This window comes from Rana temporaria, chromosome 2 (genome assembly GCF_905171775.1).
Source record: "Rana temporaria chromosome 2, aRanTem1.1, whole genome shotgun sequence".
Taxonomy (NCBI): Eukaryota; Metazoa; Chordata; class Amphibia; order Anura; family Ranidae; genus Rana; species Rana temporaria.
The window spans coordinates 213,051,755-213,123,843 of record NC_053490.1 but is presented as its reverse complement, the minus strand read 5'-3'; the positions used below and the strand labels follow the sequence as shown (position 1 = coordinate 213,123,843).

Below are 72,089 nucleotides of genomic sequence, written 5' to 3'. Positions count from 1 at the left end.
ACAATATCGTACGATTTTCATTTAGTCAGTACAGTTGTCGTCCGAAAATACAACACAAATTAATGACATCACTTCCGGGTTTTTTTTTCTGTCGTACGAGAATTTTCGTGACTTTAGTAGCCTATTCAATTTCTACTTGCAACTAGTAAACAAAAAAAGTCGGACGATCTGTTGTCCGATTTTTGGATCGTGTGTACGTGGCATTATTCTACAAACAATAGCCTCCACTCCTTTCTAGCTTATTGCTACAGCAATAATAATAACAAACACCTAAGCTAAATGCTTCAAATCTGTGGTCACATGATGTGATGTGCTTGTCCCAGATTCTTCTCTCCTCATTGCTGAGTGAGCAGGACCTTTTTTTTCCAGTTGTCCATGTCACTGCTACCATGCACCCAAACTCGAGGCGGCACATTGACAGTATGTCAACAAAACTAGTAGCGGATGGACCTGGACTGCAGTGCTGGATCACCGCTTTCTACTGTGGGTATAGAATTGGGTATATGGGATTGTATGATAATATATATATATACACACATATATATTATTATTTTTTTATGGTTGAACTGGATGGACTTGTGTCTTTTTTTCAACCTGACTAACTATGTAACTACTAGAAGAGGTGCAGGCAATAGAGGAGCACACAATGAAGGAGTCATGTATTAAAAATGAGCTATGTATGGCCTTTCTAGTTAACCACTTCAATACAACACACCGTCATATGACGTCCACAAAGGGGATCTCTTATCCTGGGTAGACGTCATATGACGTCCTGGACTTTGTGCGGTGATATCTGAATGATGCCTGCAGCTATAGGCATCATCATTCAGATATCATTGTTTTTCGGCGGCGATCCTGCGCACCATAAGAATGATCAAAGCGGCAGTTCCGCCACTTGATCGTTCTTATAGGCGGCGGGAGGGGACAACTCCCCCCTCCCGCCGCCATCCGGTGCTTCTCTGGGCTCTCCCGTGCCATCGGGGGCCCAGAGAAAGGATCTCCCTGCTCCCTGCGCCAAGAAGCCTAGAGATGACTGGTGACCAGATGGTCACCAGTCATCTCTATGACCATCGGAGGCCGAGGCGTGATGTGATGACGTCACGCCCGGGTACCCGTAAGTAAACAGAGCCACAATTGCAGCTAGTAAGCATTAGATCTGTGAATTTTTTTTCACGATCTAATGCTTTCCAGCCTGGAGGAGAGATGTGGGGTCTTATTACATAGTTAGTCAGGTTGAAAAAAGACACAAGTCCATCCAGTTCAACCACAAAAAATAAACAAACAAAATAAAAAACACAGTACAATCCCATACACCCAACTCCATACCCACAGTTGATCCAGAGGAAGGCAAAAAACCCCAGCAGCGCATGATCCAATTTGCTACAGCAGGGGAAAAAATTCCTTCCTGATCCCCCGAGAGGCAATCGGATTTACCCCGGATCAACTTTACCTACAAAACTTATTAACCCCGCATTTCTCCTTAAAGAGGACCTGTCACACACTATTCCTATTACAAGGGATGTTTACATTCCTTGTAATAGGTATAAAAGCGATAAAAAAAAAAAAAGTGTCAAAAAATAAATAAATAAGTAAAATAAAAAATAAATAAATAAAAATTAAAACGACCCTGTCCCCGGTAGCTCGCGCTCAGAAGCGAACGCACACGTAAGTCCCGTCCACGTATGTAAATGTCGTTCAAACCACACGTAAGGTATCGCCGCGTGCGTTAGAGCGTGTGCAACAATTCTAGCACGAGACCTCCTCTGTAACTCTAAACTGGTAACCTGTGTCGCCTATGGAGATTTTTAAGTAACGAAGTTTGGCACTTTTCAATGAGTGTGCACAATTTTAAAGCATGACATGTTAGGTATTTATTTACTCGGCGTAACATCATCTTTCATATTTTACAAAAAAATTGGCTAACTTTACTGTTTTGTTATTTTTTAAATCATGAAACCATTTTTTTCCAAAAAAAAGGCGTTTGAAAAATGATTGCGCAAATACCGTGCAAGATCAAAAATTGCAATGACCGCCATTTTATTCCCTAGGGTGTCTGCTAAAAAAACATATATAATGTTTGGGGGTTCTGAGTAATTTTCTAGCAAAAGAATGATGATTTGTACATTTAGGAGAGAAGTGCCAGAATAGACCCGGTATGGAGGTGGGTATAAAAGCCATGTATTGAAGTGGTTAAAGAAAAATTGTAAATGGGTGGGGGGACTTGGTCAGAGATGTCAATAATAAAAAAATATATATGTTTTAAAGTTTTTCGGGATAATAGGAATATAATTACTTGTAAATCAGGGGTGTCTTGGGCCACACATAAAATACACTAACAATAAAGCTGATGATCTGAATATTGGCATGTTAAGCAGGAACTGGTCACCATTCTGTGTACAGTTGCCTGTCTAACAGAGGCTGGTCTCACAGCCAGCTTCTGTCAAATGGGAATGCTGGAAATCCAGCATTTAATTAGTGCTGCCAGCCAATGCTGATCAGTGTACTCTGGTAGGAGGAAGTCTAGAGTCCCCCTGTAAGAACACAATAGCTCCCAGGGGGAGATCACCGCACTAACATCTCTTGTGTTAGTACAAAAATCTGTCCATTTTTTTCTGTCAGGCCTTTAGGGTTGAACAAGTGTTTATACCCAGCTTTAGGATAGCAGATGAGCAGAAAAAGTTGAGCAGATCACAAGTTAATGATCACGTTTTAACTACAGTATACCACAAAAGTGAGTACAACCCTCACATTTTTGTAAATATTTTATTATATCCGTTCATGTGACAACACTGAAGAAATTACACTTTGCTACAATGTAAAGTAGTGAGTGTACAGCTAGTATAACAGTGCAAATTTGCTGTCCCCTCAAAATAACTCAACACACATCCATTAATGTCCAAACCGCTGGATACAAAAGTGAGCACACCTCTAAGTGAAAATGTCCAAATTGTGCTCAATTAGCCATTTTCCCTCCCTGGCGTCATGTGACTCGTCAGTGTTACAAGGTCTCAGGTGTGAATGGGGAGCAGGTGTGTTAAATTTGGTGTTATCACTCCTACACTCTCATACTGGTCACTGGAAGTTTAACATGGAACCTCATGGCAAAGAACTCTCTGAAGATCTGAAAAAAAGAATTGTTGCTCTACATAAAGATGTCCTAGGCTATAAGAAGATTGCCAAGACCTTGAAACGGAGCTGCAGCAAGGTGGCCAAGATCATACAGAGGTTTAACAGGACAGGTTCCACTCAGAACAGGCCTTGTCATGGTCAAAGTTGAGTGCACATGCTCAGCATCATATCTAGAATTTGTCTTTGGGAAATAGACGTATGAGTGCTGCCAGCATTGCTGCAGAGGTTGAAGGGGTGGGGGGTCAGCCTGTCAGTGCTCACACTATACGCCGCACACTGCATCAAATTGGTCTGCATATCTGTCTATGCAGTAGGAAGACTCTTCTAAAGATCATGCACAAGAAAGCTGAAGTTTGCTGAAGACAAGCAGACTAAGGACATGGATTACTGGAACTGTCCTGTGGTCTGATAAGACCAAGATAAGCGTATTTGGTTCAGACAGTGTCAAGCGTGTGTGGCGGCAACCAGGTGAGGAGTACACGGACAAGTGTGTCTTGCCTACAGTCAAGCATGGTGGTGAAAGTGTCATGGTCTGGGGCTGCATGAGTGCTGCCGGCACTGGGGAGCTACAGTTCATTAAGGGAACCATGAATGCCAATATGTACTGTGACATGCTGAAGCAGAGCATGACCCCCCCCCCCCCTTTGGAGACTGGCAGCAAGGCAGTATACCAACATGATAATGACCCCAAACACACCTCCAAGACAACCATTGCCTTGCTAAAGAAGCTGAGGGTAAAGGTGATGGACTGGCCAAGCATGTCTCCAGACCTAAACCCTATTGAGCATCTGTGGGGCATCCTCAAATGGAAGGTGGAGGAGCGCAACGTCTCTAATGCCGCGTACACGCGGTCGGATTTTTCGATGATAAAAGTCCGATGGGAGCTTTTCATTGGATATTACAACCGTGTGTATGCCACATCGGACTTTTTCGTCGGAAATTAGAGAACATGTTCTCTATTTTTCTGATAGAAAAAAATTTGTATCGGAAAATCCACTCGTCTGTATGGAATTCCGACGCACTAAAAACCATGCATGCTCGGAATCAAGTCAACGCATGCTCGGAAGCATTTAACTTCATTTTTCTCGGCTCGTCATAGTGTTGTCCGTCACCGCATTCTTGACGGTTGGAATTTGGTGTGAACGTGTGTATGCAAGACAGCTTGAGCGGAATTCCGATGGAAAAACCGGTCGTGTGTACAGGGCATTACAGCCACCAGCTCTGTGATGTTGTCATGGAGGAGTAAAAGAGGACTCCAGTAGCAACCTGTGAAGCTCTGGTGTGGGTTGGATACCCCTGTTAGTACTGCTCTTGGAATTCATTAAGGGATGCACGATGAGAGGTATATTTGGACAAGAAAATTTTAGTTATCTAGTTATAACCCCCTCTTGTCTTGCAGGGGATGTAGTAGAAGTGATCATAAGAGGGGTGTCTCCTAATGAATTCTATGAAAAGGATATTACAGCAAGTCAAAAATTCTATGTTCTCCAATTGTTCATTAAGGTATACAGGATCAGAGGTTTTCTGAGACGTATGACACATCCAAAAGCTGTCCAACATGGCAACATAATGACATCAAGGGTAAAAATAGGTGCTATGTCTGAAGGACAGTATTTTAGAAGCTTACATGAGCTGAGACCTGAACATCCACCTGGTAAAACTTAGAGAAAATGTGAAGAGAAGACCAGATGGCAGCCATGCATCTGGGAAACAGATGCCCGATACACAAAAGCCCAAGAGGTGCTCACTGGTCTAGTGGAGTGTGCCATTATAGGAAGAGGTGAAACCATGTGCTATAGCTGATAGACATAAATAATGAGCTGCCTAAGCCACCTAAAAATAAATCATGTGATTTAAAAGGCACATAGTCCCCTACAGGGACCCTCAAAAAGTTCTTAAAAAGTCAGTCAGTCTAAAAGAAGCTGTAGCTAAGTAATAAACTAAAAAAGGCTCAACCCTTCTTTCTTCCACAGACACTTCTTCTGTTTCTGACTGGACAAACTAAATAGCTCAGCCGTGGGCTTGCGATGTTTTCCCCCCGATGTTCTGCATTGTTACACATAAATTTGAATGTCTATACCTAGTTTGATTAGTGAGGGTGGGGGGGTAAGAGTTGCCATGCTATGTACATTAAGATGACCAGATTTTTATGAAATCCGGGGACATATTTTTTTTTTCACTAGTAGTGGCGGCAATCAGCGACTCTCTGCCCGTCGCCCGCCTCAGAGCCTGTCAAGTCTTACTCTCCAGGCCCTGGCTACTACTGGGTGGGGAGCGGAGGAAGATCACTTCACCAGGGAAGGTAAGGAGATAAGCAGGCAAGCGGCTGGCTGGGACTTGAGCCAAGGCAGAAGAACATGCGAGCGGAGCTGAATGGGTATGCACCTGAAACTGAAGAAATATTCCCTCTGTCCGACCAGCACATGATCATCAGAAAGGGGCACAGATAATGAAAAAATACACACCCCTAAGCTAGTAGGAGCGGCAGAGCAGGGTTTTTTTTCTTTAATTCTGCACTGACTGTCTTTGAAATTGCCCCAGCCCCTGTTCAAATCCAATCCGGGGACAGATAGTGTCCTCAATCCGGGGGCAAAACCAGGGACAGACTTGGGCCTGGGATGTCTGGTCACCCCAATGTACATCCTAGAAGAAAAATAAGACATCCCAAATGGAGGGAAATCTCCTTGGGATTTTCCTGGAAAAAAAAAAAGGCAGGGATGTAAGTATTATGTATTGGTTAAGGTGAAATTAAGAAAACACCTTAGATACCACATCCTTCTTAGGCCAGTTCAGTGTAATCATTATCACTGGAATGCCCTCCATCTTTATCCTCAATCTGGAAGCCAGGAGGTCCATGCCTAGTGTTCCCCACCTGCTAAAGAGATCTTGAAACTCTTTTATTCTCCTGAGCCCAGAGGTTGTCAACTGATGAACTCCATCTGCCAATACTCAATGTGCCTGGAATGTGCACAGCAGACATGGCCGGGACTAGCAATTCCATCCAAGCCAGAGTCTGGTTGACGTTTTATTGAGCTGCAAGCACTTTGGCTCCTCCCACAGCTGTAACATCATCTGAATGAATCCGGTTTGGATGATTGCAGTCAAGAAGTCCAGCATTGAAGGGATAATCAAATTACTTGTTACTCCAGTATATTGATCAGGAGACAAGTCCCCTGCATGGAAAGTGTGTCCAGGACACCTCTCCATTTTATCCGACAGGGGCATCCATAATAAAAATCTTACAGACTGATGCAAAGAAGTATTTCCCTGACTCTAGGGCTGGGTCGATGTGCCACTACGTACATCATAGACAACTTGGTCTGGGGTGCTAGGCAAATCAAGAGATTCTACATTGTTCCATGTAGCCAGGTGGTTGAGTTGAAATGGTCTGGGGTGGAATTGGGCATACAGAACTGCCATGAAGGCAGCTACCATCAATTCCAGAACCCACATGCTAAGGAGCTGGACTGTAGATTTTGAACATGGGAGTGGAGAGTCAGGATTTTGTTTAGTGGAAGGCTCAGGATCCAAAGAAACATCTGTAGAATCTGAAAACTATGGGTATGTCCTGTGATTGTAGCAAGGCTAGCACTGAGATTAGAGCCTTGGTGAATATGCGGGTACAGAGAACAGACTAAAGGGAAGGGCAACAAATGTAGCATGTGCTCAAAGTAAAACGCCGGTAGCGTTGATGCGTTGAAAAAACGGGGTCTTGTAAGTATAGTTGGAGTCCACAGTGGTCAGGAAGTTGACATTGAAAGCTTGTAGATCCAGAATAGGGCAAAGGCCCCAATGGGAACTGATAACAGTATAAATAAAACGACTGCTTGGAAAAGATGTATATATAAATAGTGCTAAAAAAGAAGATATAACACCGGATTTAAAATTTAATACGATTTAAAAAGATCTGTACACATGGCATACTGGAAATAAATGTATACATGTCAAATGGTTCTTGTACACTGCTGTGTTTTATAAAGGAATATAAATAGTAACCATAATTCAATTTCTACTTCAACAGCACCACCTATTGGTCAAAAAATAGTTGACAGCAACCAACCCTTAAAGTGTTTTTTTTTTTACCTTAAAGTGATTGTAAGGCTTCATGTTTTATTTTTTTAAAATAACAAACATATCATACTAAGGCTCCATTCACACCTAGGCGTTTTAACGCCTGAAGCGCGACGCTACAATACGCCGGAGGGTCGAAATTACATTAGTCTCTATGGAGACTGTTCACATCTCAACGCCGAATGCTGAAACGACGATCGCCTGAAGCTCAAACAAGTCCCGGACCCTTTTTTGTCGCGCGTATCGGGCGTATTTGAGCGTTTCCATTTCCCATAGAAAGTAATGGAAACGCTCGATTCAAGCGACTTGCACGACAACGGGCGTTTGCTACGGGCGTTTCGTCGCTTTAATCAATAGAACTTGTCGCCCATGCAGAAGATTAAAAAAATCTACCAACATAGCAACAAGTGATGAAAAGATGATAATTTTTCCTATTGGCTAAAATAAAAAACGTCGAAATAAAAAACGTCGGACAACGCTGTATGCAAACGCGCAAATAAGCATGAATACGCGCGACAAAACGCCGGAAAAAAACGAATGCAGCCTTACCTCCACTGTGCAGTTCGTTTTACACAGAGTGGCCCAGAACATCCTCTTCTGGGGTCCTCTTCTCTGGGGCTGGTAACTGCCAGAAGATTTTTCACCTTATTGCATAGGATGCATTAAAGTGAAAAAACACGATGGTTTACAACCTCTTTAAGGCTGGATTCACACTAGTCAGGTGCGAATTGCAGCTTCAGTTTCCCTGCAAAGATAAAAAGGATTCATTCAGTGTTTCCTCTCCATTGTAGCTGCGAATCAGCTGACCCGGAAGAGGGGGGAGGGGGAGAGAATTTCTGTTCACTGTGCAGTTCGTTTTACACAGAGTGGCCCAGAACATCCTCTTCTGGGGTCCTCTTCTCTGGGTCTGGTAACTGCCAGAAGATTTTTCACCTTATTGCATAGGATGCATTAAAGTGAAAAAACACGATGGTTTACAACCTCTTTAAGGCTGGATTCACACTAGTCAGGTGCGAATTGCAGCTTCAGTTTCCCTGCAAAGATAAAAAGGATTCATTCAGTAGTTCCTCTCCATTGTAGCTGCGAATCAGCTGACCCGGAAGAGGGGGGAGGGGGAGAGAATTTCTGTTCACGTTCCCATTGAAGACTATGCACCTGCAATTCGCACCGCGCTGCCTAGAAAATGCACAATTTTTTGTGCAATGCGGAGTGCAGATGCAACGCACATATATGAACCAGACAAATTAAAAAGAATATATTTTCAAATGTTCTGCACATTGGATATATGTGTGAACCCAGCCTCATGCTTTCTCTGCATTAACGTGTATTAAAAAAGCACCCACCTAAATACTTACTGGAGCCTGATCTCAAGCCATAGTTGTGCACGCCTGCAGCAGCTCTGCTCCTCTCCCAGATCACAGGCTTGTCTGAGAGCAACTAAATCCCAGTTACCATATATCTAGGCTAAAGTCCCAGAATTAATTCTGCCACTGGACTTCGCTAAAGTTCCTTTACGGTACTTGCTGACGGAACAAAGGGCACCTGCCCTGCATCTACTGGATCCCAGTTGCAGCGATCTCTCACTCTATTATTGTGACAGGCAGTCAGCAGGGAGAGGCGCCAACTACCTGTCATAATAATTTACTTACTACTACAGGTACTTATATTGTGCAGATAATTTACGGAATGCCTTAAATACATTTTGTACATTCACATCAGTCCCTACCCTCAAGAAGCAGGTTAGGATGAAGGAAAAAAGCTGGGACAGCCGCACTCCAAAAAAACTCCTCCTTTAATTAAAAATCACAAAATACATGCCACAGCAAAAAACAGCACAACAAAAGAAAAGCTGACGTTTCGCACTATGCCTTAGTGCTTCTTCATAGCTAGTGTGTAAACAGTAAAATGAGTGAATATATGTACCTTACAACCCAATGAGTGGGAGGGGGCTCTGGAAACAATTAAGTTAAACAGGGTCCCCTGTGAAGTTTGGGTGTGTCTCGTTTAACTTAATTGTTTCCAGAGCCCCCTCCCACTCATTGGGTTGTAAGGTATATATTCACTCATTTTACTGTTTACACACTAGCTATGAAGAAGCACTAAGGCATAGTGCGAAACGTCAGCTTTTCTTTTGTTGTGCTGTTTTTTGCTGTGGCATGTATTTTGTGATTTTTAATTAAAGGAGGAGTTTTTTTGGAGTGCGGCTGTCCCAGCTTTTTTCCTTCATCCTAACCTGCATTTTGATTGCACTGCCTGCACCCTTGGCTCGGACCACAGGAATCAGATTACCTGGTTCTCTTTGAGCGGTTACCCACTCTCTTCTACCCTCAAGAAGCTTACATTCGAAGGTCCCCAACTCACAGTCATACATACACATACTAGGGCCAATTTAGACAGGAGCCAATTAACCTACCAGCATGTCTTTTTAGTGGGGGGTCCACATAGGACCAGTGAGAACAAGCAAACTCCAGGTAGGTGGTGTTGTGTTTTGGATTCTGGCCGACAATTCCTTGCCGTTTGTATACAATACAAGTTCACGGCCACCACCCTGTGGACAAAAGTCCTATGCTTTGTTCACGGAAAATCCGATCATCTGTATGAGGCTTAATACTGCCATACGGAAGTGCTAACCACTGTGCTGCCTCAAAATAATACACCTCAGAGCCAAGGGACCTTCCCATAGGGTTCTCCTACGCAGGGTGGCTCAGGATGTGAAAGTCAGAAAGGTTCTCTTTAATAACAGCAGCTTCCACAGCACTCTCAAAACATACCTGGAACTTAGTTGTACATTTCTTATAATGATACAAGGGAAAAAGAAGGGAGGTTCCATTTATGGCAGAATTATATTCCAGAAATGTATATTTCAAATTGTATTTTATATTATAAAAACTGCTATAATGAGGTTGCACATATGTAACTTTGATCCTCCCTAGACAGTATTTAATACAGGGACCTGCTATACATCCAGCTCAGAGCTTAGTGAACCTCCAAGAATGTATTATATGTCTTGAATACAGTTCAGCTTTCAGCACTTATGCTTTATAGAGTGGAAAGAAAAGGTCTAAATATGCCAGGTTTCTGAGATGTAAAAAAAAAAACAGGACAAGATAAATCATTTCAAAATGTTTTCCACCTTTACAATGTCCTGAATGGATTAAAAAAAACAAAAAACATTGCAATGCATCGAAAACGCATATGTAGAAATGCATCAGACAAACACAGAAAATATATTCTCTGCAAATCAATTAAAACCAAAATGAAATTGTTTATTGGTGAAAAAATAATAATGTAGTTGCATAGGTATACCCCCCTCTTATATTTAGGGATGTGACTTGTGTGCAAATTCCGCACCAGATTCAACTCGCATGGGAACCGCTGCAGTTGTGATTTGCAAAATTGGATTGCATGGGTGTCCAAAAAAAATAAAAGGTCCTGCAGGATTTTGGTGCGATTTCAAAATCGCATGTGGTTCCTGCACCACATAGTGTGTACGGTAGTTAAGCCTCGTACACAGTTTTTTTCGTTCAACCCAGCATGCTTTCAGGAGGAGATTCTGTACTAACCATTCGATGTTAGTGCAGAAAACTCCACTGCTGCGCTATTGTGATCTGACAAGGGGACAGCCCCCCCACTCCCCAAACACACTGGTCAGCAGATCTTTTTTAGTCTTGCCCCCTTGACAGATGTACGGCCGGCTGCCGTACACAGGGGCTGAATGTTGGATGGTTTCTACTGACCCAACCGACTTTGGCTGATATTTGGCCTGTGTGTATGGCCCTTTACCCAGTTGCCTTACAGCAACAGCCAATGACTGAAAAAAGAAAAAAAACCTTCCAAAACATCAAGGGGATTTCATTGTTGGAAGGCATCAGTCAGAAGGTAAAAAGAAATTCAAGGCATGAGCTTCATCGTGGAACACATTGGGGGAGATTTACTAAAACTGGTGCACTCAGGATCTGGGACAGCTATGTATAGTAACCAATCGGCTTTTAACCACTTAAGCCCCGGACCAATATGCTGCTAAATACCCAGAGGCGTTTTTACAATACGGCACTGCGTCGCTTTAACAGACAATTGCGCGGTCGTGCGACGTGGCTCCCAAACAAAATTTGCGCCCTTTTCTTCCCACAAATAGAGCTTTCTTTTGATGGTATTTGATTGCCTTTGCGATTTTAATTTTTTGTGCTATAAACAAAAATAGAGCGACATTTTTGAAAAAAAAACAATATTTTTTACTTTTTGTTATAAGAAAAATTGAATAAACTAAATTTTAGTCAAACATTTAGGCCAAAATTTATTCAGCCACATGTCTTTAGTAAAAAAAAAAAAAAAAAAAAAAAATCGCAATAAAAAAAAATTAGCTTCCTAGCGGCAACAGTGACACTAATACAGCGATCAGAAAAATGATCGCTTAGTGACACTGGCAATAGGGAGTGAAAGGGTTAACTAGGGCGGTGATCAAGGGGTTAAAACTTTATTAGGGGGGGGGGTACGGGGCTACCCTGGACCTAACACTAACTGGCTGTCACACTAACACTAAATGCAGTGATCAGTACATATATGATCACTGCATTCAGTGACAGTGTGAGAGGGGGGTGGGGGGGTGATCGGAAGGGGTTAAATGTGCCTATGTGTACTGGTGTCAGTGTAGTGTTAGGTGCGACTTACTGTGACTCTTCTCTCATCTCGGCGGTTTGAAAATACCGCCGAGATGAGAGCTGCATTACTTCCTCTGCCTATGTTTACATTTTACAGGCAGACACGGCGGCGGCTCACAGGATTGGCTGGAAGCGATCACGAGGGGGCGGACAGAAACGAACAGCTTTCCCCTCGAGTCGGATCGCTTCCGAAGGTAAGCCGCCCGCAGCGGAGGGGGTCCCGATCGGACCTCCGACCCGCTAGAAGGCAGGGACGTATATATACGCCCATCTGCCTGTACGTGCCATTCTGTGGACGTAAATAGTCGTGCGGCGGGCGTTAAGTGGTTAAACTTCAGATTTTTCAGCTAAGCTCTGGCAAAAAAAAACAGAAAGCTAAATTGGTTTCTATGCAGAGTTGCACTCTCCAGGTTCACATATCCGCGATTTGTACGTGCCGCGTTTGCCTGCATTTTTCCCCCCAAAAAAGTGCATGCACCTTTTCAAAAACATGGCTCGCATGCTCTTTTTGAGCTTGTGATTTCCCTGCGGTACCCGCACAGTGATTTTACATGCATATGGGGTGCCATTTAAGAATGATTTCCACACTCGCAGGCATGTGAATGTAGTGTAAATACCACTGCGGATGGTCAACAAGTGGGAGAGAAAACAAGCATAAGTGTCGGGTCACACTACAATGACTTGGGATCCGACTTTTCAGACCTTAAGTTGCCCCAAGTCGCTGGACATAAGAAATTCCATTGAAGTGAATGAGAGCTGTCTTAATGTACACTACTGAAGTTGCTCCGACTTCAGAAAAGGTTCCTGTACTACTTCAAGGCAACTTCTAGGCAACCTGTACCCATTGATTTCAATGGAAGTTGCCTCCAAGTCGGATCTCCATCTTAACTGAAGCAACTTTACAGGAAAAGAAAATAGTTTACCCAGGCAAACCCCTTTCTCCCACAAAGCTGATTATTCTGTGATTGGCCACAGCCAAAGTCGCCTGTAAGTTGCTCATGAAGTCGCGTTGAAGTTTCCTTGCAAAGTCACGCTGTAAGTCGGGTTTTCCCTGTGTGAACCGGCACTAACAGTGATATTGCCATGAAACGGACATTCCTCCAAAAATATTTAAAGAAAAAAAAATAGAAGAAAATTGGTCCAGGAAGCTGCCAAGAGGTCTACAGCAACATTAAAGTAGGTGCAGGAATTCCTGGCAAGTACTGGTTGTGTCCTACATGTGACAACAATCTTCTATATGTCTAGGTTGTGAGGTAAAGTGGTAAGACAGAAGCCTTTCCTTACTAAGAAAGACATCCAAGCCCAGTACATTTAGCAAAAACCTACTTCAAGTCTGCTAAAAGCATGTAGTGTGTTATGGCCTGATAAGAACATGATGGAAATTTTCTGCAATAAATCCAAAAGAGTATTTTTAGCATAAAAAATAAATATATATATACACACACACACAGTTAAGCATGGTGATGGGAGCATTATGCTTAGGGCTTTTTTTTATCACTTATGAATAGTCCCAGTCAATTTTGGGCCAAAACCTTCAGGCCTCCGCTAAAGGTGAATTCCACCTTACAGCATGACAACAACCCAAAGCACACCTCCAAATCAACAAAAGAATGGCTTTAGCTGAAGTTCAAAGTTTAGGAATTGTCCAGCCAGACCCGAGACATAAATATTTAGTTTCTTCTTGCAGCACATCTTTTGTTTAGACTTCCCGTTTAGTGACAGGGTCACTTTAACAATCACCCATCATTTCAAGTTTTTGCTAATGCATCCATTGCAAAACAAATGCAGTCTTATTTCACATTGCTTCTTCCTTAAAAGGGTTGTAAAGGTAAAAAACATGTTTCCCTAAATAGCTTCCTTTACCTTAGTGCAGTCCTCCTTCACTTACCTCATCCTTCCATTTTGTTTTACATGTCCTTATTTCTTCTGAGAAATCATCACTTCCTGTTCTTCTGTCTGTAACTCCACACAGTAATGCAAGGCTTTCTCCCTGGTGTGGAGAAAGCCTCTTGAGGGGGGAGGGGACGAGCAGGAGTGTCAGGACGCTCTCTACTTTGCAGATAGAGAAAGGAGATGTGTGTTAGTGGGCGTCCTGACATTTCAAGCAGCTCACAAGTAGGGATGAGCTTTGTGTTCGATTCGAACGTATGTTCGACTCGAACATTGTCTGTTTGTAGTTTCGACGAATTTCGAACAAAACGGGTCGTTCGCGCCAAATTCGAGTGACGAGCAACGGCCCATAATTCACTGCGGCGTTGCGCGCTGATGATTGGTCAAGCATGCACCATGACCCTGCATGCTTGGCCAATCACAGCGCGCAAAAAACAAAGAACCATAATTGGCCAAAGCCAGGGTGGCTTTGGCCAATTATGGCTCAGGGGGGTTTAGTACACGCCCCACACTATATAAGGCCGCCTGCAAGGCGGCCACGTGTAGTGTGTTGCGGCCTTGTTAAAGAGAAGCCAGTCAGTCAGTTAGAGAGAGAGAGAGAGAGAGAGATAGAGAGAGACAGTGTCTTTTCTACCAGATAGAGCAGGCAGGCTAGTCAGTTTAGTTAAATTTACAGTGTGTAGAGGATATATATACATCCTAGGCGTTGCACATATATTTATACACTGTATAGCTTAGCTAGATCAGCTATTCCTATTTGTTAGGCAGTAGATTGTGCTAGCTGCTAACTCAGTGTTAGTGCACGTGTGCTATTTAATTGCACATAAACGCAGTTGCTGTTAGTGCACGTGTGCTATTTAATTGCACATACACGCAGTCGCTCTTACTGCACGTGTGCTGTTTTTTTGCCCATAAACGCATGTTGTGCAGGGACATTTCTAAACACGTGCCACTACTATAGACACCAAGCAGGTACGATATTTAAAGGAATTTTTTTTTCACTTTAAGCATCATTAAAATTGCTGCTCCAGAAAAAACTACAGTTTCTAAAAAAAAAATTCCCATTGATACATGTTCCCTGGGACAAGACCCGGGTTCTCAAAGACGTTTTCCAACAATAACTTGAATATTGGGCTTTAAAATGAGCACTTTTGAATTTGAACGTTCGAGTCCCATAGACTTCAATGGGGTTCTAAATGTTTGTGCGAACGATCGTTCCGTTCGAAAGTTCTGGTGCGAACCGAACGCGGGTATGTTCAGCTCATCCCTACTCACAAGCCACCGGAACACTTCCCGAAGCAGGAGGGGCTGTCACCCCCTCCCGCCACCATTTGAGGCTTACCACTTTGCTGGTTCGGCTGGTTGCTCTCATAGGTTGATCAAAGAGTAGAAAATCTTTAAATCACCTCTATGGCCTGCGAGTTTGCAACAGGATTGAAGTGGTTTACCGGCTATTCTGACATCAACTGTTGTAATAGTGACTTATCCCTTACCGAGACTTATGCCTGGCCTGTATAAGCAGATGTAATCACCGCGGACAGTCTTTATAAGACACTGTTTCTTCCATCAGTGTGGGTTTTATTGCAAACAGGAGATTTTAGCAGACACAAAAATGTATCAGATGAATGAAAGTTGGAAACTGCAGTTCAAAACACAGGAATGTGTTCCCAGATGCAAGCAGATTGCATGCTTCCTATAGAAAAGTGGCCATCTCTTTCCTCACAAGACAGTGAAGCAGAAACAGGAAGTACATCACAATGAAGTTGGAGGGGACACAGATAAACAGAAAAGGATGGTTCTATAACCAAAATAACCACAAGATGGCAGTATAATAGCCAATTATACAGATGTCAAATAAACAATAGTCTAGGACAGTGTTTCTCAACCTTTTTCCAGTCGGGGCGCCCTTGAAAAATATTTTCAGTCTTGAGGCACCCCTGTCCAAGACTTGGTTCACGTCGCTGTGTGTTGCGGAACACGCACAAAATCACGCTCGTTTTTGACACACAGACAAATGCTCTGCTCTTTAGGGGTGCCATTAATTCTTAATGGTGCCCCATCCATTGGCAAACATGGGTTGCTTTTGTTGTGGCACAATTAAAAAAAAAAGGGTCGGGGACTTCTTTCCCTGCATTAGTGCGGGTAGGGAAATGAATGGGCTGCCCTACACGCAGCACCAATCCACACAGAACCAAGAGCTTGTTCACATGTCAGGCTGGAGGGGCAGTAAAACCACATAGTTGAGCTGGCATATTTAAATTGTTTGTATTATTAGCTTAATTGAGGCAATACTCTCCCTTTTTTGACCACATAGTTGAGCTGTTTTTACCACCCCCAACTTTTGCCCCTTTAGCTGCAGAGGCAACAGCTGGGGGTGTAAACATGCTGTGGCTGCAGCTGGAGGTATACCCAGGGTGATTGGGGCTGCAGTGCAACTACCCCACAACTGTGTGCATTGCATTTACGGGCTTAAAACAGGTGGTGAGGAGGCAAGATATGCCTCTTTACTGGCTGACAAATTCCCCTGAAAAGCGATATGAACACAAATTGCTTTTCAGAGGAGCAGCAGTCCTTGCTGCTATCTTGAACAAGCCCTACAAAAGTAGTTCTGATGGTACCATCAGAACTACTTTTGTCACACACACACTAACAGACATGTGTACACATGCACACATACACTGAACGAAGAACTGTCAGAGCTGCACAACAACCAATCAGATCCAGAGTGCTGTAGCCATAAATGGAGGATGTGGGGTGTCAGTGACTGTGACGGCTGGTTATTCATAGCAGAGCCCCTCCTCACCACCTTACCCTTGGCCTCGCAGTCAGCGCAGTACTTGTTGTCCTCTTCCCTCAGCATACGAGACAGGATGGCCTGGTGCTGCTCATTCAGCTTCAGGGCCTTCTCCCTCTCTGAGCGGGTGGCCATGTCTGCGGGCAGGGAAGCAGTGTCGGTCACGGTGGCTCTACTCTTTCTTCTTCCCCCTCAGGGAAAAGCGCGCCAGGCAGAGTTCAGGCCCTCATGTCACAGAAGCAGTGCGTGCATCCGACCCTCCCATAGCAACCGATGACTTATTCGGTTGGCAAGACGCGGTCGGGAGGCCCACACAGCCAGCACAGCTTCCCGAGTGCCGGGAAGTGAGTTTTACACAGCGGACCGGCACCGCTGTAAAGACAAATGCCCAGCAGTAATGTTACAATATTTGGGGTCATTTTGCCGCGGCACACCTGGGGACTCTTCACGGCACACCAGTGTGCCGCGGCACACTGGTTGAGAAACGTTGGTCTAGGAAATGAACTACATGAGTAACAGCACACTGGGATTATGGCTGAATATATCAGCCATAATGCAGTATAGTTTTTTACAGCTGGCTTTCTCATAAAAGTATTACTAGCGGCTCATGATCCACTGCATCAAAGAGTAGATACTCTTCAAGGACCAGAGCAATGTCACTTCCAGTCCAGGCTAGAAGAAAATAATTTTTTACTGGAGATTTTAGTTGACTAAAACAATTCAGATGACTAAAACTATCAAAATGACACTTTGATCAAACGACTGACTAAAACTAAATCGAAATTTGACATCATAATTAACACTGCACGGACGGGGAGATCCCAATGTTATTTGTACGCTTCAGCGAATCAAGAGGAAGCGTTGTATTTATTCATAGGATACAAAGCTTCCCTTAATTGGCTGAGCAGGGTTCAGTCCAACTATTTGGTTTCAGGAGTGGGATTCAAAGTCCCCATCTCACTGCCGGAACACAGTGCTGTATACATGTAGCTACAGGGCAGGGAATACCCTGGCTGCAGTTGATACGGCAAGAGTAAGGCCGCGTACACACGATCGGTTCAAACCAATGAAAATGGACAGAAGTTCAGTTTCATCGGTCCAAACCGTTCGTGTGTACACCCCATCGGTCTGTTGTCCTTCGGACAAAAGTTAGAGAACTTGCTTTAAAATCGAACCGATGGACCGCTGACCGATAGGTCCAAACCGATGGTTAGTACACAAAAGCATCGGTTCAAAACCCGCGCATGCTCAGAATCAAGTCGAAGCATTGAACTTCGTTTTTTTCAGCACGTCGTGTTTTACGTCACCACGTTCTGACCCGATCGGATTTTAAACTGATGGTGTGTACGCACATCAGACCGCTTCAGCGGTGAACTGATAAAAAAGGTCCGTCGGACCATTCTCATCGGATGGACCGGTCGTGTGTAAGAGTTTCCAGAGTGTGGCCTCATTGGGATAGGGAATACACTCATCATCTTGTGAATTGTTTTGTAACCTGTGTATGAGAATTTTCCAGAACTCACACCTATTCTTATTTTTTTTTGCAGAAAGATTATGCAATGAAATTTTGTGAATATTGATTGCACAAAATATGATGAAAAAAGTCTGGATAGACGAAACACATTAGGATGAAGGCTGGTTATATCATATGGAAATTCCCAAACAAAAGCTGCAGCATACTGTTTCAGGAAAAAGTAACCAGGAGACCAGCAGAGAAAACACTGGTGGACAAATTTTGTTCGGGTGTAACGACTGCGCGCGCAATTGTCAGTTTAAGCGACGCTGTGCCGAATCGCAAAAAGTGCTCTGGTCAGGAAGGGGGTAAATTCTTCCAGTGCTGAAGTGGTTAAAGGGACAGGAGCATGTTTTTTTTTTTTAAGTTACAACCACTTTATATATAATCACTATAACAGTAATATCGGTCTTTTTTTTTTCTTAAACTTCTATTTGGACTTGAATATCAGTGTGGAACTTCAATTCTAGATTTGATCATCACTATCACAAGCCCATGTGATCATATAAATCCTTTGCTGTGTACAAGCTCCAAGCCCAATATTGAGACACTTTATACTTGCAAAGCCTCCAAACTATTGGAAGATAAGGTTATAAAAGTAATTAAAGGGGAAAACCATCAGGGTTCCAGCGCCATCAATCCTCTTTTCCAAGCACCTTGTTGAATGTGAAAGACAGGTAGGTTCACTGATGATGGCAGTCATTTTCTCTACTAGTTCCTCAGGGACTAGATAGAAGATAGAGAAATGCTTTGAAGTGGAGAAGGCTCTGTCAGGTTGTCATCACTCTCTACCAAGTAGGCCATCTATTTACTAATTAGTGAGTCCAGCACCCCTAAGCTGATTTTATACATCCTCCTCATTTGATTGAGCCCTCTTGATAGGCATGAATAAATAAAAGCAGGCAGTGGTACTGTAGTAACAAACCCTTGTTAAGTTACACATTCCTCAATGCTTTTATTGTAATCGCATAGCAATAACAATATTCTTGGCCCTTGCTTTCATCTAATGCAATGACGTTGCCTGCCTGAAAGATATACAACTGTTAGGAATCAATGATCCCATTACATTACCTGCTTTGCTGTCATTCTTACAGTGAATCTGGAAAGTATTCACAGCACTTCACTTTCTCCACATCTTGTTGTTACTCCCTTTTTCCAAAATGGAATAAATTCATTATTTTCCTCACAATTCCACAAACAATACCCCATGAAAGAAGTTTGATTGAAATCTTTGCAAATTTATAAAAAAATAAAATCACATGTACATAAGTATTCACAGCTTTTGTCATGACACTCAAAATTGAGCTCAGGTGAATCCTGTTTCAATTGATCATCTTTGAGATGTTTCTACAACTTGATTGGAGTCCACCTGTGGTACATTCAGTCGATTGGACACGATTTGGAAAGGCACATACCTGTCTATATAAAAGGTCCCGCAGTTAACAGTGCATGTCAGAATACAAACCAAGCCATGAAGTCCAAGGAATTGTCTGTAGACCTCTGAGACAGTATTGTGTCAAAAGGGTATAGAAACATTTATGCACCATTGAAGGTCTCAATGAGCACAGTGGTCTCCACCATCCCTAAATGAAAGAAGTTTGGAACCACCAGGACTCTTCCTAGAGTGATCAGGGGAGAAAGGCCTTGTAAGGGAGGTGACCAAGAACCTGGCGGTTACTCTTACAAAGCTCCAGCTTTTCTCTGTGAAGAAAGATTAACAACCATCTCAGCAGCACTCGACCAATCAGGCCTGTATGGTGGAATGGCCAGACGAAAGCCACTGCTCAGTAAAAAAGGCACAGGACAGCCTGCCTGGAGTTTGCCAAAAGGCACCTGAAGGACTTTATGACCACGAGAGACAAAATTCTCTGGTCTGATAAAACAAAGATTGCATGGTGGTGGCAACATTATGCTGTGGGGATGTTTTTCAGCGGCAGGAACTGGAAGATTAGTCAGGATCGAGGGAAAGATGAATGCAGCAATGCAGACTGGGGCGGGAGCCGCGGTGGCGGTATAACGCCGCTAAAAATAGCGGCTATATACCGCCGGGATTCAGCCGCTAGCGGCCGATAAAGGGTTAATACCGCCTGCAATGCGCCTCTATAGAGGCGCATTGCGGGCGGTTTTGCAGCGGTTTCCCATTGTTTTCAATGGGAAGGAGCGGTATACATGCCGCTCCTCTTACCGCTCCAAAGATGCCGCTGACAGGAGATGTTTTTATCTCCCACCAGCGCATTGCCTCAGTGTGAAAGCCCTCTGGCTTTCACATTGAGTCTGCAGTGAAGGAGTTTTTCAGGCGGGATAGCGGCGCTATTTTTAGCGCTGTACCGCCTGAAAAAACCCTCAATGTGAAAGGGGCCTTAATCTTCTAACAGAACAAATACTCTAAGTGCACAGCCAAGATAACAGGAGTAGCTAAAGGACAACTCTGTGAAGGTCTGAGTGGCCCAGCCAGAGCACAGACTTGAACCTGATTGAACATCTCTGGAGAGATATGAAAATGGCTGTGCACCGACACTCCCCATCCAACCTCATAGAGCTTGAGAGGTCATGCAAAGAAGAATAGGAGAAGAGAAGGGATCACCGCTCCAGGTGGGTCACTATGTAGAGATGGACTGACTCAGGATACCGTGGGTGCTGGCGATGCACTGACCATGCATAAGATACGAAGAAAGAGGATGGGTAGCCGCACTCCAATGACCAAACTCAGTGCGAAACGCGTCGGCTATCTACCTGTTCCTTTGTTGCACCTTGTGAAGTGATGTACTTGCTGTGTTTTTTTGAATAAAAGACAACCGTTTGGTCATTGGAGTGCGGCTATCCATCCTCTTTCTTCGTATCTTAAGAATAGGAGAAACTTCCCAAAAATAGGTGTGCAAAGCTTGTAGCATCATACTCAAAAAGACTTGAGGCTGTTAAATGGTGACAAAGGCGCTTCAACAAAATATTGAGCAACGGTTGTGAATACTTGTAATTTTTTCGCTTTTAATTTTAAATAAATTTGCAAAGATTTCAAATAAACTTCTTTTACGTTGTCATTATGGGGTATTGTTTGTAGATATTTGAGAAAAATAATAAAAATGTAATCTATTATGGAATAAAGCTGTAACATAACAAAATGTGGAAAAAGTGAAGCGATGTGAATACTTTCCAGATGCACTGTATATGAGCAACTTTATACATACAATTAGGGATGTGAAACCACTGTAATTATATTTTGCCAACCCTGACCATTGAGTTTGAGTGACACTGCTGAAAAGGAGAAAAAGGACGAGGGTTTGTTGTGGGTCCAATATTTTTTATATAAAAATAAATTTTTCTACTACAAAAAAACAAGACACTACACTGGATTAAAGAAAGGGAAAACGTTTGCAGTATGCTGGTATCTTCAAAAGATAGGTGCTCTGCCGCATGGTTCTCTGCAGCAATGACCTTTTCAGCCTTGGGAGTCGAAGGCTTTGTTCACATATAGGCGATTGGGAATCATGGGCATTCATCCCGGACGGCACTACAAACATTTTTGCAATTTTCATGCGAGAAATTGTAAAAGGGTATACGTTATGTATAGAGTGCAGGGATAAGGAGTGGGTAACACACAGGTTCCAGGGTTCATGAATATGTAATGCACATAATACAGCCTGCTGAGTGGCTGCTAAGGGTTACAGCATTACCATTTGCATTGCCATACTAAAAAAGGCCAATCAGAATTAAAGCGGTGTTCCACCCAAAAAAAAGAAATAATTAAATGCCAGCAGCTACACATACTGCAGCTGCTGACTTTTAATAAGACACTTATCTGTCCTGGAGTTCAGCAATGTCGGCACCCGCAGCTGATGTTTTTCATCAGCTGTCGGTTGCTGTCGCCGCCATTGCTGGTAGAACATCTGCTGAAAAACATCTATAGTATATTTAACTGAAAAAAAAAAACAAAAAAAAAAAACCACACAGTCCTGTAGAGTAAAGCAAATACTGTATTTAAGGAAACCGCTACTATGAGATATATGGAAACTGATAATCACTGACCTGAAATACACTTTGGAGTCACTTACCTAAAAAAAAGGATCTAGCAATTGATGTCAGAACCCTCTATTTGCATACTTGATCTGGATCAGTTTAAAAGGGAGTTGTAAACCCTCAGGGTTATTCACCTTAATGCAAGGTAAAAAAAAAAAAAAAAAACTTTCGTAATGCAGCCCCCCCCCTTTATTTCCTGAGCCGATTGTTCCAGCGGCGGGGATGAGCACAGAAGCTCCAGCCGCTGTCTCAGGTCCTCATTGGATAGATTTATAGCAGCTGTCAATCAAATCCAGTGACACGGGAGTCGTGGGCAGGGCCGAGTCCTGCTGCAACAGGACTCAGGAGCGTGTCCCCACATAAGTGCCCCCTTAAAAAAGCTGCTCTCCGTGGGGCCACTCGAGAAGAGGAGGAGCCAGGAGAGCCACAGGGAACCCCAGAAAAGGAGGATCAGGTCGCTCTGTGCAAAACCCTTGCACAGGAGTTAAAAATACGAACTTTTACAATCACTTTAAATGTAGAATTTAAGAAGTAAAGCCCAACACAAATGACTACATTAAATAAACAACTTTAAGATATTGTCACAATCACAGTTCTTAAACAATATCACAAACAGCAGTACATAAGGTAGTTATTTTTCCAAAAACACATTAGTACTGTGGAGAAACAAAACAATGCACACACAGTAACAGAATACACTATTTACACAACTACTTTGAGTTAATGATATTCACAAAATGCTTAAAATTGTTACCACCAACACAAAGATAGAAGCAGTTTTATTTTCAGTAGCGCTTTAACCAGCTGGGTCAATAGCACTGAAAAAAAATGACAAACTAAAACACTTTTCTTAGCATGAGATCACTGCCATTTTAAAATTTTCTGAAAAACAATTAACCTACAATTCACTATATCACTCTCCAGGGATCTATAGTTTCTAGTGTAGAATAGATAAATTGTGGTTAAGCAAAATATCTATGTAGTGTCCAAACTCGGCCTGTGCTGCTCCCTGCCAATATTGTCACTAGAAGTAAGACTATTTAGGTTACATTTTGGACCTCAAAATTAGCATGCAGCCTAGGAGTTATAAAATGGCAGCTTCCATTTGAACTCTCACACAGTTCTTTTTTTATATATCAAAAGAGTCCTGTTATAGTTTACAGTCAATCTTCCTCATTGTCATCCTCGAGAATGTCATTGAAATCCAGTGGTTTAATGGCATCAACCAGTGCAATGGTGTCAATTGGTTTAATGTCGTCAATCGGTTTGTCGTCAACCGATTTAATATCGTCAACCGGTTCATTGTCAACCGGTTTATTGTCATCAACCGATTTATTGTCATCAACCGATTTATTGTCATCAACCGGTTTATTGTCATCAACCGGTTTATTGTCATCAACCGGTTTAATGGCCTCTTCTTTGTGGCGATTGTCACAGTGTGTTTGATGTTTTTTGAAACCCCTTGGATGGTCAGTCTGAAAATTACATCTGTGACATTTATACAAGCCTTTAGTGTGAGATGTAAGATGGTTCTTCAAGTGCGTCTCCATCACAAATGTTTTCCCACAGGTTTTGCATACAAATGGACTTGGCATATTATGTCTGGTGATCAGATGGTGTAGAATGGGCCCCCTTTTCAAAGGCCGGCAATCACATAACAAGCAATGAAACCTGCCCTTTACACGTTTAACATGTTTCAATATTTCTTCATCTTTACCAAAACCATCTTTATCATCTGATGCATCAATGGTTTCATGAACAGTTAGAGAAATGTCTGTGGTGTTTATAGTTTCAAGTTTGTCCTTAGACCACGGTGTAGCTTTGTACTCAGAAAAATGCAAAACTCCAGGCAAGCGTGCGGGAACATTTATATTTGTAGAGGTACCTGCAACGTCCTTCTGCTCACTAGGTGTGCCCTCATCAGGAATTGCATCATCTTCTGAAAATGGGGAGGAACCTTTCAATACTGAAGTAGGAGCATCATCTGTACACTCAGAGTCTTTCAACTGAGTGGGAGTTGTATTGCCCTCCAAATATTTAGGCATATCTTTAGAAGGAGAATAAGCTTCCTCCTCATCAGAAAACTCCATTATACCCTTTGAAATTGCTGGGGTGTCATCATCTTCTGAAAACTCCATAATGTCTTTTGACAAACCTGATGTTCCTTCTTCAGAAAATTCCATTGCATGTTTTGATACATTTGTGGTTTCCTCCCCTTCTGAAAAGTCCATGATATTTTTTGCTGCATTTGCAGTTTCTTCTTCATCTGAGAAGTCCATGGCATTCTTAGGTATAATAGTGGACTCTTCCTCCTCCTCCTCTTCTAAGAAATCCATTAATTCTTTTGATGGAGCTGGAGCATCTTCCTCATCCTCAGAAAAGTCCATTTCTTTTCCTGTGGCAGATGCATTTTCTTCTTCAGAAGAATTTTGGAGATCCTTTAATGGAGCAGGAGCAGCTTCATCTTCAGACATGTTATCTGTAGGCTTTTCTTCAGGTGGCATCTCATCCTCAGAAATGTCCTCAATCCCTCTTGAATGGTCAGGTATAGGGTCATCTTCTGAAGAGGACTCAGCCTCCTTTTCCTGAGGTGCAGTTTCCTCATCTTCTGAAAAATGTGGTATGCCACCTGGTAAAGCAGGTTCATCGTCATCATCATCTGAAAATTCTGGTATGTCCTTTGATAGAGAAGATGCTGCATCATCCGAAAATTCAGTGCCAACTTTAGCCCTCACAGAACTTGTTTTTTTCAGACTACTGCTAGTATTGCTGGATTCAGACTCTGGTAAATCAGGCTCACTAAATGACTCCTTATCTTTAGTCTCTGCAGACATCTCACTAACTTTCTCTATGCTGCTGCTTTTAAAATCACTATCTGAGTTATCTGGGTAATCGTGAGTTGGTGCTTTCTCTGGCCAAGAGGTAAGTGTATCATTCTCTTCACTCTTTACAGCTTCATTGGTCTTGATTTGATCTTGCTCATCCACATACTTGTCATCTTCACTTTCCAAACTTTCTGAATCATTCTTCTCAGAGTCTACTTCTGAAGCTGGTTCTGACTTGGGCTCAACAATAGGCTTGGTTTCTTTGCGCCATTTGTCTGGCACTGCATGCTGACCTAATATATGATAATACACATTGGCAAACAACTTGCTTGTGAAAAAGCATCGATGGCAATGGAACAATCGTGCACTTTTCTGGTAAAAAACTAGTTTTCCTAAGCCACCAGTATCAATTTCCTCACAGAATTCTGGGTGAATGGTTCCCATGTGAATTTGTGTACTCTTGAAGTCACTTCCATGAAAACTGCAGCGAGTACAGTCCAGCTGATTTTCTATGATCTCCATTATTTCTTGTCACCAGCAATATCAAGTCTTGTAAAAATCTGTTAGCATCTAAAGAAAAATAAAGAAATGTAAAACATTTGGTGCAAACTTAAATTTAGAAGTTACATGCATGCATTTATAGTATCACTGAAAGGCCAAATATACTTTGATGGCACCCTCTATTCCCCCCTTTCCTGTCGTCCTCAATACATTTTCCAATGAAAGTACAGACCACAGATCTACAGGTCCGTGGCCTGGACAGCATATGTCCTGTTTGATGTTTGGCATCCTGAAAACCAGTTGCCATGTGTTGGGTTTGGCTATAGAGAATAACCCCCATTTCTGCAGCTAGATCGGTACACTTATCTGAAACAACCATTATTACAGCCTGCTTACTACTAACTGCAAGTTTGTTTTGAAAGTGAATGGCACAAAACATGTGCAGGTCATTGATAAATGGCTCCATGACCTGCAAGGCTGCCAGACATTGTTTTAATAGGACACACTGTACCTATTCATAACATTCTGAATAAGCGGTTCCTCAAAGATTTGTGGAGTGTCTTTACTACATAGTGTGGCCATCCACTTGTCTTATTGTATTTCTCTTGGTTGTGAGATGGGCAAGCAACTTGATGCAAGGACTTTTGGAATGGGTATTATGTGGATTGACCTGGAGCGGTGCTTTACTTTTGTTGCCAGACACTACTGCTCACAAAAGCAACAACTACTGCTGCTGACAATAGCCTCCCCCTTTTAGCAGAAAGACTAGTTTTAAATTTTCAAGCATTTCGAGAACAGTTCATTAGGGTTTCCATTTTATTTCCTAATTTTTATAGTAGAGAATATAGAAGATGAAAGCAACCCACTGCAGATCTCATTGCCATAACAAAAGAAAAAAAAAAACACATGTATCCATCACAATACCCCTAAAATTTAAACTTGCAGATTGTTAGGAAGGATTTAAAGTGGTTCTAAAGCCAAAATTTTGGATTCATGTTACATGTTCCACCTGACTTTAGGGTGGAACATGTAACATGTTCCTAGTGCTGCAGCTCTCTACCCACTAGGGCTGTTGAATATAATCGTAGCATCAAGACTCGACCGCCGGCGATTTTGCATCGATGCTACGTCTTGCAATAATCAATTTGAGATGACGTCACCTGTGCGCCGCTATTTCCCCTGCCAAAGAAGTGAAAACAGCCGAAGGCACCTTTTTTCCCCACCCCCGATAAACTCAAAGCAGCCAAGTGTCTTTGGCGGTAGCCGCGCCTCTTTTCCCGCCCCTCGACGAACTGGAAGGAGCCGTAGGCATCCCGCCCCCCCTCGCTGACAGCATCCCCAGCCGCGTCAACATGGGAGACACGTGGAGTGAGTGTCTGTGTATCCCCAACGATCGCTCCCGAGTGAACTCCCCAGAGCCTTCCTCCTTGGCTCACCTCACGCTGTGTGCAGTGTGCACACACAGGCTGCCTCAGCTGCTGCGGAAGACCCGAGATGCCAGACAGCGCGGTTGTCCTCTGTCCTCCAGTTCCACTGACAGGCTGCTCGAGAGTCATCATCATCAGGTACATTGCACACTGGCAGAATTTAATGGGGCACAGTAGTGGCAATAGATGGGCACACTGGCAGCAATAAATGGGCACACTGGGAGCAGAAAAAGGGCACACTGGGAGCAGAAAAGGGGCACACTGGGAGCAGAAAAAGGGCACACTGGGAGCAGAAAAAGGGCAAGAAAATGGGCACACTGGGAGAAGAAAATGGGCACAGTAGTGGCAGCAATAAATGGGCACAGTAGTGGCAGCAATAAATGGGCACAGTAGTGGCAGCAATAAATGGGCACAGTGGCTGCGTTTGGCACAGTGGTGGCATTTGATGGGCACAGTGGTGGCATTTGATGGGCACAGTGGCTGCAATTGATGGGCACAGTAGCTGCGTTTGATGGGCCCAGCGGTGGCGTTTGATGTTTTTTTTTTGTTTGCGCCCCCCCTCAACATTGAGCACCAGCCTCCACTGACTACTAGTGATAATATAACATATTATATATCATTGATGCACCATTATGTGAACTGAAAATTTGCCATATTATGAAAACATTAAAGTGACCAATGAGCATGACAATGCCATTTCAACATTAATTATGGTTTATGTATGCCTTATTGTCTTGGTGATTGATTATCATCACAACTTCATTGATTTGAAATTGATCCCCTTTTTTGTACAATTTTTTGATTTTGCACTGCATGTGTGGGGCAGTAATGAGCAAAACCAGGAATCATAAAACAGAAAAAAAAAGGGATCAATGAAGTTGTGATGTGAATCAAATCACTAAGACAATTAGACATACATAAACCATAATTTATGGAATGGCATACATAGTCGTTTGGGGGGACGTTATGGGGACATTGTCTGCAGTCCATCTCTTGTATCATGTCTGCAGTCTCGGACCCTCTCTTGTAGTATTTTGGGGTCAGTCTGGAGCTCTTCTTTAAGTTGTCTGTGTTTCCACTTTGCTACATGCAGAGTTTTTTTTAAGACCAGATAATTAAAAAAAATTCTGACTGCTTGATTTTTTTGGATGAAAACACGTGGAGTAATCTTGATGCCCTACTACCCACCCTTCCTGTGACAGCAGTATGGCAGAAGGGCCTAAGTCTGTTTTTCCAACTTATTTTACCAGGCCAAGTTGTCCAGACAAAGTAGCAGAGTTGAGACAAACCATTTGACACTGGGAGGAGTGCTTACAATGGTCAGCTTTTATTAATTTATGTAAAACCTTTAACCCTAAAAAGGAAAAGGCACCCTGCCTTTGCGATCTACTGCAGGTGCCAATACATTAACGCCACCCCAAACACAGACTGCAAACATAGTGCATTTGCAAGCACCAGATCACATGGTACCACAGTACCACACAATTTGGTGCAGTGCGTTTGTCAAAAGTAGTGCATGCACTAATTTCTGTGCGTTCTAGTGCAATTTGCAGCCCATTAATTAAGGTGTCCAATTTACTACTTCATCCAGAATGTAGACACCCTAGGAAAGGAAGTATGCTAATGGCTGGACCACCACATCTATGGACTGATAAGCTGTAATATATATTGCGCTTACTACCTATTTCAGGATGGGTACATATTGCTGTAAAATCAAAAATACTTTACTGACTACCAATATAAATGACTCTAGGTCAATCTCACAAATTGTTTAACCACTTACGTCGTTATACAGCGCTACTTTGAAGAGGAATACAGTTGTAATGGTAGAAGCTAGCTACCATAACTCTGGTTTCCTCTTCAAGAGCAGGCAGTCTGCTTTCAGGTAAAAGTGGCCTCTGTGGCAGATTTGCCGCAAGATCACTTTTATCGGCGGCGGGAGAGGGCTCCCCCCTCCTGCCGCTCTCCGGTGCCCTTCGCCGCTTCCTGGAGCCATCAGCAGCGGCGAAGGCAATCAGGTCCTGTCCCTGGGCTGACACGGAGACGAGTGAAGGGAAGATGGCCCCCACCCGTCTCCATATCATTGCAGGATGGAAGCGACGCCAAAACGTCACTATAAATATGTATGGATTACTGTATAAATGTCACTGGTAGGGAGGGGTCAACACTAGGGGGCGATTAGGGGTTAAATATGTGTGGGAATAGGACTGACTAGGGGAGGAGACATATCGTTGTTCCTACTTAGTAGGAATAAATAACATGTCAACTCGCAACTGACAGAACAGGGATTTGTGTGTTTACATCGAGGGCCCCCGCTGTGCAGCGGGCGCTTCCAGCGGCTCTTAAAGGGAACCCCGTACACGTATGGAGTTTCGGGCAGCGGTGCCATTGTGCCGCAGTATATGTGTGTGAGCCGGTCGCTAACTGGTAAAAAAAATATTTAATTTAGGAAATTCTGTATCATTTCTTATTACTTAACCGTAAGATTTTATGAGATGAAGGAAAAAAAATTAAAAAATAAAAAAAAATTTGGCATCATATATCAGCCGCTGCGATTTCGAAATATTGGCATAGACTAGAGAAAAACCAATATCGGTCAACCTCTACCCGCAACCACAGCCCAGGGTTGTGGGGAGTAGGCCTTTGTCCCCATCATCATGGGGAGACAAGGTGCTTAGGGGTGGTGGCAGAGCCCCACACCTCCTCATGTTGAGGGCACGTGGCCCGATATGGTTTAAGAAGCGGTGTTGAGCTGCTCGCTTATCCCCTCCCTTTCCTGACCTGCCAGGCTGTATGCTCAGAGGGCCTGTGGGGGGACACTGTGCCTTTATTTTATTTGATCATGGCGTTCCCCTTTAAAGCCATACCAGACCTGAAGGACCTGGCATGCAGGGGGGCGGGGGTGACCCAACGTTGTTTTTTCATAATTTTTATTTGCCAGCATGTTTTCTTTACATTCAGCTGAAAACCCGCCAACAGGTGAGTCAGCCAGCTTCCTAGCTACTACTTAGCAACCAGCTATTGGGGGGACAACCCAACACTGTTTCTGACAAATAGTGCATGCAGCAAAACCCTGGTGCTAAATATTGCATGTTTTTTTACTCTCTGCTCCATTTGTGAATTGGAGTTAAGAGCTTACCGCATGGTATTTTGGCGATATTTACCGGCACATTTTTCATTTCACAATCGTATTTTTTTTTTTTGTGTGTGAATTGACTTTTTTTTTACTGCATGTGATTAATTTATGCAGATGAGTCTCGTGACTGTGTTATGCCATGCGGGTAAAGATTAGTGAATTGACCCCAAAGTGTTTAACATTTTTTGCACCAGCAGTAGGGTAATTTAAAAGTTTTATACAAGTCAGCTTAAAAACATTGCCTCTCCCTTCCCCATACCTATGCTGCAGACAGTTTGTAAAAGTTTAGCATTGCATTACTTTTTTTTTCAGCTTCAGTGTGATCACTGAACACAATGCAAATTTGCAACATTTCTGAAACACATGGCAAAGCATGCATTTGAAAACACATACGAGAATGGAGCCTCATTGTTCTTGTGTAATCGCACCAATTTCACTTACAGGCACCATTTACACCTAGAGTAGTAGAAGCACATGTTTTTCCAGTGACACACATAAGGCAGCCAATTAAATTTAATGGGCTGTGCTACACCTGGCAAGGTAGCTCATGGAACATTTTTGGAAGTTTTTTTTACTGCATTTGTCCCCGTTTTTAACTTGTGACAAAATGTGTGTTTGCTTCTGTGTTTGGTGTACCAGCAACAACACTCAAAGCCTAACTAGGTAATTATAGGCATATAAACGTGGCCAAGCACTATACAAACTCAGGTAGGCTCTTGCACTACATCAGGGTTGGGTCCCGTGGACTGCATGCAGCCTAAGCCCATCTGAAGATACCATGGGGAAGCCAGGTAAATGCATGCATGGAGAAATGCCGGGGATGTTGTGAAAACGTAGTTGATGGGTGAAGGGTGTGTGCTAATGAGGTCAGCTGGTAAACTCCTTCCTGTGTCTTATTGGCTAGTCTGTACACCAGGGAGTTTCTGAAGAGTTCTGCAAAATATAGCCATGGATGAGGTAGACTTGGTTTTCAAACCAAAGCACATTAATGGTATATTGATACATAGGGGAGCTAGATTTTAGGGAAAACAAGTGAACTCGGCCTTTATTAAAGCTTGGCAAATGCCATGTGTGTGTTACATTTTCTATTTGTTTTAACCACTTCCCGCCCGCATATGACGTCCCTGACTTTGAGTGGGTATATCTGAATGATGGGTGCAGCTACAGGCATCATTCTGATATTGTCTTTTTCAGATGGCGATTCCCTACACCAGATGTTCTTACGGGTTTCTCCCCCTGCTGCTGCTTCTACCGACTCACCGCTGCGAATGGTGAGTCAGAGTCAGGAACAGCTAGCCCAGGATGTTTACCAAAGAGATTTTTGGTGGACCAGATGGTCGCCGGAGTCTCTATGATTGTCGGAGGCTGATCAAAAATTATGATTTTTACATATAGGAGAGAAATTTCAGAAATGGCCTGGGTGGCAAGTGGTTAAAAAACCCAGTAGATCCCCGGCCCAGCCTACAGATACCCTTGTCCAGCAGATCCCCCAGCCTACAGGTACCCGAGTCCAGCAGATCCCCCAGCCTACAGGTACCCGAGTCCAGCAGATCCCCCAGCCTACAGATACACCTTGTCCAGCAGATCCCCCAGCCTACAGATACACCTTGTCCAGCAGATCCCCCAGCCAACAGGTACCAAAGTCCAGCAGATCCCCCAGCCTACAGATACACCTTGTCCATCAGATCCCCCAGCCTACAGGTACCAAAGTCCAGCAGATCCCCCAGCCTACAGGTACCAAAGTCCAGCAGATCCCCCAGCCTACAGGTACCAAAGTCCAGCAGATCCCCCAGCCTACAGGTATCAAAGTCCAGCAGATCCCCCAGCCTACAGGTACCCAAGTCCAGCAGATCCCCCAGCCTACAGGTACCCAAGTCCAGCAGATCCCCCAGCCTACAGGTACCCGAGTCAAGCAGATCCCCCAGCCTACAGGTACACCTTGTCCAGCAGATCCCCCAGCCTACAGGTACACCTTGTCCAGCAGATCCCCCAGCCTACAGGTACACCTTGTCCAGCAGATCCCCCAGCCTACAGGTACACCTTGTCCAGCAGATCCCCCAGCCTACAGGTACCCAAGTCCAGCAGATCCCCCAGCCTACAGGTACCCAAGTCCAGCAGATCCCCCAGCCTACAGGTACCCAAGTCCAGCAGATCCCCCAGCCTACAGGTACCCAAGTCCAGCAGATCCCCCAGCCTACAGGTACCCAAGTCCAGCAGATCCCCCAGCCTACAGGTACCCAAGTCCAGCAGATCCCCCAGCCTACAGGTACCCAAGTCCAGCAGTTCCCCCAACCATGTTAATCCCCTGCTCAATAGAAACCCCTAGCTCCGATTGACAGATGGCAAGGACACACCTCCTCACTAATCCAATTTTTACCGACAAATGTGCATCGCACGTTATTGGGGGTGCTGGCATCACTTTACAGGTCGTGTTTGGTTGGCGATGACGTTGGGAAATTTTTGCCGCAGACACGAGACAACATCGCCCCTGCAGCATGGAAACACCCCCACCTTAAAGTGGTTGTAAACCCGTACACACACTTTCCCTACAGGTAAGCTTACCTGTAGGTACTGGAAATATCTTACCATATATACACTTGCACCGACGTCATCGGTGCATGAGCACTGAAGAAAGGGCCATATCTATAGGGCTTGTGCCGTGACCAGCGGCTCCCGCATGCATGCGCGGGAGTAAGTCACCTGACTCCGGCCAGTCACGGCCCCGGAAAGAAGAGGCGTGAAGATAGATGCAACCATCAGCAGGGACATAGTTTACAGATAAGTGCAACATAATGGGCTAGTATGCGATGCACACTAGCCCATTATGCTGTGGAAAAAAAGAGGAAGTAAAATCCATCAGGGTTTAAATGCTCTTTAAGAGGGGAAGCAGTAAAAACGCAGTTCTACCTTGCATTTTTATGGCCCCCCAAACATAATGCGTGCACACATCTCTCAGGAGCACAGAGAAGCTCTACCCCCAGTAGTAGTGTGGAATAACTCAGACTATACTAGTACGGAGCTGGCCGAGTCCCTACACCTCACACTCATCACGTCCAGAGCGCCAACTGGAATCAGACCACGCCCACCAAAGCCCGCGGCGCTGTGTACTTTGGTTGCGCTTTCTGCTATAAACCATACACCTCTATCCCCTCCGTACTACCCACGTGGGTCCACTTCTCCACTTACAATGTGAGCTTGACGCAAACCCCAGCACATTATTCAGTAGCTAGTGGCCGCTCGGGAAAACCACATGTCGCACACCCGTCAGTACTGCCCCCGACCGCACACTACACATGACCAGCCCGCTACACTGCACCCACGTGACCCACTGCGCACACTGATTTTGCACCCCGCAATCTTATATACACACACTCCCAGCAAGCATCACCCACAACACTGCCCTGCGAGACATCTTACCGCGCTCACCAGCACGATTCGCCAAGCTCCGCCTCCACCTTACGTCACTTCGCAGGCGACAAGCCGCGGGACAAATCAAAAGCAACCATGGTACGTCATCACGTTGGTCCAGACTTTTGTCATGTGACTAAATGTCACATGACACATTTTTGTATGTTGTTCTCAGTCACAGTATAGGAGCGTTCCATTCACTTTTTATTTACAACGTTGGAAAGCAAGTTTATGGTAAAATATATTTTTGTATTTTTTGTTTAACCTTTTTTGCACATTATACCAACATTATGGTTATGTAGTAATGGTTTAATCAACATGGCTAGTGAGCATTCATGTAGAATAATTATTTAACTCCTTTAGCTCCAGGCCAATTCTGACACTTCTCATGTAAAAATAGACATCTTTTTCTAAGAATAAAATAGGACCCCACACATTATATATATATATATATATATATATATATATATATATATATATATATATATATATATATATATATATATATATATATATATAATTAGCTGAGGACCTAGAGAATAGGATGCTGGATGTTGTCATTTCTATGTATAAACCCGTGTGCTTGGCGGATAAAACATATAGATATTTACAGCTGCAACCTATAGCGTAGCTCACAACTGTCTCTGAATACGAGGGACTGTCCCTGATTTGGAACAAAGTCCCTCTGTCCCCCTCATGTGTACCTTATTTTGGTCTGATATTCTTGTATATAAAATACACTTTTATCTTTTAAAAAGGTGCTTCCCAGCGCTAAACCTTTCATCCAATTTCTAAATTGCTGCATTTGTAAATGTCAAAAGCCAATATAAAGAAATAGAAGTGCTAAAAAAAAAAAACACTAAGGCGATGTCCTGCAGGACATTAAAAAAAAACTCCTGCAAGCAGCATCTTTGGAGCAGTGAGGCAGTGGTGTGTACACCGCTCCTCCACTGCTCCTGAAATGAATGGGCAGCGTGGCCAAACCGCCGGCAAAGTGTCGCTGCAGCGTGGCCAAACCGCCAGCAAAGTGCCACTGCAGCGGCACTTTGCAGGTGGTTTTAACCCTTTTTCAGCCACTAGCAGGAGTTGAAAGTGCCCGCTAGCGGCTAAATACCTTTGCAAAAACTACGGTAAAGCGCCGCTAAAAATAGCGGTGCTTTACCGCTGACGCTGCCTGCGCCCCAGTGTGAAAACAGCCTTAAAACAGAACTTTACCCATAACAACTTGTTAAAAAATATTGTTCTTTAGCAAAGAGTATTCATTCTACGTTGATAATTACAGTGCCTTGAAAAAAAAAATTCATACCCCTTGAAATTTTTCGCATTTTGTCATGTTAAAAACAAAAACGTAAGGATTTTATGTGATAGACCAACACAAAGTGGCACATAATTGTGAAGTGGAAGAAAAATGATAAATGGTTTTCAAAAATGTGAAAAGTGTGGTGTGCATTTTTATTCAGCGCCCTTTACTCTGATACCCCGTTTGCAGCTTGTGAGAAGCCATGCGGGGGACACAGAAAACATGTGGAAAAAGGTGCTCCGGTCAGATAAGACCAAAATCGTACTTTTTTGCCTAAAAGCAAAACGCTATGCGTGGCGGAAAACTAACACTGCCCATCACCCTGAACACCCAATCTCCTCATGGTGGTGGCAGTATCATGCTGTAAGTTCCGGCAGCCAATAATAACCTGTTTAATGTTAGGTCAGATATTGTGCCAAATCCACCTCGAATTGTTTCTGTTGAAACTTGAAAGGCTCTGTAAATTTGCTGTGTCTTTGAAGGCTTATTTGCCTTGTGGTTGTGTGAAATAATCCCTTTCACTACATGGGTTCCTTTACCCTTCACACATGTGTTCCTTCTGCTTTTGTTCACTTATTCATTGGTACTTGTATTGTAATTAAGTGGCAAAATAAAAATTTAAGTAGATTTCAGTGTGCACAAGCCTCCTGGTATCCCCCCTTTGCCGATCCTACAAATGATTTGAGGCTGTCAGTTGCAGCTTCAGAGCAGCACTGGAGATGCTGGCATGACTATTACACACCTCACAACTTGTAAAATGGAAATTTTAACGATCCTGCTGTGCCACAGCGGAATGTGGGTGTGTGGCCAGGGGACATGGGCGTAGTCATATGAGTGTGGTTTAAAGATTCATTGGCAAACCTAAAAGCTCTTGAAGAGAGTGAAAAACAACTCTTTACAAACACATTTGGCATAAAATATATAAAACATAATTTGACACTGACCTTTTTGATAAGTACTGCAACAAGAACAACCAAAAATTCTAGTACAACTCCCCAAACCCATATCCCAAAACAGATCTCCCCAACAGCCCCAATTTACACCCAGTTTAGATTCTACCCACAGCCCTAAACCCCACTCAGTACAGACTCTCCTGTGCAGACCCTCCTCCCAGTCCCACCCTCAATACAGGCCCCCATCTCATTCAGACCCACCATCCGGCCCACCCCCTCAGTAGAGACCCCCTCTTCCATACAGACCCCCCCAGTCCATACCCTCAGTAGAGACCCACTCTCCTGTACAGACCCCCCCCCCCCAGTCCTCCCCTCCAGTACAGACCGCCAGTACAGACCACCCCATATTACAGCCCACCCCACATTACAGCCCCTTCCTCCGTTAAATGCACTCACTAGTTGCTGAAGAGCTTACATACAGCAGCAGAAGGAAGTCTTCTCCTCTTGTGGTTGTAACGGGAGCTGAGGAGTAGCCTCCCTCGGCTTTGCACATGAATGTGCTAGAGGAGAGATTTGCATTTGAATGAACCACTATAACTCATTCATATGCAAACCCTGCCATCAGATCATTTATATGCAAATTACACCAAAACATATTCATATGCAAATCATGTGATTTGCATATGCATGCACTTTGTGCATAATGTACAGGGGCAGTGCATTTGTGAGGCTCCGCTCCTGTACACGGCAGAGTGGGACTTAGCTTGTGGGGCAAGTGATAGTGTGATGGGGTGGTTGTCACGTCCTCCATGTTTCTCTCCTTGTTGGGCACCAAGCAAAGGTCACACGAGAAGCCTACCCCAGGTGGTTCCTTCTGGTATATGCTAGATAGCTACATAATTCCTGGTTTGTACAAAGTTTGCATGACAAATATATTTATATTCTCTGCACATTTTTCGGACTACTCGAGGGCACAGGGATACCCCGTGTGATAGAGAGCTGCGCCTTATACCTGGAGATTATACTTGACTATACCCTTCCATGAGCCTAGTGCTCCACAAACAGTTATTTTATGAAACTACTGTCAGTATTGGAAGCTTCCTGCAAACAATCGACTTTACGCACTCATGGCTTATACACCACTTCTGTATCTGTGGTCTCCTCTTCATTGTTCACTCATTGAACACTCACCCAACATACTCTCCTTATTAATGTTATATTCTAATTCTGTGTATATGCTCTTCTCCCCCTTTGTTGTCATCCTGTGTCCTCTCTGGATTTCACAGAAAGTAATGGCTATGGGTCATTCCCACTGACAGCACACAGCAAATAGAGTAAATACAGACTACATGCAAGCACGCAGCACACAGATAGATTACATACTTACTTACAGCACAAAGGCATACCAGGCACACATTCAAAGAACAATTAGTAACAACACAAAGACACTCAATCAAATACAAACAGAGTTTGTGCTTAATTGCAGCACGTAATCAGACAGCACCTGTTCACAACACTTTTGAACGTGCACTTCCATTTTCTCAGACAGGTACGGATGCAGATAAGGGAATTCTTGTCCCCAAAATGTATCTGATGGACACTACGAAAGTCTAGTCTGATTTCTCCTATCCTGTTCTGCCACAATCATTTTGATGTCTTACACGCCTTGTCTGTCTGACTGTCTAGTCAATATTCCAATCGCACATGTTCCTGGTAAAATGGCTCCTAAAGAAAGGATGGGTACTGAAACCATCACCAGCTGGGCACTGGAACCATCAAACAAACGAACATATTCGCTATCACACCGTGGATTATATGATTACGTCCAAAAATTTATTGCAAAACAAACATCACAATAGTGCAACGTTTCGAGGTCACGCAGGACCCCTTCGTCAGGCAAGTAATAAAGTGAACCAGATGCACTGGTTCACTTTATCACTCGTCTGACGTAAGGGTGCTGTGTGACCTCGAAACGTTGCACTATTGTGATGTTTGTTTTGCATTACATTTTTGGATGTAATCGGACAATCCACAGTGTGTGCTGGTGAATATGTTAGTTTGTCTGTCTGACTGTCCCCTCATAGCCTCTGCACTTCTCATCTACACTCACCATTGGTGTGCACCCCAGAGAACAAACACACATGCGTGTATATCAGCAGAGAAGTGGACGGTGTCAGTAGAGCAAAGATTGGCGTCAGTAGGGTAGTGGACGGTGTCAGTAGAGCAAAGATTGGCGTCAGTAGGGTAGTGGACGGTGTCAGTAGAGCAAAGATTGGCGTCAGTAGGGTAGTGGACGGTGTCAGTAGAGCAAAGATTGGCGTCAGTAGGGTAGTGGACGGTGTCAGTAGTTTTTTATTTTTATTTTATTTTTTACAATACATTTTTTTTACAATATTTTTATTATGATTTTTTTGACCATTTTTTTTAGGAGCCCCATTATGGGGCTTTGGTGAAATATCAAGGGTCTCTCACTTTTGATACAGAAAAAGAAACTGAGGACAGAGACTCACTGTGTTCATTCAGAAAAGAAAGAGGTTGGTAAATTAAATATTTACCAGCCCCTTCCTCGCTCCTGAGAGGAGAGAAGCTGGCAGCACTGCAGGGGGAGAGATGGGAATAGGCACTGCATGGAGTGATTAGGGTGTGCCCAGGCACACCCAGTGCGCACGCCTATGACACTCACTACCTGTTCTGATAACTACCATACTCTTCTCTTGTATTTATTCCCCCTGCGTAATGTCTGCAATTCTTTCCTACCCATTCTGCACACCATCATACTTTCCACACTCCTCTGCTGCTTGAACTGTCTGTGAAGGCACTTACAGTACTTGGCGCTGTGTGTTATAAACCATAATCCTGTTCATTTTGGAATGGGCACACTTTTGTTTGTATACAGTATATAAGTAAAGACAAATACATGAAAATTCCACCTGCTTCAAAATAAAAAGTTAATGATGTTTTGCAGAGTACAGTACTGTGTATTATGGTTATCATGTAATATAGTCCACAAAGAACACAATAGCATACTGTATTTGGAAAAAAATATTTTAAAGTGATCCTGTACTTTGTCCTTTCAGAGCTAAATTAAGTACTGTGACAGTGCGGGTATGCAAGGGAGAGGCCAGAGGGCTGAATGGTTCAGTCTGTGGTAAAAAAGATGGCCCAAGCCTGTGGGCTGGAGCAGCAGGGAAGCTGTGAGGAAAAGAGTGCTAACTGAGGTACAGTGTTTGCATGTACATACAGAGAACCTGTTACAAGGTCAGGAAGTCTGAGGCGTAAAACTTGAGCGGCGGAGCTGCTAAAAGACAGCCAGGAGACTGAACATTATTTTGTGTTAATGGTGGAAACCCCCTGCATGGGAAACCTAGATCGTATGGACTTTTTTCTTTCTCTTTAATAAAAGTGGGCCAACAAGCCCTCAAACTACAGAATTGGCATTGTCTCCATTCACAGGTGAACTGTACACTTAAACTAAATGACACCCAAACATTACAATACTTTGAACTTCCATGTATTTGGGAGCATACTACCCTCCTGCCTTTCAACCATGATGCAGCACTGGGGGCCTGAGTAGTGAGTAAATGTTATGGCTAGGAAGAAAATAGGAGGTAAGTATAAGCAAGGAGGTAAATGCTTTATGGAAAAACAATTACAGACAAACCTTTTTTTGAGGGTTTTTTGTTTATTTAACCACTTAAGGACCGGACCAATATGCTGCTAAATGACCCAAGGGGTTTTTACAATTCGGCACTGCGTCGCTTTAACAGACAATTGCGCGGTCGTGCGACGTGGCTCCCAAACAAAATTGGCGTCCTTTTTTCCCCACAAATAGAGCTTTCTTTTGGTGGTATTTGATCACCTCTGCGGTTTTTATTTTTTGCGCTATAAACAAAAATAGAGCGACAATTTTGAAAAAAATGCAATATTTTTTCATTTTTGCTATAATAAATATCCCCCAAAAACCTATATATCCCCCAAAAACATATATATTCTTCTACCTATTTTTGGTAAAAAAAAAAATCGCAATAATCGTTTATCGGTTGGTTTGCGCAAAATTTATAGCATTTACAAAATAGGGGATAGTTTTATTGCATTTTTATTATTATTTTTTTTTACTACTAATGGCGGCAATCAGCGTTTTTTTTCGTGACTGCGACATTATGGCAGACACTTCGGACAATTTTGACACATTTTTGGGACAATTGTCATTTTCACAGCAAAAAATGCATTTAAATTGCATTGTTTATTGTGAAAATGACAGTTGCAGTTTGGGAGTTGAGTTAACCACAGGTGGCGCTGTAGGAGTTAGGGTTCACCTAGTGTGTGTTTACAACTGTAGGGGGGTGTGGCTGTAGGACTGACGTCATCGATCGAGTCTCCCTATAAAAGGGATGACTCGATCGATACGCCGCCACAGTGAAGCACGGGGAAGCCGTGTTTACATACGGCTCTCCCCGTTCTTCAGCTCCGGATAGCGTTCGCGACGGAGCGGCTATAAACGAATAGCCGCGCCGTCGTCCCGGATCGCTCCCCGAGGGAATCCGACCGCCGCATGTAGCGGGGGGGTCCCGATCGGACCCCCGACCCGCGGAAAGGCAGGGACGTACAGGTACGCCAATGTGCCTGTACGTGCCATTCTGCCGACGTAAATGTACATGCGGCGGTCGGGAAGCGGTTAAAGAAGGGTATTATGCCTGTCAAGTTTATGTTGTTGGAAAAAAAGGGTGTAATACTGCGCTGTCTAATTAAATGTTCCTGTGAAATGAACAATAGGTGTACTGAAAAAATGCTGCAACTTAAAATGTGAGACACACACAAAAAGAAACATATAAAAAATAACAAGCTGCGCAATGTATGTGATTGTATCCAAACGAGCCAATACAATCATCGAAGCACAAAGGCGTGACAAAATATATCAATGATAATTCATCAGCATTAGCCACGTCGGAGGGAGGAGGAGCAACAACATGGCGCCAAAACGCAGCGTGTTGCTCCGAGCTCCATGATTACCTCCAGTTGAACCGCTAGGAGAGATGTTCCTCCGTATATCCAGCCCTGAAGCAACCCGGCCTAGTCTGTATTAATGTTACCTTCCGGAGAGCTAACAGAACATATTGAGTGACTTTCCCCGTTGGGTCTATCGGATCGGTCGGTCGTGGGCGGCTGATGCAGAGGTGCCCTGACTGTTGCTGACGTCACCACTCTGTGCAACGAAAGTCCCGGAAGGAACAGGCTGTGTTACCCGGCCGGCTATTTAATTTCATACGCAAATTTTATCTTCACACTGCAAGTGCATTTTAACCCTTATCTTTTATTAAAACGTCTATACTGGATTACGCTATGTTGGCTTTTTCTTTCCTCATTTGGCTATGATCATTTGTCACTGTTTGTGAGTGGCTGAGGACTGAGACTTTGCTGGAGAGGAGGATATCCTGTCATATAGACACCCAGGCTGGGTTATAGGCCATACACCAACAGAAGATCTCTAGTTGGGATCTTTACCTTTGGTAAGAGGCAGTTATTTTGAAGGTGGAGGATCCCTTTCCTATCACGTCACTGTTCTTGGGTTTGCCTTGGTTTGACGTCACCAATATACCTTAAGGAGGACGGTTCATCTTCAATTTACTGGCTATAAACATTTGATGTAATTTTCTGGGATTATTGGATCACCCCAATTTGATCATTCTTTGGAATTCATAGGACTAAGGGCCAGATCCTCAAAAGAGATACGCAGGCGGATCTGCTGTTCCGCCTGCGTATCCCTGTTTCTATCTTTGGAACTGATCCACAGAATCAGTTTCCAAGAGATAGACAGAAGATCCGGCAGGTGTAATAGTTTTACACTGCCGGATCTTAAGATGCAGTACCGCAACCGCCGCTGGGGGCATTCATCGTCGAAATTACGCGTCAGGTATGCTAATGAGGAGTTACGTCGATCCTCAAAGCTTTTTCGTGTTCGCTACGTCGCCGCTACGTTAGTTTCCCGTCGCTTAGTTACACTTTTGTAAAGCAGCCCTACTTTTACACAGCAGGCATACTGCTGTGTAAAGTATGGCCGTCCTTCCCGCGTCAAATTTTTAAATTTTACGTCGATTGCGTAAGCCGTAGGGGAATACGGAAATACGATACACGCCACGCCGATCAAAAAATGACGTCACGTCGTGCAAAGCACGTCGGGAAATTTGCGTCACAAGCATGCGCAGTACGTCCGGCGCGGGAGCGTGCCTAATTTAAATGGGACTCGCCCCATTAGATTAGGAACGCCTTGCGCCGGACGGATTTGAGTAACACCGCCGCAAATTTCCAGGTAAGTGTGTTGTGGATCGATACCTAACTTAGGAAATTTGCGGCAGTATAACTTAAATCTGTTAAGTTACGTTGCGCTGCGGGGCTGTGGATCTGGCCCTAAATGTTTAGTTAGGACATCTTTTCACCTATCAGAGATGTGTCACTTGAATTATCATTGATATATTTTGTCACGCCTTTGTGCTTCGATGATTGTATTAGCTCATTTGGATACACTCACATACATTGCGCAGCTTGTTATTTTTTATAAGTTTATGTTGTTGTATGTGTCCCCATTGTAGCGCCTTACCCTCCACTATCTTTGTGGCCACCAGGACAGAAAGTGAGCAGTATCTCTCCAGTGGGGCAAAGACTGCATTTTTTCATTTGTAAGGAAGGGCTAGATATTAGATTTTTATTACTGTCCATGTCTTCATTCGGGAGGTTTCACTTTTCTGCTTTGTTGTGAAAAAAAATAGGGATCTAACCTTTTTATACTCTTTCCAAAACTAAAGGAAGAGTGTTGGTATGAATACCAGTTTAAAGGATAGTCCCATAAATCGTACAACAATTTATAAATTCACATAACTTCACACAATTTAGTTTTACCAAGCTCAATTAGGATTGATGTACTGATCTGTAAGATTTATACAAATTCTAGTAAATATGTTCTCAATGTGGTGATGTGAAAATTGCCATTCAGGCCAGGTTGGTTTTATATTTTGTCCACCAAGTCAACTGTTCTGTTGCACACACACCCCAAACAACTAGCTAGCCTTAAGCTGACAATCCATGGATTGCTTTTTTTTTTGCTCAGTCAGCCAACAAATAAAATAAATAAATAAAATGAATGGATTCTCTCATCCACACATTTGAGGTGGATAAAGGAATCCTGCCCATTGTGCTATTGTATTTTGACAGTGGGGACTCTTCCGCTATCAGATTACAGTGATCAGTCCTACAGCTGGTTGGCTGCAGTGCTGATCGAATGAAAATGGTCAAACATTCCTGTTCAAGAGAAGTCGAACTGCCGAATACCGTTTAAGATATAGGCCATCATCACTAGTTTCTATTTTCTCAATGGTAACAAAATCTTTATTGATGGCACAAAACTGCTTTGTTACACCCCTGAAGAGCGAAGCTGGATCTTGCAAAACTAGGCTAGTCAGGTAGTACGATGCCCGTGTACTCTGTCCACTATTATACTTGTGTACTAATATTTATTGTTTATGTATCGTTTCAATTGGCAATTGTTGGTGTTATCTATGTATGTAACAATTTTACTTTACACATGTAAACAATTTTACTTGAATAAAATATATACTATACAATTACTGTTATGTTTACTGGTGGAAACGTTACCCACTTCATTTAAAGTCCCGGGGCGAATCCTTTTATTTTGATTGTTTCAGTCACATAAATAGATAATGTCAGATTGTGTGATTTACTCTGAATGTTATGACCCTAACTGTGATATAGCATGGGCGTTTAACTATCTGCATGTAATTGTCATCTCGTGTGCATCTGTCAATAAAAAGAGAAGTCGAACCTTGTATCCACTTCACTCTAGCGGGATTGGCTGCTAAAAAGCAGAATTTATCTGGCCAGCTTTAATATGATACCTACAACAAGAACAGTCACCAAAATTACACATCAGAGCTGGAGGGAAAGAGGCTGAAAAAACAGTTCTCATAAGCATATAGTACACCTAGCTCCTTAATTAGCAGGACAAACTGTGACCCTATTCTCCCTGTGGCTCAGATCTAGGTATACCAACACAGACTGAGCAACCTATAAGTATACAGTACACTATTCCACCAAAGGAACTGTGCAGGAACAATTAAAACAGGGACTGGGCAGGATGGCTGTGGAAGGTTGAGCGGCAGTCTGGAATCTTTAATTATACATTCATTACCTTAGACCTTAGACGTGAGTTTCACAACTCGCATTCGGCGCTCTATAAGTATTTATTTCAATCCAATCCAATCCAATCCAAGCAAAATCCTACCTTTTATATAACTTTGGTATTGACCCCGAACTGTAAACTCCTTCATGAGCAGGGACTAAAGTAAATGGTTAGATGTTCTTTGTAAAGTGCTAGGAAAAACATATTTGCACTATATAAATGTGTTTAATAAAGAATAATTCTTATTTCATTTGTGTATAGGGATCATGTAAAAGCATGTACAAATATACCTGTCAAGAAACAAGACTGATCTTACGTGCTACTAAGTCATTATGAAAATTCATATTCTTTCTGACCAAGGATTATGCTCCATTTACAATAAGGCTAAAAGCTGTTACATTGTAAAGTTTAATATGTCTTTAGATTTTCATAAAGGTCTGGATATCCATTTATTGTCCCCTTGCCAGGAACTGAGCATGTTTCTCTGTAAACAAAGTAAGCTTTGCTTAGTGAATAAAAGATTAGCACTTGTATTCAGCAGGCGGAACACAAGAAGACAACGCTCCCGAGTCAACTTCAATTTGCCAGACCACGTGAAGAGAACAGCCTGAAGTACTAGATCTCAGTACACATTGAGCACAAGCCTGTATAAACCACAAAGCTTTGCAGCAGATAACACATATATTCCTATGGCATCTCTTCTACAAGAAACCTTGTATGAAATTCAGTGCCAGGCTCCTGCTCCTAGCAAAGATTTCCATCATTTTGTCATAACAAAAAAAGAGGTAAGGGCTTTACTTAATTTTATTGTATGTATTAACCAACTACAGTATTGAATTAACCTGCAACAGGCAGTGCTGCCTATAATGGCAATTAGATATTTTGTAGCAATGAAGTAACATTTTTGATTATTATATCTGTGCAGGCTTAATGATAAAATATTTAACTTTCTACTCTCTTATTTAGCTGTACTTGCTCTCTAACTCATTCATTTTACTCAGGTGATAAAAAAAATGATACCTTTAAAAAAATGTTTTTACTCAGGCGGTAGAGGTTCATCTAAGGCCCCTTTCACATTGAGGCGTTTTTCATGCGGTACAGCGCTAAAAATATCGCTTCTATACCGCATGAAAAAATCATGCCCTGCAGGCTTAAATGTGAAAGGGAAGCGGTGCGGTAGCAGGACCACTCCAAAAGTCCTGCTAGCCGCATCTTTGGAGCGGTATAGGAGCGGGGTGTTTACCGCGCCTTCCCATTGAAATCAATGGGAAACAGCGGTAATACCGCCCGCAATGCGCCTCTGCAGAGGCGCATTGCGGGCGGTATTAACCCTTTTTTGGCCGCTAACGGGGGTTAATACCGCACCGCTAGCGCCCGAATATCGCGGTAAATACGATGGTATAGTGGCGCTACAAATAGCGCGGCTTTACCGTCACCGCGGCTCCACTGCCCAATGTGAAAGTAGCCTTAAGGTTGCTAGCTGACCACAACGTACACTCAGGAGGTAGAAGTTTAAAAGGGAGGCACATGTTAATCTTGTATATGTGAGCCTGCACAATGATGATAATAATTCCCTGCAGAATATTAAAGTGGAGCTCCACCAAGATTTTTTTTTTTTTTTTATAATGCTGCAAAAAAAAAAAAAATGTTTTATACATACCTGAAGTGCCTGTTGCTAGGCAGATTGTCCTAATCTGTCACTTCCTGATCCGCGGTCCGTCTTCTTTCTTCTGTTCCTCGGCTGCCTCCTGTGGAATGGTGGAGCAGGGTCTTCTGGGACCTTGTGTGTGTGTGTTCCAGGAGACATCATTCATTTACGTTGAGCCTTGCGGCTCGCGCACGCGCAGTAGGGAATCGGGTGGTGAAGCCGCAAGGCTTCACTTCCTGATTCCCTCACCGAGGATGGTGGCGGGGCAGCCGAGACCTGAGCGTTTGCTCGGCAACGGCTGCCGTCATCGAGGGAACCCTGGATAGGTAAGTCTCATTATTAAAAGTCAGCAGCTACAGTGTTGGTAGCTGCTGACTTTAAAAAAAAAAATTCTAACCGGACCTCCGCTTTAAGATTCTTGCACAACACATTTATTAAAAAATGGGAGGAAGAGATGGGAATAGGGGATAATGAAATATATGTCGGTAAAATACTACGGTTAACACATGTCATATCACCGGATTGTAGTACGACAGAAATTAATTATAAGTGTCTGGCACGCTGGTATATAACACCTGAAAAAATTACATCGGTACCAAGAGGACGCCTCCAACTTATGCTGGAGGGGATGTGCGGAAACTGGAACTATGTTCCATATATGGTGGACATGGCCCAAAATAAAAGCATATTGGAAAGAAGTACTAATAATAGTAGAAGAAATTACCGGCACTAAAATACCTGAGGACCCATGGGTTTGTCTGTTTCATGGGGTTAGTATGTCCATAAAATAGTATAAGACAACATTACTACCCCATCTCCTAAACGCAGCAAAAAGTGTAATCCCTAGACAGTGGAAAGATACTGAGAGCCTTTTGCTGAGGAGTTGGTTATGTAAAATTAACAACATTTATAATATGGAACTTTAAAGGTTTAGCGACGAAACAGGAGAAGAAGGTTTCGTAAGGAGATGGAAGGATTGGTTGATGTACAGGCAATCATCGAGATATGCCGAAAGGATGACAGAGGGTAGGGTAGAGGAGAGAGCCTAAGAGGGTCGGAACAAAGGTCTGGCATTTGGAGAGATCAGGGGTGGGGTGGGGGTGGGATTTCTTCTGGGGGGGGTGGCATTAATTTTAGACTGTACTCACTTTGTATTTGTGGGGCCGGTAGTGGCAGCCCGGCCCCACTTGAATTTGTGTTGTTTGAATTTTTGTCTAAAACATAAAAGAATCCAATAAAGAAATAATAAAAAAAAAAGATTCTTGCACAACACAGTCATAACTAGTTCTTTTTAGGACAGGACTAGATATTTGTTTTATACTACCTATGTCCTTTGGTAGATAACACAATATTAACTTTAGAGATTTTGTCTTTTGTAATTGCTAAAGCTATTGCGGCTTTCTGACGTCAACCTTTAAAGGGCAAAATGTACTTTTAAGTAATGCTTATTTACTTATGGCCTTTATGAATCCTTGTGATTATGTGCTTGTATGAATGATACAACTTTCTGTAATGCTCTGCCTCCTGCCTTCTCTTTGGACCACTAGTAAATACCAATGTACTAGTAATACCCACCCTAAACTCTCTCTCTACTGTAAATCCAACTAAAGATTTCCCCTTCAGCAGCTTACAGAAGAACAACAACTTCCATTGTAAGCCTGATTTCAGCTTCACACACAACCATACCATGTAATCCCATGCCAATCTAAAAAGATAACTAACACTGCAGTATACCAATTGCATTCATGGTAACATAGTAGCCATCGATGCCAAGAGATGTAATTGTACATTCTAAAAGAAGGAGCATTGTACTGTGTTTGGATATCCTCTTCTTACTTCTACAAAAGTCAATTCTCAATTGTTATTCAACTATTCTGATTTTTCCTAGATTATTTTAAGATCCTGGAAGATTTCAGCACGGCCTGAGCACAGAAAAATGCTGCCATGGCAAATAAAGAAAACACACAGTGAATTCCTGCAAATGACTACAATGCACAGTAAGCCATAGAAGGACAAGACTTAATGAATGAAGCAGTTTTACAGTGACCAGAAGTTTATAATCTTAATTTGTTATGTGATTAATGGTAGCCATAGAGACCGTTTCCTACGGTCCAATATCTGGGATTTTAATAGAACCAGACAATAAATATCCTGTTTATGTGCTAGCTTAGTTCACTTCATATAGACATTAAAGTCATATTTTCTTGGGGTTTTATCAATCAAAATAATAATGGAGCTACGGGTACCTGCAGTTCACATAAACATGCAACATTTGCTAAACTCTAGCTAGATTCTCGTCAGAACCCCATAACAAAATGGCACTACATCAAAAAGTTAAAAAGAAGATGTTTTTCTGACTAAGTTCAAAGCTCATAGTTTAAAATTAAATATGGATTAAATTAAATTAGAATGCATTAGTGATATACAAGCCAAAAAAACTCATTATTGCTTCACTTTTAGAAATGTCCTTAATACTGGCTCTTTATGCCAGAATTTAAAACGCCATTCTGTTATTTGGAAAATGTTAACACATATTGCTTACAAACCACACTGTCAAGGTTTAAGCTGTTATACAGTAATAACGATTTCATTGTCAAACATCATAGACTCTTAATGCATCTTTGACACGTAAATGATGAAACCTGGTATATTACATTAGCCACAGAACTGTAATGTATCAGTTGCCATAGTGCAGTGATGAAAGCAGGACATTACGACATCAGTGATTCAGGCTACTTCCAAAGTATTTCAACCCCCTGCACTGTAATTAATATGCTCATAACTTACAAGTGCGGACATATATTGTTTATACAGGTATGAGAGTCTTCTTGTTTACTGTCTATTGTATCCAAATGGTCTAACACCTTGCACGTATCACAATGCCAAGGCATGCCTGGGCACTTATTTCTCGAGTGACACTTTATTTTACAGTAATTGTTAGTGCCAGCTGAATTATTGAGAGGAAGTTTGAACTATTGCCTTACTAAGAGTTTCAAGTTTGATTGCTCATTCTGGGAAAAATAATTGTGTAAATACGGGGGACAGTCAATGTTAAAGATGCCTATATGTCATTTATGTACTGATCGGTCTACATGGATGTTGATGGTCTGACAGCTATAATATAAGCATCTTGGCGGTAGCTCATGGATCATGGCCATGCAAAGTGTACTTTGCCTGTAGCAGTCCTCTTTTAGATGTACCTTTAGCATTCATTGCTACTTGAGGTCAGGTTCCGCAAGGGTTTAATAGCCACTAGAGCAGCCAAACCAGAGTTGAGAACAATGTCACTACAGGTACTAAACAATCTGATTCAAGCAAATTGAATAACACTATTATATTTCAGTCGTATTCTGGAAATGCCCTAGTAGAATTTTGCTCAAAATATTTTGTGTTAAGAACATTGGTTTAAATTTCTAACAAGCATGGCCTTCTAATTCCTCTTGTACTGAATTATATTGTAACTGTTCTGTCAGGCCTCATGTTGTTAAGGGTTTTGCAAACTGTTGGTACAATTTAAATCCTGTATAACCCAAACTGGGATCAGGAACAAGGCAGAGTAGGAACAAGCCAGCCGGGTTCAGGGTATAGGTACAAAGCAAAGAGCACAATCAAGAGCAGGAACAGTATCGACTGTTAGCAGTATCTGGCAGCAAAGCAGAGCTTAGCTTATTTTTCACTTAAATACGGTACGTTATTTATGTATAGTTTACTGAAGGCATTTTTCAATCTCTTGAAAGTTTTCTCCAGAATCTCATGGAATTATTTTTCCTGTGTATCAGACTACTGTCAAACATTGCTCAGTTTCACAATAAATTATTAACCACTTTGCTTTCTCAAACATCTAGAGCCATTAGAAAAGATCTTTGGCAAAGCCACAATGGAATATGTATTGAATTTGTGCAGAGGGCAATTTGATTTCATTGTTCGGATACCTGATAGCCTTAAGATTCGTATCTTATCCTTTCTTGATACACAAGACATTAAGCAGCTGTCAGAGACATGCAAGACATATCAGAAGGTAAGCAATACCCAGCTGTTGTGTATTAGGTATAGTCTTTTTTAGAGATCATGTTCTAGTGATCAGCCACATATTTTGTTAGTCTTTCTGAAAGGTACTCAAAAACACAGCATCATTTAAAACCGAGTACGTGAACACTGATTGAATGCACTAATATGTGCACTTGTTGCACTAGCATTGTGCTTGCTGTTTGTTCCCCATGAGTAACTTTATGGATTATAAATCTCTATTGCGAATCTAGGCATGCATCTGAATATTACATAAAGTTTCCAGGCTTATTAAAGGCAAGTCCCCACTGCTTATGTAAGAGTGGTTGTAACCCCCATTCATGAAATCTGACCTAGGCACATATATCTATAGTGTTTACTTATCTCTCTCCAAAGCTCTTAGTGCTGTGTCTTTCTGCTGCTCCGTTTTTCTGTTATCAGCATAACTTCTGACAAGCCATGCGACACACGAGATAAAGTTGTAAATTTGTGTCGGGGAGGGAACTTAGAGATAGATAAGCAAATAGCTTGTCTATTCAGACTGCAGCTCTAAAGCCCTGTACACACGATAGGTTAACCAGAGGACAACGGTCTAAAGGACCGTTGTCTTAGGTTAACCGATGAAGCTGACTGATGGTCCGTCACGCCTACACACCATAGGTTAAATAACCGATCCTGTCAGAACGCGATGATGTAAAACACAATGACGTGCTGGAAAAAACGAAGTTCAATGCTTCCAAGCATGCGTCGACTTGATTCTGAGCATGCGTGGGTTTTTAACCGCTGGTTTTGCCTACTAATGATCGGTTTTGACTTATCGGTTATCAATCCATCGGTTAAATTTAAAAGCAAGTTTGCTTTTTTTTTAACCGATGGATAAATAACCTATGGGGCCCACACACGATAAATTTTGACCGATGAAAACGGTCCTTCAGACCGTTGTCCTCTGGTTAACCAATCGTGTGTACGAGGCCTAAAAGTTTCTTCTTTCCTCTGCCTATGTGGAGTGGGGGTGCGTGCCTTTCCTCCAATCAGCTCCCACACAGTGTATGCCCAGACTCCACACCTACTGCTGAAACAGGAAGAAAGTTTTGTAACACGATGTACACTTTCTAAAGGATATAGAAAGGAAAAGAGTGCAGGTATACATGTACAATGTCTTGAAAAAGTATTCATACCCCTTGACATTTTCCACATTTTGTCATGTTACAACCAAAAAAGTAAATGTATTTTATTGGGATTTTATTTGATAGACCAACACAAAGTGGCACATAATTGTGAGGTGGAAGGAAAATGATAAACATTTTTCAAAATTCTTTACAAAACAATAGTGAATGGAAAAATAATACTTAACGCCAAAGAAATAGTGAAATATCTAATGTATAATATTGCAGAAATTAATAATTGAATAAATGAACAAATAAATAATTGAATTCCACCAGTTGCAGTAAAAACTTGCTAAATAGCAAATACAAATGAAGAAAAGAAAAACGTAAAAAAAAAACACTGCACTAACTGACAACAAACATGAATATAAAAGTCCTTTAAAATCCCAATATATTTGTGTTTTTATAAGTGCTCATGCTCAATAATAAACATCCGTGCTCCATAAAATTGTGCTCAGACTGGGTGCCCCACGTGGATGTGCACTCACCCCTGGCTGTTGACCAACTATCTCTAGTATGGTCGTTCAAGCTTGTGGGGAAACCCCTGGAAGAATCTGTTGCTGGTGGCTCTTGCACTGGAAATACCTCATAGGAATGGATATAAATAACAGAGAAACCTCATTGCGTAAAACCGTTGAAAAATGTATTAAGTAACAAATATGACATTACACTCACATGTTAAAGAGGAGTTCCACCCAAATTTGGAACTTCCTCTTATCCCACTCCTCACCCCCTTACATGCCAAATTTGGCATGTAATTTTTTTGGGGGGGGAGTGGGGGCTTCAGGAACAGTGGGACTTCCTGTCCCACTTCCTCCTTCCTGTAGGCGATTAAGCTTAGTCGCCTACAGGAAGGGGCTGCTGTAGGCGATCGCCTAGGACACGTCAGAGGTCCTAGGCGATCTCCTGGCCAATGACACGGCGCAGCGCCGCTCGCGCATGCGCAGTGCCGCTCGCGCATGCGCAGTGGGTGCCCGGCCGTGAAGCCGAAAGCTGTCACGGCCGGGTGCCCACAGTCACAATGAAGACGCCGGCCGGGGAGGGGGGGAGAGGAGCGGAGCCCCGGCCGGCGCGGCGCTGGAACGGGTAAGTGTCTGTTTATTAAAAGCCAGCAGCTACACTTTTTGTAGCTGCTGACTTTTAATAAACATTAAAATTGGCTGGAACACCCCTTTAAGGGTGCCTATCCTTCTGGCACCCGGTGTGAATAGCAGGTGATTATTTAGGGGAAAAACAGCCCACAAATTGTTTGGTAACCCCTAGCTGCAGTTCAGGTTAATTCCCGGAAGATTTATGAGCACTTATGAAAACACAAATATATTGGACTTTAAAAGACTTTTATATTCATGTTTGTAATCACTTAGCACAGTGATTTGTTTTCTTTTTTTTCAATATCTGAAAAGTGTGGCGTACATTTGTATTCAGCCCCCCTTTGTATTTAGCCCCCCTTTACTCTCAAACCCCTAACTAGAATCTAGTGGAACCAAGTGCTCTATCGACAATGAAAAAAAAGTTTTGCCTATAATTCTACTTTAAATGAAAAGATCCTTTGTAGCCAGAATCACTAAGTATTATTGCAGTCAAAGGTTTACAGTCTTAAGCCTCGTACACACGCTCGGTTTTCTCGGCAAGAAACAGAAAGAAAACTGCTGGCAGAGCTTTCTTGCCGAGTAAACCGTGCGTGTGTATGAGGCTTTCAGGTTTGTCGTCGAGAAAACTGCCCCGAATCTCGACGAGAAAAATAGAGATCCTGCTCTCTATTTTCTTGTCGTGATTCTCGGCAGTGTTTTCCTGCCAAGAAACCCGAGAGTGTGTATACTTACCTGTCTCCACGGAAACCCACGCATGCTCGAAATGACTTTGAAGCATGCGCGGTAGCTTCCAAGGCATAGGTAGGGTGAAGCAAGATGGCGGCAACGGCATCGAATGTGACGAGCGCATGCTCGTCGTAGTCAATGACGTCACCGCGTTCATGCCATTCAAAAGAATGGTGGTTCTTTTGAATCGTACGTCTGTACGCTCGGCCGGCAAGAAAATCAACGTTTTTTTCCTGACGAGAATCCAGGCTTAATATGCCAACAGCCATTTGCCACACATTGACCAGTGCTGAATGAAAAAAGGGCAGACCATTGTATTATAGCTGGAAGTAAAGATTATTATTATATCACAAAATAAAACCTATGTATTTGTAACATTGACACAATGGGCACAGCCTTTTAAATAATGACTGAAGTGTTAAAGCGTATCTAAACCCCCCAAAAAACATAATCTTCAGCAGCTTATCAGTCCACAGATGTGGTGGCTGCATTCGTTTTCTTTTGTAGACTTTTTTACCTTTTATTTTCACCTAGTGATCCAGATAGTGAGTTGTTTTTTAATAACCAGGCTGTCTAGAAAAAGCTGCAGTTAGAGGATTGAGACAAACCATTTAACAACGATAAGGGTGCTTACAATGATCAGCCTTTATTTATTTATGTTAAACCTTTATCCCATATGGAAAAATAAAACTTGCTGCAACTGCCTAAAAAGCTAGCTGAGGTTTGACTTTAATTTATTAGTCAGTTACAGTATGTAAAGGCCATCTAAATCTATCAGTCCATATAACACTAACCTCTCCACGGGGTGACCATGCTGCTGTCCAAGGGTGGTTATGGTTACATTACCCCTCTATAGAAAGAATAGTGGGCCAGATTCACAAATGAGATACAACGGCGTTTCTCCTGATACGCCGTCGTATCCCTGTTTCTATCTATGCGACTGATTCATAGAATCAGTTACGCATAGATATCCCTAAGATCCGACAGGTGTAATAGTTTTACACTGTCGGATCTTAGGATGCAGTACCGCGGCCGCTGCTGGGGGGAGTTTGCGTCGTAAACCAGCGTCGGGTATGCAAATTACGAGTTACGGCGATCCACAAAGTTTTTCCCGTCGTGAGTGTTAGATTTCCGTCGCAAAGATAGGGCACCTTTAACATGGTGTAAAAGTACTCCCCCATGTTAAAGTATGCCTGTCTTTCCCGCGTCGCTTTTGAATTTTTTTAAAATCTTTTCTTTTTCCCGGCGTAAATCTTTTTTCACGTCGCAATTCACAAAACGTTGGCGCGTCGCAGGAGCATGCGCAGTACACAAATGTTGTCAGAAATTCCAAACGTCAAGAACGCGGTCACGTACAACACTACGACGAGCCGAGAAAAATTAAAGCGGATGTGCCATGGGAACAAAATATTAAAAGTCAGCAGCTACAAATACTGCAGCTGCTGACTTTTAATATTAGGACACTTACCTGTCCTGGAGTCCAGCGCCGATCGCAGCAGAGCACGAGCGATCGCTCGTCACTCTGCTGCTCCCCCCGCCATCCACGCTGAGGGAACCAGGAAGTGAAGCGCTGCGGCTTCACTGCCCGGTTCCCTACGGCGCATGCGCGAGTCGCGCTGCGCCCGCCGATTGGCTCACACGCTGTGTGCTGGGAGCCCAGTGTTCCCAGCACACAACGGGCGACAGACGGGATGTGACGGAATGCCCGTCTTTCGCCCGTATCGTGTGGCCGGAAGTGGGTGCAAATACCTGTCTTTAGACAGGTGTCTGCACCCCCCTCCCCCCTGAAAGGTGTCAAATGTGACACCGGAGGGGGGGAGGGTTCCGATCAGCGGGACTCCACTTTAGGGTGGAGGACCGCTTTAAGTTCAATGATTCCGAGCATGCATCAAATTGATTCCGAGCATGCCTAGGATTTTTGTGCGTCGGAATTGGCTACAGACGATCAGAATTTCCGGCAAGAACTTTTGTTGTAGGAAAAATTGAGGACCAGCTCTAAAAAACTTGTTGTCGGAAATTCCAACAGCAAATGTCCGATAAATCCTACACATGGTTCGGATTTTCCGACAACAAGATCAACATTTGGTGTCGGAAATTTCGACCATGTGTATGCGGCATACGGCTATTTTCTGCTATTGGCAATGGCATGAATGTTGTTCTTAATTTCTTTTCTAGTTAAACTAAACATTCCCTTTGTTTTTAGGATATTGTTATGGGAAGAAAAGGGGGTTTATGTATAAACAATTCACCAAACGTATATGACACACATTCACTCTGCTGCAACAATGCTTGCTATATTGTATGTTATAGAACTGTCAGATGATCAAAGCACTATCTAGTGGCCAAAATGCACTTTTTGTTTTTAAAGTGGAGCGCCACCTAAAAGGGGAATTTTCACCTGATTTTGACAGGTACCCGCTTCCTACTTCCGTTCCGACAGCCACGGCGGTCGGAAACGGAAGTCCTTCTCCCTCTCTCCCCCTGCAGTCTTCAGGGACACTGACACGCACGACTTGTGTATGCGCAGTGGGCACCCAATTGTGAATCCGCAAGCTGTCACAGCCGGATGCCCATAATGAAAATGCCCGCGCCGAGGAACGAAGACAGGGGGTGAGACCGACTGGGGTGAGCACACCACTGGATTGTGGGACAGGTGAGTGGCTATTTTTTAAAAGTCAGCAGCTACAATTATTTTAGCTGCTAACTTTTATTTTTTTCCACAGGTGACTGGGACTTCGCTTTAAGAATCTGTCTGGACAAAAAGGATTTTAGCTACTAGATGGCGCGTCTATCCCTTTCACCCCGAGCGAACGCATATATGCGTCCTTGGCTTTCGAGGGTTATACCGGGATGATGCCTGCAGCCGCAGGCATCATCCCGGTATCGTTGTTTAGAGCCAGCGATCGGCTATCCAAACATAACAACCGATGTGGCTAAAAGCCACTCGGTTGTTTTGCCGGAGCAGCGGGAGGGGACATCCCCCCCTCCTGTCGCCTCTCGCCGCTCTGACCGGGCCTCCCGTCCCACCGGGAGACCCGATCCTCCATCCGCCGCCTTCTGTGTCCAGGTGGAGACTGACACTAAGCCGTAAACGACTTTGATTCAGTCTCTGCATTGAAAACACGGAAGCGGCGTCATGACGTCACTTCCGGGTTTCTCGGCTGCCAATGGCGCCGGATTTAAAAAAGTACACAGTATTCAGAATCTGAATACTTTGAAGTGTAAAGGAGGGATTGGGGGTCTTTTAGTCCCCCGATCCCTCCATAAAGAGTAGCTGTCACCACCTATTACTGTCACAAGGGATGTTTACATTCCTTGTGACAGCAATAAAAGTGATCAAAATGTAAAAAAAAACAAAAAAAAAAACAATTTAATATTATAAAAACAAATAAAAAAATAAAAATATTTTTTTAAAGCGCCCCCCCTCCCCGCGAGCTCGCGCAACAAAGAAAACGCATACGGAAGTCGCACCCGCATATGAAAACGGTGTTTAAATCACACATGTGAGGTATCGCCGCGATCGTCAGAGCGAGAGCAATAATTCTAGCACTAGACCTCCTCTGTAACTCTAACCTGTAACCGTAAAAAACGTTTAAAGCGTCGCCTATGGAGATTTTTAGGTACCGTAGTTTGTCGCCATTCCACGAGTGCGTGCAATTATAAAGTGTGACATGCTTGGTATCTATTTACTCGGCGTAACATTATCTTTCACATTATGTAAAAAAATTGGCGTACAACACTCACTTTTTTACCCTGAAAATAGAGGGTAAACTGTGCCTGCGTGTTATACGCAGGGGGCTGTGGAAAGTTTTTTTCCTGAAACTTCCCTCTTAAATTTAGGGTGCGTGTTATACGCCTGTGCTTGTTATACTCCGATAAATACAGTATATATATATATATATATATATAAACATGGACAGTGTCAATAGAGGAGTGGATGGTGTCAGTAGGGCAGTGGGGCCTAGAGAGCAGGGGGAATCTGTACCGCACTGGGTGATTAGGGTGTGCCCAGGCACACCCCCTGCGCACGCCTATGGTCATATGGTTCTGCAAACTGTTTATCCATAGGCCCCTGAGTGTTAACCAAATTAATACAAATTAATGCTATTTATTTCCACATATCTTAACATCATACAGTACTTTGTTACTAAATGGTCCCTTTTATAGGCTTATTTGTTCAATTTTACACCTGCAGTAACAGTAATGCTTTTTTATGCAATGTATACATTATTTTATACAGAGTAGGGATTCCTGCACAATGCTTATTGTTTTATGTAAACATTTCTAATGCAGTTATGCAACAGTGAGGAATTCTGGGAAAAAATCAAACCAATGCCGGAGATACATTTTAGTGCTGTTAGAAGAAAAGGTGGTTCAGCTTCAGTGAAGATCAGCAAATTGAATCCGAAAACTGGACGTCCTGTCTGGATGCACAGGAGGAGGAACACTTTGTTTTAGAAGACCAAGCGAAGCTAATATTATTACTTATATTGCAAAAAGACTCTATATGTATGCAAATGTAGCTTATGAAAACATAAAATTAGAAGACTGTTTACCCACAGTGCATATACCATTTTGACTCTGTATTAACTGGTGGTGCAGTCACCTCCTCCACCAGGGGCGGACTGACCATTCGGGCACTGTCCAAGGGCCCCATGCCACTAGGGGGCCCCATCAGGGTTGCCAGCCTCAGTGAAACCAGGGACAGTATGTCAAAATCTGTGTTTTTCTAAAAATCCCAAGATTATAGCTGCCCACCTCTCCAGTACCTTTTCAGTGTGTGTATGTGTATTCTGTGTGTATGTATACTGTGTGTGTATATTGTGTGTCCCATAATCTCCTATTGCCCAGGGGCCCCATGAGTAGTCAGTCCGCCCCTGTCCTCCACCTAAAGTTTGACATTGATAATGTGGACACCGAAAGCATATTTTCCTTTTTTGTTGTAGTGGTATTGTACGCTGCTATTTGTGTGTGAAGCTCAATTGGAATATGCAAATCAGCCATTCTAAAAATATTGTTCATCTGGTATTTCCAGCTAAAATCTGGTATTTATGTGGAAAAGTTATTGAAAATTATCACTTTCTGGGATGATATTCTGCAGGTAACGTGTCTTGGCTTTCCAGTAAGCAGGAGACCTTTTGGAATTTCTGACTGCCCTTTGATTCTGCACCAACAGTTACATTACCAAGGCACATATATTTTGTCTACTGCAGTACTTATTACTGACTAATTCATTGTACTAGAGAAAAAGAAGTGGAAGAAAAATTACAAATAGATTACTGTATGATATTAAATTTGTTGTCTAATAATTACATCTATAATGCCTAAAATTCTTGTAATCACTAATTTCCTGCACACACCAGGCGTGACGTGCCAGAAAAGAGGGACTGTACACACAGCAAGACATTGCACTCCACCAACACATACAGATTATATCCTAACATATATTGCCAACAAGAAGATTTGCATACTAGCACACACTTCCCACTCTCCTGTGTCCATGCTACCTGTGAGATCAGCACAAAACACTTCACTCCCTAGTATCCATGTCAACAATAAGAAAGGAAAGGAATTTTCCCTAAGACCCCATTCACACCTGGGCGATTTGTAGCTTGAAGCCTGAAGCTACAAAACGCTGGAGGGGAAAAAATCAATTATTCTCTATAGAGATGGTTCACATCTCCACTACAAAACGCCTGAAGCCAGAAGTTTAAAAACGCCTGAAGCTCAAACAAGTTCTGGGACTTTTTTTTTAGCCAGATTTGGGCGTTTTTCTGTTTTTAACATTGGTGACCCTAGACCTGTCCAAATTCGCGACAAAACGCGGTAAAAAACGCTGCAAAAATCGCGGTAAAAAATGCTGAAAATGTCGCGACAAAACGCGGTAAAAAAACGCCGCAAAATTGCGGCAAGACACTACGCTCAGGTGTGAATGCAGCCTAAGCTTAGTGAATGTGGTGACTACCCAATCATGTGCAAGGAAAATAAAAGCATAAAAAATCTTTGCTTGTAAGTGATTGGGTATTCTTTACAAAGTGAAATGTCGCCACATTCACTATACTCAGGGAAACTTTCTATATTTTCTTACTGTTGACATGGATATCATGGAGTGAAGTGTTTGTGCTGAAGTCCTGAGTGGGATAATGTGCATGAATTCCAGAGGTGTAAAAAAATAAAAATAAAATAAAGATAAAAAACTATTGACTGTCCACTGTCCTACGGACACCAATCTATGACCTACTGACACCTGCTCTGTTGATCTACACACGTGTGTTTGTGTTCTGGGGTGCACACCCTAATGCAATAGGTTGTGCACACCAATGCTGTACGCATTAGGCCCCGTACACACGACCGAACATGTCTGCTGAAACTGGTCCGCGGACCAGTTTCAGCAGACATGTTCGGTCGTGTGTACGGCCGATCGGACAGGATTCCAGCGTACATTTGCCCGCCAGACCGTTTTCGAGCGGACAAATGTTTCTAAACTTGCTTAGAAACATGCCCGCTGGAATCCTGTCCGTCGGACATGTTCGGTCGTCTGTACAGACTTACCGTACATGTCTGAGCGGCCGCAATCAGTGTCGCGCACGTCACCGCGCTGTCTGTCCGCGCGGATTGTCTCCAATTTCTGTCTGATGGTGTGTACAGCTATCATACAGAAATCTCCAGGCGGGCATGTCCGCTGAAAACGGTATGGCAGACCGTTTTCAGCGGACATGTTTGCCCGTGTGTACAAGGCCTTACACAACACTTTGGCAGGCAACATAGCACCATCCACTTCAATCCCAGACCTCAAAGGAGCTTATAGTCTGAAGCCTCAAGGGGAATTGTCCTAATTATGATTACAGGGTAAAATAGCTAATAATAATGTTGATATAAAATAGTTTAATTGAACCAAGTTACATTTTAAACCTCTGAAAATAACAGACTTTACAAATTGTATGTGGTAAGATTTATTAGAAGCTCTTTGGCACTAAGAGGGTGAACAAAACTGCAAGGAAGATCATTCCACTTTTCTTTCTGGGGAAAGAATGAGGCAGGCAAGATGTGGTTTGGCTTAAGCTTGTATAGTCCATAGTTTAAGGCCCCCACTGTCTTATATAGGACAGAGCACTAGAACACAGAAGTTTCTTCTTAGCATGTATGTTTTACCCAGCACCTTCACTCTTCTCTGAGCTTCGTCCTGATATATTGTCTGCATCATTCTTTCTGCAATAAGCCTCTTCTACATATTTACTTGTAAATCCTGTAGTTATGCGACTGCGAGCTCCTGGTTGGTACAGCTGCATGGCCGGGCGATCCTGCGCAAGGTAAGCCACAACCAGCTGTTAACAGAATGAAGATGGCATAAAACATTGCAGTTTTTGAAATATAATTTACCAAAGCACTACAGCTAGACAACCTGAATTGTCACAGGTTAGATGGCATCCCTAAGGCAATAGAAGCCACAGTTTAATGGAGATTTACACGGAGATATGTACATCAGGAAATTGGTACTACCCCATGATAATGCAGAGAACTACGGGCACGTTGTACATATGAGATACACGGTTTTGGAAACATTACTCATACTTTGTGCTGAAATGGGTCTGATGTTCAAGTGGGGATTGTTGTGTTCACTGGGAATATAGTTAGCTCAACAAACAACCACGACTGTATTACATCAGGGCCGATCCTAGGCAGGGTGCTTTGCACCCAGGCGCCTGCAGAGGTGGGGGCGCCGAAGTGCCAGAGTTCTCCCCTCCCTCCTTTTCTCCTTGTTTGTGTCCATCCAGAACTAGTGTTCTGAGCATAGGTGTGTGTCTGTCCAGAACTGATGTGTGAGCATAGGGCAGCCCGTCCAGCCTAGCAGTGCTTGGGGGAGGGGCCGCTCCTCTTACTGACACAAGGGTTCTAGTTTTCAGTGGGTGCTGACGTGCAGTAATGAATTCCTCACACTGGGAGTCTTGGATCCCGCACTGTCTCCACCAACTCCAGTTGGAATGCCTCCCCCTCTCATCTCTATCTCGGGCTGCACAGAGAGAGAGCCAAGGTAAGTCAGTGTTCAGTGTGCTGGGTGTTGGCATCCCCAGCATCCCTTTATACGTGCTCTGGGCTACCCCTGCTCTAGATGTTTTATGGCATGATAGATTGCATAGGATACACAGCTTCCTGCGACTCAGTAGTCCGTCTACAGATGTGATGTATAATGAGATGTACCAAAAGCCTTTTCACACTGACAGTGCGGGGGCATCAGCGGTAAAGCGCCGCTAGTTTTAGTTTTTCTCTCTAACAGAAGCCCTCTCTGTGTCCATCAGAGAGGCCCCCCTCCAGGTACCAATAAAGTACTCTGCTTCTCTTCCTGTATTTTGTTGTTAAGAGATCATGTAAGGATCCCAGGGTAACGAAGACTTTGTGGGGGAGCATCTCTGTGGTTGAGTCGTTGCCATGGAAATATGTGTAAAGGGGAGGAGTTAGTAAAATGACCACACCCATGTGGGGCACCAGAAATATTTCTGCACCCAGGCGCATGTGACCCTAGGATCGGCCCTGTATTACATTATCAGATGCCTGTCTGAGAGCACTGGGGGATCATAGACTATGCTCAATGACACTCTTTTCAGCTCTAAAAAAGGTCTCAGATGTTTTTCAAACATATCATGAGGTTCCTAAATGCTGTCACAGTACTCAGTGTATAAATATATTTCTTCAGTTCTTATAAAAAAAAAGCAATCTTAGCGGTGGCGTATCCTCCATGGGTGCAATGTGTGCTTAATGGGGGGTGGGGCCCACTGTGTGATCTCACTTTGCACAACAATAAGTGTGGGGAAATGCTGTTCCATTCTGTGTCCCTGCTGCAGCTGCGATTGTTACTTACTGCTGCAGCAAAGATCCATCCAGAGCTTTTATATGAGGAAAAGATCGGGTGCTGGTCCAATGCTGGGGGAAGGAGGGATTGCTGTTTTTCGGGAGGAGGACTGTGATTGGCCGTTGCTAAGGACCTGGCCATGGAAGGTAAAAACCCCTTCACCAAGGTCAGAAGGAACCACTATAAGTCCATTGAGAATGGTTGTAAGATGTGCTGGGGAAGTCTGGTTGTATTGTGGGGTAGAGGGTCACTTAGTTTTGAGGTCTGAACTCTGCATCACTTACTCCTGACCCCTGAACTCTGCGTCACTTACTCCTGACCCCTGAACTTTGTGTCACTTACTCCTGACCCCTGCGTCACTTACTCCTGACCCCTGAACTCTGCGTCACTTACTCCTGACCCCTGAACTCTGCGTCACTTACTCCTGACCCCTGAACTCTGCGTCACTTACTCCTGACCCCTGAAGTCTGCGTCACTTACTCCTGACCCCTGAACTCTGCGTCACTTACTCCTGACCCCTGAACTCTGCGTCACTTACTCCTGACCCCTGAACTTTGTGTCACTCCTGACCCCTGCGTCACTTACTCCTGACCCCTGAACTCTGCGTCACTTACTCCTGACCCCTGAACTCTGCGTCACTTACTCCTGACCCCTGAACTCTGCGTCACTTACTCCTGACCCCTGAACTCTGCGTCACTTACTCCTGACCCCTGAACTCTGCGTCACTTACTCCTGACCCCTGAAGTCTGCGTCACTTACTCCTGACCCCTGAAGTCTGCGTCACTTACTCCTGACCCCTGAACTCTGCGTCACTTACTCCTGACCCCTGAACTCTGCGTCACTTACTCCTTACCCATGAACTCTGTGTCACTTACTCCTTACCCATGAACTCTGTGTCACTTACTCCTGACCTCTGAAGTCTGCATCATGTACCCCCTGAACTCTGCATCACTTACTCTTGAACTCTACGTCACTTACTACTGACCCCTACATCACTTTCTCCCAATCCTGAACTCTGCGTCATTTACACCTGAGCCCTGAACTATGCATAATCTACTACCATAGGCGTGCACAGGGGGTGTGCCAGGTGTGCCTGGGCACACCCTAATCACTATGCGTGGTGCAGATTCCCCCTACTGCCTGGAATTCCCCCCTTCCACGTGTTGGCCCCACAGTGCTGCTGGCTTCCCTCTTCTCCTCCCAGCTGCTGCAAGGAATGTTTCAGAATGGAGAATGGGTAAAGGGGTAGTTAATATGTCATTTTCTGGCCCCTTCTCCTTCTAAATAAACACAGTGAACATACTATGTCTATTAATAACCAAAGCATAGTAAACTGTGTTTACTATGCTTCAGTTTGTCAATGAACAGGAAGCTGCTCAGCACAGAGCACTTTACATGCGTTCACTGTCCAGTGCAGCTGAGGCTGCAGAGAAAGGCTTGTATTTTTGAGGTTTGGGGTGCACACCCTAATGCAATGGACTGCGCACACCTATGATTACTACTGACCCCTGAACTCCACCTCACTTACTTCTCACCTCTGAGGTTGATTTCCTAAAGGCAAATAAACTTTGCAAAGGGCAGTTGCACTCTACAAGAGCAGTTAATCCAGAGCTCAGTAAATGAGCAGAAGCTCTGCTCACTTCCATCATCCAATCATGTGCAAGCAAAAAACATTTTTTTTCCTTGCATGTGATTGGGTACCCTTTGCAAAGTGAAGCTTTACCTCATTTACTAAGCTCTGGAGCAACTGCAGCCTATTTGCCTTTAGTAAATTAATCCCTTACTACTGGACCCTGAACTCTGTGTCACTTACTACTGAACCTTCGCATCACTTTGTAATGGCCCTTGCACTCTGTGTCCTTTTAAGCCACGCCCAATATTCAGTCCATAGACAACCAGAAGGGTTCAAATGCGTCTTGACCACAATGTGTATACCCTTCTTCAGGCTTTTATTTTTACTCCTACTTCTTTACCTGCTGATGCTACCAGTAACGTGTTAGGACTACAGAACATCTTCCCCAGATAGTTATCAGCTCACAAGATTTCTGGCAAGATTAACAGTTTTTCTTTTCCTTTTTGTACAAGTGCAAAGTATTATATATTTATATAGTGCAATATATATATATAGATATTGTTATATTTAACAGACCAAAAGGAAGCAAATGAGTGAAGTCACTTGTTGAGGATTACATACACTTTAAATTATAACTGTGCATTTATATATGCCTCCATTTAGTTATACATATAGAGCTAGATTCACAGAACACTTACACTGGCGTATCTACAGATATGCAGCGTAAGTGAACAAATGCGCCGTCGTATCTATGCGCCCTATTCTCTTAGCTAGATACGCCTGAATTTGGCCTCCATCCGACCGACGTAAGTCTCCTACGCCGTCGGATCTTGGGCGCATATTTACGCTGGCCGCAAGGGGCGCTTCCATTGATTTATGCGCCGAATATGTAAATGACCTAGATACGCCTATTCACGAACGTACTTGCGCCCGTCGCTGTAATCTACGCCGTTTACGTAAGGCGTACGTCCGTCGTTAAGTTATCCCTGCTATAGGTGGCGCAACTCATGCAAAGGTATGGACGTCGGAACAGCTGTCAAATTTTACGTCGTTTACGTAAGTCGTACGGGAATGTGGCTGTGCGTAGGCTACGTTCACATCGAAAGCATTGAGCCGACGTAGCTTAGGGAGTATATGCAACGTGATTCTGAGCATGCGCGCGCATGCGCCGTTCGTACGGCGCTTCATTTACATGGGGTCACGATTCATTTCAATACAACACGCCCACTACCAGCCTACTTTGAATTAGGCGGGCTTACGCCGACCATATTACTCTACGCCACTGCAACATACGGGGCGAGTGCTTTGTGAATACTGCTCTGGGTTCTATGTGCGCCGTCGGCGTAGCGTATATTCGATACGATACGCCGGCAAAACTATGCGCCGAGCTACCTGAATCTAGCTCATATTGTTTGTGAAAACTTTAGCTCAAGGGTAGTTGGGAATCAGAAATTCAAGGCCCTATGTCCAAGCTCATGCACTGAGGTTGGTTTACTAAAGGAGTTGAAAATGTTTACTCAAAATAAGTGAGTATTTACTTTATTATCCAATCATGTGCAGATAAAATAAAATCAGTTATCTGCTTTTCACATGATTGGATAAATTGAAGTGAATCTTCACTTTTTTTGAGTGAACATTATCAATTACTTTAGTAAACCAGCATACAATTCTCCTAACCAAAACAGTGTATAAGTGCCATATAACAAAGTATTATGGTTAACCTCTTCTCTCCGATGATACGCATATATGCAGGCTCTCGGGGGTGGGCTTTAATGGCAAGAGGCCCCATATATGCAGCCCTATGTAAACACTTTTTTGTGCTCTCCCTGCACAGTTGCCGGTGGAGACTGGAAAGCTACCAATGCATACTTGTGATCAAAAGCTTATCCAATCACGTGACCGCTGTGACAGCCAATCACTGCAGTCATATGACCCAAATGTCCACCTCCTGGCATTTAGAAGCTCTTAAAGGACTGGGAGCAAGGGGTTAAGATGAATGAAAACAACCAAGACTCTCTTTAAAACTGTTATGCGCACATCAAATCTGAGAGACCGTTTTTAAAAGGGAACTTCGCTCATTTTTTTTTTTTTAATTAACAGTCAGCAGGTACCTACCATGGATTCCAGAGCTGTCTTTCTGCATCCATTTCTTTTAATGCTGCAGGTTCTCAGAACTGCCATCTTGGATTTGGCAGCCAGCTGTGACTTTTTGATGAATCACAGCCAGATCCCCACTGTGCATGTGCTAGATCGCACGGTGTAGTGAGACTTGTCATGCAGTCTCCTAGGACATGTGATGTGTGACGGGGAAAGGGGGGGGAAGCAATCCTTGCCTAGGCTTGAGGAAGTGGACATCAGTACCAACAAAAAGCAGTACTCTCTCATCCCTCCCCAAAAAATCTGCACCTCAGTCACAGACTGGGGGAGGGTTGGGAATCAATCAGTGGTACTTCACTTTTTTAATTAAGTTTTGCATTAAGATATGTCAGTAAACCCCCGATTCAGACAAAACAAGTCAAGTCAACTCAAAGGAAGAAATATACATTTGCATAAGTGTACAAGTGTAATCAAGACTGAATATTCAGATTCTTAAATAAGTTCCTTTGATTATAAAATACACTACAATTAGTTATTGCAGTAATATTAAAAGTGCTAACATCTATATATATAAAACTCAACGTGTGTGTGTATGTATGTATGTTCCAGCATCACGTCCAAACGGCTAAAGATATTAACATGAAACTTGGCACACATGTTACTTATATGTCAGCAACAAACATAGGATAGGTGGTTTAACCCTTACCCACCCCCATTTGCCATGGTCGGGGTTTTCCTTTAAAGTCCCATTCAACTCTATGGGAAATACATGTTACTTCATAACTTCCAAACGGCTGTACATATTTCGATAACACTTGGTCACATGTTGCTTATATGTCCACTTAAACTATAGGATAGTTAATTTATCCCTTAACTACCCCCATTTGTGAGGGTCGGGGTTTTTGTTTAAAGTCCCATGCAAATCAATGGGAAATGTATTTTCCCACATAACTTCTGTACGCCTGGAGATATTTCAATAATACCTGGTACACATATTACTTATATGCCAAATAAAAATATATGACAGTTAAATTAACCCTTACCTACACCCTTATATAAAAGATGGGTATATTTATATTACTATGATTTTCCTCCCCAAAAGGTTAAGATAGGAAGACCGGGCAACGCCGGGTATTCAGCTAGTAAGTGATAAAATGTAAAAGTGTCTGAACCCCAAACTTTTTGTAGATTATACACCATAGTTTGTGGAAAGGTTAGAACCCCATTCAGGTTTTTACTGCTTTCTCAGTTACTGCTGGGGAGATGCATGCAATCTTGGTGACAGTTGTCACAGGGATTAAAAGTAAGGAAAAATCCAAAATGTTCAGGTTGCCCCAAATCAGGAACAGATGGGAAATCGTCTACTGGGGGGCATTTGTTACAGCGACAAGGCCCCTTTCACACATACGGACCATTTGTCAGTTTTTCATCCATCTGTTGACAGATGAAAAACGGACATCAATGCATCTCTATGAAAAAACAGATGTAAATGAATGATCATCTATTTGCATCCGAATAGGCCTATTTTTCTTACGTTAAAAAAACATATTGGACGAAAAACTGATGTAAATGGACAAACAGTCAGTTTTGCCTCAATTTTTGCATTGGAAGAGGATGTTAAACAAACTGATGCAATACTGATGATAAACTGATGTAAACTTTTCTTTGAGAAAACATGACTGAACTGATGAAATGAACAGTCTGCATGTGTGAAAGGGATCCAACAGGGGATTTGTTCTCACTTTGGCAAGATTTCCTCTGATTACCTGTTGTGTACATGAAATTAAGGGAAACCTCCCAACTGGGACAGAGCACAAAAAAAGATAAAAAATGGACAGGGGTTTTAATCATTTATTATATACAACATAAAAAACCCAATTTGGCTTTAAATCTACTTTAATTGATACTAGTATAATGACTGCTAGATGTGCTTTCTCTGTCACTATGGCGAATCATATACTGGCTGTCATCCATATATCTTAGAGCAGGGGTCTCACACTGGCGGCCCTCCAGTTGTTGCAAAACTACAAGTCCCATCATGCCTCTGCCTGTGGGAGTCATGCTTGTAACTGTGAGCCTTGAAATGCCTCATGGGACTTGTAATTTTGCAAAACAGCTGTAGGGCTGCCAGTTTGAGACTGCTATCTTAGAGACTGTGCTGAAAGATTTCCCTGCCAGAATTTCTGGCCATGTCACAGTACATAATTAATACCTCCTATTGTACACTGTATCATGGGACTCACTGGTAGCATGTAGTTGTAAACTGTGGGCACGGAATAATTTAAAAAGTGCTATAGTTCATTATTCTGCATGTATGCTCTTGAATGGAAGTTTTGGTCCCTTACAAATATTGTACAGGTTAGGATCATTTGCTTCCAATGGCAGGATATAGCTTTGATGCATATGTATTACTATGCTGATTGTGTTTAGCAATATCAAACACAATTCAAAATAACAGTAATAACATCCAGAAAAGATGCTACTCAGGGAAAAAAAAAATATTGAGTAAATACATAGGGGTAGATCCACAAAGAAATTACGCAGGCGTATCTCTTGATACGCCGCGTAATTTCAAATTTTGCGCGTCATATCTTTGTTTTGGTATCCACAAAACAAGATACAACGGCATCTGTGTTAGATCCGACAGGCGTACGCCTTAGTACGCCGTTGGATCTAAGATGCAATTTTCCAGCGGCCGCTAGGTGGCGTTTCCGTCGTATTCCGCGTCGAGTATGCAAATTAGCTATTTCCGACGATCCACGAACGTACGAGCGGGTGTCGCATTCTTTTACGTCGTTTCCGTTTGGCTTTTTCCGGCGTATAGTTAAAGCTGCTATATGGTGGCGTACTCAATGTTAAGTATGGCCGTCGTTCCCGCGTCTAATTTTAAAAATTTTACGTTGTTTGCGTAAGTCGTCCGTGAATGGGGCTGGACGCCATTTACGTTCACGTCAAAACCAATGACGTCCTTGCGACGTCATTTAGCGCAATGCACGGCGGGAAATTTTAGGGACGGCGCATGCGCTGTTCGTTCGGCGCGGGGACGCGCTTCATTTAAATGAAACACGCCCCCTACCCGCCGCATTTGAATTCCGCACCCTTACGCCGCGAGAGATGCACTACGCCGCCGTAACTTACGGCGCAAATTCGTTGAGGATTCAAACTAAAGCCAAGTAAGTTACAGCGGCGTAGCGTATCTTAGATACGCTGCGCCGGTGCAGATTTTTGTGGATCTGCCCCATAGTGTTTTATATACAGTATATCTAATGAGCTTATTTATGCCTTTTTATTTGTGAACGCATAAAGAACAGAAATTTTTACCAGGGCATTTTGGCAAATGAGAAATGATCCTAAAAGAATAAAAGAACCTTATTTCTTATGCGCTCCTTTTTGGATGCCATGTCATCACACTTGTCCTCTTTACCCAGTTTGTCTACTGCATCCGCTGTATAACTGTTGTTATGGCCTCCTTTCTTGGCACGATCTTGGTTGAATCCTTTTCCCCATTTCTGATCTTCTTCGTTCCTCCTCAGATACTTTTCAAACTCATAATGGTTCCTTGGCTTTCTGCTATCATCCATGCGATGATACCTTTGCCGTTCTTGTTCTTTATCCCGGTATCTCCGTTCAATATCCCTTTGTTCTTTGTCACTGTCATTCTGTGTCCTAGTAGAGACAAACAATATTACACATTAAAATGTTGTCTCAGTACAGTGCAGAATTGCTTTCTCAAAACAGATGGCAAGCACATATCATTTTTTTGAAAATCAAAAAAGCAAATCGAAAAAAAAAAGTTGTCAAATGTTAACGTTTTTTTTTTAAGAGACATAAAAAACCTTACAACTGGCAGTGTGCAGCAATACAGTAGAGCACAACAATATAGCTAGAAAGTCTCATTATGAAACCTGTACACTACGCATTGGGTTACTGACAGCTGACTTGTCTCAAAGTAAACCAAAGGCACATTTAAGTCTATAGAATAGTCACCTAGAAGTGCATGCGTGTCAGTATCAGATTCCTTCAAAGCACCCTGGGAGCTCTAATATGGAAATACCCATCAGCTACTGTGATCACCAGCTCTGACTCACCTTCTACCACTTCTTCTCACCAAGATTGGCTAACAGTGACATGCAAGAGGTTGGGCAGTATAGATCTATGCTTGTCCCAAGCATGTTCAAATCCACTTACTTTTGACTGACTCACTACTTCTGTTGGAAGTCTATTAACTTTTGATATAATAAAATCTGGTAGTTTCTAAGGTTAGTTTTGAACTTTCTTCCTGCTAATTTGAGGCCATGTCCCTGTGTTTTAGGTCTTAGCTTCATATTGAAAATACTGACCTTCTGGACCTTATGTAATTAAAGGTTTTAATCATGTCTCCTTTTTTCCTTCTTGCTGCAAGACTGTACATATTAAAGCAGGGGTTCACCCTATTAATAAAAAAAAAAATTTTTTTTTTTCCTCTAGCATAAAATGAGGCATAGTAGCGCGAGCTACAGTATGCCTGCATTTATTTTTTTATCCCCGTACTCACTGTGCAATCGTAGAGAGAAGATTCTGACTCCCCGCGGGGAATGGGCGTTCCTATGGAGAGGGAAGGTGATTGACGGCCGGCTCTGGCACGTCACGCTTCTCCGGAAATAGCCGAAATAGGACTTGGCGCTTCACGGCGCCTGCGCATAGTCTGTGCACAGGCGCCGTGAAGAGCCGAGACCTACTCCGGCTATCTTCGGGGAGCGTGACGTGCCAAAGCCGGCCGTCAATCATGCTGCCTCTGGATAGGAACGCCCATTCCCCGCGGGGAGTCGGAATCGTCTCGCTAGGATTGCAGAGTGAGTACCGAGCTAAAAAAATAAATACAGGCATACTGTAGCTCGCGCTACCATGCATAATTTAATGATAGAAAGTTGTTAATAAGGGTGAACCACCGCTTTAAGTTCCTGAATTCTCTCCTGATATGTTTATTAACTCAGACCTTTCAATACTTTTGTTACCCGTCTCTGGATTCTTTCCAGCTTATCAATATATTTTTGAAAGTGAGATCCCAAGAACTGGACACAATGGGGAGATTTACTAAAACAAGAGAACAGAATCTGGTGCAGCTGTACATGATAGCCAATCAGCTTCTAACTTCAGCTTGTTAAGTTAAGCTTTGACAATAAAACCTGAAAGCTGATTGGTTTCTATGCAGAGCTGCACCAGATTATGCTCTAGTTTTAGTATATTTCCCCCACTATTCTAACTGAGGTCTAACTAAAGATCGATAAACGGAAATCAAAATCTCCTTCCTCCTGCTGTTGAGCCATTTAGTGATACACCCTAGAAACATACAGTATGCACATTTTACAAAATTATATTGTCCACCATTTTACTATAAAAAAGTTGGATAGGTTAAAGAGGAACTGCAGTCTGCTCACATAATTTGCAATAAAAACATATTTGCCATTCTGAAGCTTCCCTCCAACCACTTTGCATATTTTACATACAGTATCTAAAAAAGTGAGTACACCCCTGACATTTTTGTAAATATTTTATTATATCTTTTCATGTGACAGCACTGAAGAAATGACACTTTGCTACAATGTAAAGTAGTGAGTGTATAGCTTGTATAAGAATGCAAATTAGCTGTCCCCTCAAAAAAAAAAACACAACACACAGCCATTAATGTCTAAACCGCTGGCAACAAAAGTGAGTACACCCCTAAGTGAAAATGTCCAAATTCGGCCAAAATAACCATTTCCCTCCCCGATGTCATGTGACTCGTTACAAGGTCTCTGGTGTGAATGTGGAGAAGGTGTGTTAAATTTGGTGTTATAGCTCGCACTCTCTCATACTGGTCACTGGAAGTTCAACATGGCACCTCATGGCAAAGAACTTTCTGAGGATCTGAAAAAATAATTGTTACTCTACATAAAGATACCCTAAGCCAGTGATGGCACCCCAGTTGTTTTGGAACTACATTTCCCATGTTGCTCATCCACTCTGCAGTGTAGCTGAGCATCATGGGAAATGTAGTTCCAAAACATCTGGAGTGCCAAGGTTTGCCATCACTGGCCTAAGCTATAAGAAGATCCCCAAGACCCTGAAACTGAGCTGCAGCACGGTGGCCAAGACCATTCAGCGGTTTAACAGGACAGGTTCCACTCAGAACAGGCCTTGCCATGGTTGATCAAGGAAGTGCTCAGAGTCATATCCAGAGGTTGGCTTTGAGAAGTAGACATATGAGTGCTACCAGCATTTCTGCAGAGGTTGAAGGGGTAAGGTCAGCCTGTGAGTGCTCAGACCATACACCACACACTGCACCAAATTGGTCTGCATGGCTGTTGTCCCAGAAGGAAGCCTCTTTTAACGATGATGCACAAGAAAGCCCGCAAACAGTTTTCTGAAGACATGTAGACTAGGGATGTGGATTACTGGAACCATGTCCTGTGGTCTGATGAGACCAAAATAAACTCATTTGGTTCAGATGGTGTCAAGCGTGTGTGGCAGCAACCGGGTGAGGAGTACAAAGACAAGTGTGTCTTGCCTACAGTCAAGCATGGTGGTGGGAGTGTCATGGTCTGGGGCTGCATGAGTGCTGCCGGCACTGGGAAGCTACAGTTCATTGAGGGAACCATGAATGGACATGTGCAGGGCATGATCCCCTCCCTTTGGAGACTGGACCAAAGGCAGTATTCCAACATGATAACGACCCAAAACACACCTCCAAGATGACCACTGCTTTGCTAAAGAAGTTGAGGGTAAAGGTGATGGACTGGCCAAGCATGTCTCCAGACCTAAACCCTATTGAGCATCTGTGGGGCATCCTCAAACGGAAGGTGGAGGAGTGCAAGGTCTCTAACATCCACCAGCTCAGTGATGTCGTCATGGAGGAGTGGAAGAGGACTCCAGTGGCAACCTGTGAAGCTCTGGTGAATTCCATACCCAAGAGGGTTAAGGCAGTGCTGGAAAATAATGGTCATCACACAAAATATTGACACTTTGGGCTCGATTTGGACATTTTCTTAGGTGTGTACTCACTTTTGTTGTCAGCGGTTTAGACATTAAAGCGGATGTGCGCTGAAAAAAAATATTAAAAGCCAGCAGCTACAAATACTGCAGCTGCTGACTTTTAATATTAGGACACTTACCTGTCCTGGAGTCCAGTGCCGTCCGCAACGATCGCTCGTCACTCTGCTGCCCCCC

At 43.1% G+C, this 72,089-nt stretch overlaps 3 protein-coding genes across 9 annotated transcripts in view; 1 reads left to right on the top strand and 2 right to left on the bottom strand.

Moving 5' to 3' along the window:
• Window positions 1-22,621: 22,621 nt before the first annotated feature.
• Window positions 22,622-33,456, bottom strand: CHAMP1 (chromosome alignment maintaining phosphoprotein 1). Of its 3 annotated transcripts, none has more exons than XM_040336380.1 (2): window positions 33,376-33,456; window positions 22,622-25,464 (listed from the first exon to the last, which is right to left on the bottom strand). In XM_040336380.1, the coding sequence occupies exon 2, from the start codon at window positions 25,414-25,416 to the stop codon at window positions 23,233-23,235; it is 2,184 nt and encodes a 727-aa protein (XP_040192314.1). In that variant the 5' UTR covers window positions 25,417-25,464; window positions 33,376-33,456; the 3' UTR covers window positions 22,622-23,232. The 3 variants fall into 3 exon arrangements, with proteins under 3 accessions (XP_040192314.1, XP_040192316.1, XP_040192315.1); XM_040336382.1 differs by having other exon boundaries at window positions 33,385-33,406; XM_040336381.1 differs by lacking the exon at window positions 33,376-33,456 and adding an exon at window positions 33,145-33,239.
• Window positions 33,457-33,513: 57 nt separating this feature from the next.
• LOC120926459 (F-box only protein 36-like) lies at window positions 33,514-57,072 on the top strand. Of its 3 annotated transcripts, none has more exons than XM_040336384.1 (5): window positions 33,519-33,600; window positions 44,289-44,535; window positions 47,287-47,395; window positions 49,244-49,416; window positions 56,680-57,072. In XM_040336384.1, exons 2-5 carry the CDS (start codon window positions 44,440-44,442, stop codon window positions 56,842-56,844), a joined length of 543 nt encoding a protein of 180 aa, XP_040192318.1. In that variant the 5' UTR covers window positions 33,519-33,600; window positions 44,289-44,439; the 3' UTR covers window positions 56,845-57,072. The 3 variants fall into 3 exon arrangements, with proteins under 3 accessions (XP_040192320.1, XP_040192318.1, XP_040192319.1); XM_040336385.1 differs by having other exon boundaries at window positions 33,522-33,600; window positions 44,292-44,535; XM_040336386.1 differs by lacking the exon at window positions 44,289-44,535 and having other exon boundaries at window positions 33,514-33,600.
• Window positions 57,073-59,323: 2,251 nt separating this feature from the next.
• UPF3A (UPF3A regulator of nonsense mediated mRNA decay) overlaps window positions 59,324-72,089 on the bottom strand; it is a 50,538-nt gene continuing 37,772 nt past the window's right edge. Inside the window, exons 9-10 of one of the 3 annotated variants that reach the window (XM_040336379.1) lie at window positions 68,273-68,570; window positions 59,324-59,687 (exon numbers count right to left, since the gene is read on the bottom strand). In XM_040336379.1, the coding sequence (XP_040192313.1) occupies window positions 59,535-59,687; window positions 68,273-68,570 (451 nt within the window). In that variant the 3' untranslated portion in view covers window positions 59,324-59,534. Of the gene's footprint in view, window positions 59,712-68,272; window positions 68,571-72,089 lie in introns of all 3 variants that reach the window. The other 2 variants (XM_040336377.1, XM_040336378.1) reach the window with 2 other exon arrangements.

Coding starts and splice junctions, on each gene's coding strand:
- CHAMP1 (XM_040336380.1), bottom strand. CDS start 25,416: ATGGAGATCATAGAAAATCAGCTGGACTGTACTCGCTGCAGTTTTCAT.
- LOC120926459 (XM_040336384.1), top strand. CDS start 44,440: ATGGCATCTCTTCTACAAGAAACCTTGTATGAAATTCAGTGCCAGGCT. Junction 47,396..49,243: donor GCAAATGACTACAATGCACA/GTAAGCCATAGA, acceptor TCAAACATCTAG/AGCCATTAGAAAAGATCTTT. Junction 49,417..56,679: donor CATGCAAGACATATCAGAAG/GTAAGCAATACC, acceptor TTTCTAATGCAG/TTATGCAACAGTGAGGAATT.